Below are 72089 nucleotides of genomic sequence, written 5' to 3' on the forward strand. Positions count from 1 at the left end.
GTTAGTTCTACTTACTGTTACTACTTACTCTTACTGTACTAGGAGTCTAGGACACTCAGTCACTGTGTTCATAGGCTACTAGCTCCTGCGTGCGTGCACTCCCTGTCTGAGTGTACACACACTAAATTTACTTGTGATTACTACTGATTATTGTAACTGCTAGTTGTACTTCCTGACTGTTACTACTTACTTACTGTACTAGGGGACACTCACTCAGTCACCTCACCAACCAACCCACTCCATTAAAGTACCCCACTTTTCACCCGCCCTTTTAAAAAACTTTTGTCTATACGCCCAAAACATTGAAGATGTCTGGAAGTGGCAGCCAGCGCGGTTTGGGCAAGGGCAAGGGCAGCAAGGGAATCAGGAGGAGAGGGAGCAGCATTGTGGGAAGCCGCGGCCGCGGGCGCGCCACCATGCACAGTTCCGCAGCAGCAGCAGCAGCGTCAGTGGCTAACATTCCTCCCATAGCCACTGGCCGTGGACGCCTTGGGCGCCGCCCAGCAGGAGCATCTGCAACTCACGCTGCAGAGACACAGCAGCAGCAGCGTGTAGCACCTGCTCCCATTTTCCTCCAGCCGGGTCGGAAACGTCCCATTGAGGAAAAGGATGCAGACACTGTGGTGCAACTCATGACGGAGGATGAGCAGCCCGCCATCAGCTCTGCATCCGAGGCCTCCACCCTCACCACCACCACCACCACCCCTGTTCGCAGCAGCCGCCCAGCAGGGCCTGGGGAGGAGGCCAGTTCACCGTCAGTTGGCGACCTGTCATTCAGCAGTCTTTTGACCCCAGGCATCATGAGTCAATTGTCTGCTGTTGTTGGCGATTTTGAGGAGGAGATGCTGATGGGCACTTTGGGGGATGAGGGATTGGACAGCAAGACTGTGGCGACAGTCAAGCAGCCCATCCATGCATCAGGAGAGGAGTTTGGGGGGTCCTCATCCCAGCAGGACATGTTTCAGGAGGGGGAGGATGATGATGACCCGGTGACAGACAGAGACTGGGTGCCACCACCTCCAGGGGATGTCGTCCTCAGCAGCTCTGAGGAGGAGGAGGAGGATGCTCTTGTGGGCCTTGCAAGGAGGCGCATCATTGCAAGCATTGGCAGCAGCAGTAGGCAGGTCCCACAGCCTGCTGGTGTCTCAGGCTCAGCAGCAGCAGCAGCAGCATCTGCCAGTACCACCACCAGCCGCACCCAAGCCCCCCCCCCAACCACCACAGGGAGACAGGCAGCAGCGCTTCCATGCCGTAGGGGGATGTTTAAGTCACCAATCTGGCGATATTTCACCATGCCCACTGTGTACAGCAAGTACGCCACTTGCAACCACTGTCAGCGGAAGTTGAGCAGAGGTGCAGACCCCTTAAAGTTCTGCACCAGCTCGCTCATCAACCACCTTGCGGCTAAACATTTCCACCAGCATGAGGAGTTCCAGAGGCTGAAGGCATCTGGTGCTGGCAGTGGCACCATACCCATCACTGCACAGCCTTCAGCAGCAGCAGCAGCAGCAGCAACAGCAGCCACCCGCCCTCCTGCTCCTCCAGCAGCACCAGCAGGAGTGCGGAAACGCACTGCTCCTCCCCCCTCTGCAACTCCTGCCGCCGACACTGAGGCCTGTTCTGGCAGCCAGTCCTCAGTGGCCTCCTCTGCTGTGTCTGCTGATTCCCGTGTCAGCAAAAGGCCACGCCAGAGCCTTTTGAGCGAGTCCTTCCAGGGGGTGGTTAGGGCTCTGCCTCCCAGCAGCCGTCGCGTGCGGCAGCTGAACGGCTTGCTGGCACGGGCCATGTGCTCCCAACTCCTGCCGTACACGCTCGTGCAGGAGGGGAGCGACATTCGTGCGCTGCTTGCTTGCGCAGCCCCAGACTGGCAGCTCCCCAGCAGACACTTCTTTGCCCGCAAGGCCATTCCTGCACTGCACCGCTTTGTGATGGCCAATGTGGAGCGAGGGCTGGAGCACGCGGTTGGTGAAAGGGTCCACGTCACCATGGACTCCTGGAGCAGCCGCTTCGGGACAGGCCGCTACCTGTCCTTCACTGTCCACTGGGTCAGCTTGGTGGAAGGGGGTGAGGATGGGAGAGCAGCAGCGGGCACAGCAGCAGCAGCAACACAGTGGGTGGTGCCACCCCGCAGGGTCAGGGGAACTGCAGCAGGTTCCTCCGATCCTCTGCCATCCTCTGGCACACCTGGCCAAACCCCCCGCCTCAGCAGCAGCGTGAAGGCCCGCCACTGCCAAGCGCTGCTGCACTTGGTCAGCCTTGGGAAGACCAAGCTGACGGCAACCCATGTGTTGGCCAAACTCCAGGAGCAGGAGAGGATTTGGCTGACCCCCAGAGGCCTCAGAGTCGGAGAGGTGGTGGCCGACAATGGGGCCAATCTGGTTGCCGCAATAGACAGGGGAAACCTGACCCACATCCCCTGTCTTGCCCACGTGCTGAACCTGGTGGTGCAGAAGTTCCTGCGCACCTACCAGGGGATGGGCGAACTGCTGGAAACGGCAAGGAATGTTGTGCGTCACTTCCGGCGCTCGGCTGCAGCCTGTGCGAGCCTGGAAGACGTGCAAAAGGAGCTGGATCTGCCACGCCATCGGCTGATCCTTGACGTTCCGACTCGCTGGAACTCCACCCTGGCGATGTTGGAGCGTCTAGTTGAACAGAGGCGCGCTGTCAAACAGTACCTTGCCCTGGCCACTGTTTCCGCCGCTCAGAGAAGGGACAAGACCAGCAACATCCCGTCCATCGTCCCCGATGATGACTGGAGGCACATGCAGCAGGTGTGCTTTGTGCTGGCTCCCTTCCTGCAGGCCACAAACATGGTGAGCAGGGACCATGCTATGGTCTGCGAGTGGGTGCCCCTGGTTTCTCTGCTGAACAGGGCCCTCGATGCTTTGCTGGAACAGGGAGCGGCAGCCTTGGACCAGCAGGAGCGGCAACCAGCTGCGCAGTCCACCTCTGAGGGGGAGGAGGAGGAGGACTTGGTGGAGGTCCCTGACCTGGCTGCTGATGAGGGGGATCAGCACAGCGCAGCTGAGTTGGTGCGGGGGTGGAGAGAGGATGAGGCGGCAGAGGAGGAGGATGAGGACAGCACTGACGTCGATGTGCCAGCAGACGTGGCCCGCCTCTTCCCAATGGCAGCGCACATGCTGACGTGCCTGCGCAGGGACCCCAGGGTGATCCAGATGAAGCAGAGGGAGGACATCTGGATCAGCATGATGTTGGACCCACGCCTCAAGGGGAAGTTGAGCCAGTTCCTGCCGCCTGCAGGAGGAGACCCAGCGCAACAAATAAGGAGCTTGCAGCAGGCCCTTGTTGAGCGCTTGGAGGAAGCCTTCCCCCAGCCTTCCACCCCCACTGTCCAGCAGCCAGCACAGAGGCAGCAGCAGGTGCCTGCATCCAGCAGCAGCAAGCGCCCCACAGACCTGCTGTCTCTCAGCCACGAGCTCTACAGGACTGTAGAGGCTCCGGCAGCAGTGACTAGAGAGGAGATGCATGCAGCAGCATCCTCCTCCGGTCACAGCCAGCGCCTGACCCGCATGGTGGCTGACTACATGGGGTCGTACAGCGGGCTTGACAGCGATGCCCCTGTTGATCCCATGGAGTATTGGGTCAAGCGCATGGAGATCTGGAGCGAGCTGGCGCAGTACGCCCTGGAAGTGCTGTCCTGCCCCCCTTCCAGCGTGCTGTCCGAGCGCTGCTTCAGTGCAGCTGGTGGCGTGGTCACCGAGAAACGCTCACGTCTGTCTCACAAGTCTGTGGACAGACTGACGTTTCTCAAGATGAACCAGGCGTGGGTGGAAGGCGAGTTCCTGGCCCCTGTTGTCGGCGAGAGGGGGACATGAACTGGCTGCCGGAACCATCGTTAATGTGCCTTACCACCCTTTACCACCTCCTGGCTCCTGCTCACTAAGCCAGCCTGGTTCACTTTGACTATTACGTCGCCTGCAGCCACACATTTTACACCTACAGTGGGCTGCTGTGTACTGCCCTTCTGCTGTCTGTCTGTGTTTCCCACTGCCAGGGTACACAGAATTACCTTCTTCTGCTGCCACTCTGCCACCAGCTATTACGTCAAACAATAGCTATATTGGTTGTAAAACCAAAAACCAAAAAACCATAAAAAAAAAAAAAAAGGTTTAATTTTTCTGAGGTGCCCGGGTTGAAAACTGTGTTGTCCCAGTTGTGTATTGGACACAATGTGGGCTGCACGACCGCTGTCTGGGACCTCCTGTTGTGTTTATTTACAGCCCTGGTATCACCGCTAGGTACCAGGGCTATTATGTCACGCTGCCTACCTGCTGCCACACTCACACTGCTCCTCCATACCTCCTCCTGCTGCTGCTGCTGCTGCTGCTGTCTGTCTGTGTTTCCCACTGCCAGGGTACACAGATGATTTACCTTCTGCTGCCACTCTGCCACCAGCTATTACGTCAAACAATAGCTGCTCGCCTACTCCTCCATTCCTCCTCCTGCTGCTGCTGTCTGTCTGTGTTTCCCACTGCCAGGGTACACAGAATTACCTTCTTCTGCTGCCACTCTGCCACCAGCTATTACGTCAAACAATAGCTATATTGGTTGCAAAACCAAACAAACCATTAAAAAAAAAAAAAGGTTTAATTTTTCTGAGGTGCCCGGGTTGAAAACTGTGTTGTCCCAGTTGTGTATTGGACACAATGTGGGCTGCACGACCGCTGTCTGGGACCTCCTGTTGTGTTTATTTACAGCCCTGGTATCACCGCTAGGTACCAGGGCTATTATGTCACGGCGAGCTGCCTGCCTCATTGACTGCCTGCTGCCACACACTCATCCTCCTCCTCCTGCTGCTGAATTTACCTCCTGCTGTCTTTGTGTTTCCACTGCCAGGGAGCACATACAATGGCGCTTCCAACATGCGTGCGCCCACCAGCTATTTGTTACGCTCAAAAATAGCTGCATTTCTTTAAAAAAAAAAATTGAAAAGAGAAATACGTGAAGATGAAGAAGAAGATGAAGAAGAAGATGAAGAAGAAGATGAAGAAGAAGATGAAAAAGATGAAAAAGATGATGAAGAAGAAGATGAAGAAGAAGATGAAGAAGAAGATGAAGAAGAAGATGAAGAAGAAGATGAAGAAGAAGAAGAAGATGAAGAAGAAGAAGAAGATGAAGAAGAAGAAGATGAAGAAGAAGAAGATGAAGAAGAAGAAGAAGATGAAGAAGAAGAAGATGAAGAAGAAGAAGATGAAGAAGAAGAAGATGAAGAAGAAGAAGATGAAGAAGAAGAAGATGAAGAAGAAGAAGATGAAGAAGAAGAAGATGAAGAAGAAGAAGATGAAGAAGAAGAAGATGAAGAAGAAGAAGATGAAGAAGAAGAAGATGAAGAAGAAGAAGATGAAGAAGAAGAAGATGAAGAAGAAGAAGATGAAGAAGAAGAAGATGATGAAGAAGAAGATGATGAAGAAGAAGAAGATGATGAAGAAGAAGAAGAAGATGAAGAAGAAGAAGAAGATGAAGAAGAAGATGATGAAGAAGAAGAAGATGATGAAGAAGAAGATGATGAAGAAGAAGATGATGAAGAAGAAGATGATGAAGAAGAAGATGATGAAGAAGAAGATGAAGAAGAAGAAGATGAAGAAGAAGAAGATGAAGAAGAAGAAGAAGATGAAGATGAAGATGAAGAAGATGAAGATGAAGATGAAGAAGAAGAAGAAGAAGAAGAAGAAGAAGAAGAAGAAGAAGAAGAAGAAGAAGAAGAAGAAGAAGAAGAAGAAGAAGAAGAAGAAGAAGAAGAAGAAGAAGAAGAAGAAGAAGAAGAAGAAGAAGAAGAAGAAGAAGAAGAAGAAGAAGAAGAAGAAGAAGAAGAAGAAGAAGAAGAAGAAGAAGAAGAAGAAGAAGAAGAAGAAGAAGAAGAAGAAGAAGAAGAAGAAGAAGAAGAAGAAGAAGAAGAAGAAGAAGACAATATAGAAGAAGAAGAAGACAATATAGAAGAAGAAGAAGATGATATAGAAGAAGAAGATCTAGAAGAAGAAGAAGAAAGATAAAGAAGAAGAAGAACAAGTATATACAGTAACACTACTGAACAAAATTAAGGACACAACTTCTCTTTCCACATTTTTTTTTAAAGGAACATCCCCACATAATCACTTGCTGTTGTTACTTGGAAAAAAAGATGTTTCTTGCATCATTCACCCTCAAAACAAGTGTTGGAAGCTATTTAAGGCCAATTCGAATAGTCAGCTCGAATAGTGAGCTCGAATACCGACTCGAATAGTGAGCTCGAAGTCCGAGGTCGAATCGAATAGTAAAAATTATTCGACTCGAATATTCGACTGACCTCGAATAATTTACTATTCGAATTCGACCTAACTCGAATTTTGAAAAGGGGTATTTGAGCATCACTAATGTGCAATACCTGCAGGTCTTTCCTTTATGTGCGAGTGGTTCCTTTGACTCAGTACTCGCGATTCATGAAATCGGGTCTGAGCTGTGGGAGTGCAGACATGTCCTCAGCTGCCTCTCATTCCAGACAAATGGCTGACTGACTACCTGCAACCCCCAAGGAAAATAGGAGAGCAGGAAGGGAAATGAAACTAAGGCAGTACTTCAGTATTGAACACTTTATTTCACTTTAGGTACAGTACCAGATGCAAAAAACAAAAACAAAAAAACATCCAATTATTCAAAGTACATCCACCCAATGACAAAAAGTAAGCAAATTAGATCCACCAAAATTTAAGGCTAAAATAGAAGGCTTGTATTTTCTTTTTAAGGTGACAACGCCCGCTTGTTTTGGGTTAGATAACCCTTCTTCAGGCTTACAATATAGATCTGAATGACCGATAATAAATAGAAATTAGATAAGCTGGGTACATCTGGACAAAAATGAAGCCAGGGAGGACTGCATTTAAGTGGAAATGGCAACTGGGTCGGATAGAGCAATATAACCAAGCAGAGGCTTCTATGTCCTTCTCTAGACCACCCCAACTGCTTAGGACCCTCTAGAAGTTCTCAGCTGTGCTACTCTTCGTGTCCGAGCATGGCCGTACAGTACCCATGAGTAAATGGCCACCTCTGTGCAGTAGCACGGATTCACTGATGGACGAGCAGCTCCATTTTACTGTGCAGATGTGGCCATACTCATGCAAGCACATTGCAGCCACGTTTTTGCATAAAGAAGAGCGCGGCCACGATAACCTATCGGACAAGCTCTTTTCGGGTATGTTCTATGGGACTTCTCGGGGCAATGATGGGGGCCAGGGACATGTGGGAAGCAGGCATGGGCTTTCGAGTCCAGACGAACTCTAATTTGACTTCTATTGTCATTTGATGGATGTATTTATTACTATTGAAGACTTGTCAACTTTTTGCAATTTTGAATACAGACGGTTTACAGACGCCCGACTTACGAATGACCCGCCAATACGAACGGCCCGATCACGTCGCAATGATGTCATTTCTGTGGGGAAAGTTGAAGGAGCGGTTTCAAATGTTCCGACTTAAGAACAGATTCAAGTTAAGAACAAATCTACAGTCCCTATCTCGTTCTTTAACAGGGGACTACCTGTATAATAAAAGACTATTCTTGGCACCATGGGGGGGGGGGGGGGGGGGGTCAATGCACAACTGAGGGGTTTTACCCTTTCAGCATCCTAGCAATTTTCACCTTTCAGCTCTCCTTCCATTCATTTGCCAATAACTTTACCTCTACTTATCACAATGAAAGGTGTTAAATGTGCTTTTATCACTAATTAGGCTTTCTTTGGGTGGTACATTATGCCAAGAATTATTTTATTCTAAATGTTTTTTAATGGGAAAATAAGAAAAAAAATTGGAAAAAAATCTTTATTTTTCAGTTTTCGCGACCATTATAAGTTTTAAATAATGCATGCTACTGTAATTAAAATCCACGTAATTTATTTGCCCATTTGTACCGGTTATTACACCATTTAAATGATGTCCCTATCACAATGTCTGGCGCCAATATTTTATTAGGAAATAAAGATGCATTTTTTTCAGTTTTGCAGCCATCACTAATAAAAAGCCCATAATTTATAAAGTAACAGTATTATACCCTCTTGACATACATATTAAAAAAAAGTTCAGTCCCTAAGAAAACTATTTATGTATTTTTTATAACTGTAAATTTATTATTTTTTTTTTTTTAAATAAATAAACGCTGGTAACTATTGGGGAGTGTGGGAGGTAAGGGGTTAATTTAAAATGTAAAAACAGGTCTTTGCATTAAAAAAAAAAAATGCTTTTAGATGTAGTTTTAGTATTTTGCCACAAGATGGCCTCAGTCTTTTTTTTTTATATGCGTCCTGGAAGCGAAATATGTATGCTTACAGGAAGTGTACTGAGGAAGGCAAACTTTTATTTATTAGAATGATCGTGCAGCAGTGAGGGTCTTAGGATTTGAAACCCTCAGGGGGGTGTTAGGGTTAGACACCACCAGAAGAGTCTTAGGGTTAGGCACCAACAGGGGAAAGGGGGTTCTGTGTGAGAGTAGGGGGAGTTTACTTTATAAAATATCAGAAATGATTACAGATATTTTACTATATGAATTAAGTAGTACAATATTGGTAAATGAAATAATTTTTCACTTTTACTAGTGCCATATTTACTAAACATAAAAATACAGGCTAAGGGGGGGGGGGGGGAATGGTGGAGTATCAGTATTATATACTCGGGACGGTATACCCTGGCGCTCATTTCAATAAACATTAACTTCAATATAGTTTATATCTGGTGCCCTTTTTAACTGGAACCTTTTGTTACATGCACAACCTCCAACATCTGATACCTGCAGGTAAAACTACTCAGCATATTAGGGGTATTTTACAACTGAAACATAATTTTGTAAATGTTCTCCCCAATTGTCCAACAAATTTTGGTCTATCTGGCATTTTGCCACATTTCGAGGGGCACCTTTTACTGCAGAAATCTTTAGGCAGAGAGACGGCCCTGGTATACGTGGAGAGTTGAGAGAGGTTTACGTATTTGTATGTACAGCAGATGCAACAGTTACATACAGCATTCCCCTATATGTTGTTCAACAAATAATCCATGTTTGTTTCTCATTCAGGCATCTCACGCGTGGAAGTTGATGGATGAAGCAATTTGTATGTTAAAGAATATGTCAGCTCTAATGAGCCATGACACATCATTAACTTTCCCCCCTGCAGTAAACAATGGGACCTAAAGCAGGTCAGGCGCCACAGAAGCACTAAAAATTCTGGGAGAGTAGAGAGGATTAGCATTGAATCAACTATGGAGAATCTCTCCGTCATAGCCAGTCAGACGCAGTTGTGGCAATCCGTCCAAAATGATGGCAAAATTCACATTTGTGAACTGGTAAGAAGTAGTGATGAGCAGAAATGATGCCTATGCATAATTACGCATCATAATTGTAATGCGAAATTTCGTGGAAAGCATTATTTTGTATGCAATTTTAAAAGGGATTCTTAAAGGAAACATCCAAGTAAATAAAAAAAAAAATATATATATATCCACTTACCTGGGGCTTCCTCCAGCCCGTGGCAGCTGTCCTGTGCCCTCGCCGCAGCTCTGGAGGCTCCCGGTCTTCTCCGCTGCAGGACCGGACCTCGCCAGGTCGGGTTCTGGGTCAGCCTCTTCTGCGCTCCACCGCGCGGGTCACGTGATCCGGCCGACATCATCAGGACGGTACTGCACAGGTGCAGAACTACTGCTCCTGTGCAGTACAGTCCTGATAACGTCAGCCGCACTACGTGACCGGCGCCCGTGGAGCGCCGAAGACACCGATTAGGAACCCTACCTGGCGAGGTCGGGTTCTGCCAGCGGAGAAGACCGGGAGCCTCCAGAGCTGCGGAGAGGGCACAGGACGGCTGCCATGGGCTGGAGGAAGCCCCAGGTAAGTTTTTTATTTGCTTGGACACTCACTTTAAGCCTACAAATAAAATCAGTTTTACTCACCTGGGGCTTCTACCAGCCCCCTGCAGCTGTCAGTTGCCCTCGCAGTCACGATCGGATCGTCCTGTCCCCCGCTGCCAGCTACTCTCACTTTCCGCTGCCAGGCTTGCTGCGTAGGCCTGGCCACAAGTCTCCTTCTTTGCATTCCCATCCGCAATAGCGCCCTGCGCAGGACGCTATTGCGGATGGGAATGCGTAGAAGGCTTCGCATGGCCAGGCCTGTTGGCCGAAAGTGAAAGTCGCTAGCGGTGGGTGACAGGAGGATCCGATCGTGACTGCAAGGGCACCGGACAGCTGCAGGAAACTGGTAGAAGCCCAAGGTGAGTAAAATAATTTTTTTGTAGGTTTAAGGATCCCTTTAAGCGTTGGTAATTACACATGAAATAATTTACGCCTAATTTTGCACCGAGTGGCAGTGAATAGCAAAGCGCCCATACATGCTATTGCTACAAAAATTACTACATATTGTAACGATTGTGGAACTTTCTCCGTGAGCAGCGTATAACGCGTGCGCTGACACGGCGGAAATCCTCCACAAGCGTATAATTGCAGGCACCCAGCAAAAGGTGCTACGCACCCGTAGAGGGAAATTCCTGTCGGCAGATGGCGCTGAGGAGTGCAGAAGAACCAATCCTCTGTACCTCCACAAATGCCAGACAGGAATTGTACAAAGCGCAGAACGCAATCGCAAGAGAGGCGATTGCGAATGAGAATGAGCAAAGGGACAGATAGTATGTGTGTGCGCGCCAATCTAGTCGCCACCCCGCGACCGCGCACACACAACAGCAGATAGGAAACAGAAACGCAACCGCAAGAAAGGTGATTGCCAGAAGTGACACAAGGCAGATCAGAATGGAATACGAGGGTAGCAAAGGCACAGCAAATCATACAATGAGGAGATACGGAAAATAACAAACGCTAGCTAACCGCGAACACCGCACTCATTCGCAACAGTGCACGCGGTTATGCGCGGTCTCCACGTGATAAGCACAATAGAGACAAGCACGCCTAACTAACCATCGACAGACAAACATGAAACAGAAGACGCGAACGCTTGCTTAATGGTTACCTCACGGACGGCAAGCGGTCGTAGCAGACAAGACAGACACACGAAAACAGGGACAAGCGAGAGATAGGATCCACAGCACTAGCGAAAAGTGGCTAGCGCGATCCAGGAAGACAGAACAGAAGGATCCACAGCGCTAGCGCGAAGCGAGTGCGATCCAGGTACAGAGTAGCAGAACAGAAGGATCCACAGCGCTAGTGAAAAGTGGCTAGCGCGATCCCAGGAGACAGAACAGAAGGATCCACAGCGCTAGCGAAAAGTGGCTAGCGCGATCCCAGGAGACAGAACAGAAGAGATAGCTGGTGGCAACAGCTGCACCAGCTATACTCCAGGAACAGAGATCAGAACCATTTCCTGTCGACCACCGCTGGGACAGGACAATAGCAACAGAACAAACAAACAGATAAGCAATCCTAACTGCACTAAGGAAACCTGCCTAGTGCAGTTTTCCAGGAATTACTCTAAGCTGATCTTCAAACAAAGAACATGGCTGACACTCTCCAGAGTGTTTCACAGGAAGACTCCTTATTATCAGCCAAGCATTGTGGGAAAGACATAGTACTTATAGTACACGCCTCCAATGAATGTGGCCAGGCAATTTGCATGACAACGTATGCAAATTCCTCTGCAGCACAAGCTGCAAAACTGACAGAAGCTCTTCTTTCCAGAGTCCTGCAGCATGCAAACCCAAACAATGGTCAAAAAGCTGCCTGCCTGCACAGGCAGCCGAGCAGATCATCACACATATACAAAAAGAATATAAAGAGAATAGTGATCAAAAAAAACTTGTTTTTGAAATCGATTTTAAATATACAAAGAAAAATGGTTTTTAAACTGTTATTTTTCAGTTTAAAAAAACATTTTTCTGCGCATGTTTAAAATTGATTTTCTCAAAAACTACAAGATCTTGTTGAAAAATTATTTTTTGACTTGTACGCTCTATTCTTAACATATGTGGCAATAGCATGTACGGGGCCTTTGCTATTCACCGCTAAAGTTGTCGCGAAATTATGCGTAAACTCATGCATAATTACAAAATGATTATCCAAAATCAATTGAATTAATGTGTAATTACGTAGAAGTGTAATTGCGAAAATCAACACAAATTGCTTTTTTTTCCAGTTAATGTTTATGTTTGGCCAATTTCAGAATCAGAATCATCTTTATTATCGCCAAGCACACCGAGAGGTGTGCCCGGAATTGCTTGTGGTTCACATGGCAAGAGTAGATCAGGAAGATATAACAACACATGGCAAACATAGCAAAGGCAAGCAGGACATACATACATTTAGAGCATCTTAGTTTCAATTAGAGTCGCGGAGGGGGCAGTGATTGCTGCTGAGGGAGTCCATGTTTCAGTCAGAGTTTACAGCTGAGATGAAAGGATGCCTGGGGCTAGAGTGTCCCTGGAATGTAGGCTGGGGAAAGGGGGGGGGGGGGAGTTTTGAGTTCAGTGAGTTCAACCGGAGAACTGCTTGGGGGAAGAAGGTGTTCATGCGCCTAGTGGTCTTGGCGGGGATGGATCTGAGACGGCGTCCCAGTGGAAGGGTCTCAAAATATTGTCTGCCCAGGTGGGAGGGGTTAAGTAAGATCTTGGAGGCTCTTGTCTTCATTCTTATGGAGTAGAGGAGATCTAGCGAGGGCAGTTGGGCGCCTATGATCTTTTCTGCTGTTTTTATCACTCTGTGGAGTTTGTATTTGACTTTGGCGGTTGCTCCTGCGTACCAGATGATGATGGAGCAGCAGAGGATAGATTCAATGGTCGCGGAGTAAAATCTGGTGAGCAAATCCCGTGACATTCTGAATTTTTTCAATTGGCGTAGGAAGAAAAGCCGCTGCTGAGCTTTCTTCTGGGTTCTGGTGGTGTTCTTCCCCATTTGATCACCTTGATCAAATAGGACTGCCATCTATTACCCCAAAGTATTCAACACAACCATTTCTCAACGGTTTTTGTGCAGTTTATCGACTGTCTGACCAGACATGTTTGGAGGGGGGGGGGGGCAAAATGTGGCCTTTAAATCAACATTTACTCATTTTGATTTAGTTCAGCTATATCAAGCTACAGTCAGATGGGGCGTGGCATATCAGGCCAATATCAACTGGTGTTTGACTGCCTTTACTGGTCAAAAACTTAAAATGTTCTACTCTGATTAAAGATCACAAATGAATATATGAATAGGTCATTGATTGACTGATGGGTTCCTCCAGGTTAGGCAGAGTACACACCTGAAACAATCAGACACATTTTGTCACACTACAGGACCCCATTACGATCATCACTAGGACAGAAGCAGGCACAAAGAGGATCTGGGGTACAGAGGTGGTACAGAGAGACACAGGTGAGGCAGTGATGGCACAGAGGGATGCACTGAAGGCACAGGGGAACAGAGGCAACACAGATGGGGACATTGGAGTGGCAGGGGGACAATAAGACGGTACAGGGGACAGATATGGCATAGTGTTTAAAACTGAAAGTGAACCTGAGATCATGGTGGAAAATGTATACGTACTTGGGGTGTCCTCCAGCCTTCTTCAGGCCATTGGCTCTATCGCCCTCCTCCCGGCGTACAAGAGAAATCGCCGCTGGGAGACTTGGACGCAGGATACAGTCGATATACATCTAACCCTGCTCCTGTACAAGTCCCGGCGGCGTTAATTATTATTCCCCCTCCAGGTCCACATGGATAGTGGGAAATGATGCAATTCAGCTTCCAGCTATCACCGACGGCTGAATTACAGTGTTTAAAAATTAACTTCAGCTCAGTCTTTTGACGGCGCCGAAGTTACTCACTGTGTGCCGATATAGCTGTAATTCGTATTAAGGTCTATGGTGGCCCCAACTGCGCCCCAATCTCCGGTGCTCTAATCGATGTGCTCATCCTTCCGGTCCGCCTCAATCCTCCGCTAGCGAAGCACTACTTGTCAGATGTAGCGGCTTGTCCTGCCAGGACCAGAGGGGCTCGGGAGGATGAGGGAGCTAGGGACACCATCAGAAACTTTTGGTCCCCATACTGGGCAAATCTACTGCCCCCCTCTTCCCCCACATGGCCAATCCCAATCCTTGAAGGCCTGAGCACACTAATGTCCATGTGTGTGCTTCTCATGCACTCCCACGGCTGGGAGTGTTCTGCGTATGCTTAGTTCATTGACTAACTGCGCTTGTGCAGAATGCTCCTAGCTAGGAGAGCTAGATTGAGGAGGCGCGGGGCCCAGAACAGTGTATGCGCAGAGTCCCACAACCCAGCTGTATTGTGAATTCACAGGAGCACAACGGATTGGAACGGAAAGATGTGGAGGGAGCAGACGAAGCTGGGGGCTACAGGGTGCTGGAAGGAGCCCCAGGTAAGTAAGAGCCCCATATTCACTTGGGCCCCATACAGTAGTCCCCTTGTGATGCCCTAAAGGCGGCCCTGGAGGGAGCCAACAGCCTGAGGGGGGTTGTGTAACGATTGGTGTCAGCAAAACAGATTTTCTGATTATTGATGATCTGCAGTATCACCAATAATGGTAGTATAGCCAGACACAGGACAACCAATGTGAGATAGTGTTTGGTGCAACAGTAATGAGTAAGTGGAGATCTCCCGAGGAGCGGGTGACTCAGACAGTACTGCAGCCAATGATAACCTGAGGAGCAGGTGATTCAGACTATACTGCAGCCAGTGGACACCTGAGGAGCAGGGACCACTGACTGTGCTGCAAAGGCTGATCACCTGAGGAGCAGGTGATTAAGACTATACTGCAGCCAGTGGACACCTGAGGAGCAGGGACCACTGACTGTGCTGCAAAGGCTGATCACCTGAGGATCAGGCGATTAAGACTATACTGCAGCTAGTGGACACCTAAGGAGCAGGTGTTACAGACAGTGCTGCAGCTGAGCTTCACCTGAGGAGTAGGTGAAAGCTACTACAGATCCCTCACCAGTGGCTAGGCCCACTGGTGAGGACAGGAAGGTCAGACAAGCAGAGTAGGCAACGTACGGACAGATAAAGTACAAAGACAGAAGGCTGATTCGATGTCACGTACAAGCAGAGTCGGCAACAGGAATCAGATGGGCATAGGTACAGAGTCGACAAGCAGGAGAATAGTCAAAGGAAGCAGAAGGTCATAACAGATAATATAATGCAATTAGTACTTTAAGCTATCAACAGAATCTGGCTAAGTGTGGATCCCCAGCTCCAGCTGGTTCTAGCACACTTTGGGATCTGACTAGGGTCTGAGCGCTAACACGCAGCATTTGCAACAGCAGACACGGGGCAACTGACAGACTAGTACTATATATACAGAGATGCCCCGCAGCGCCACCCCCATCACTCAGCCAATCCAAAGTACCGTTGGAGTCAGCTGACTTGGCAGATCAGCTGACTCCCCTTCTATTCGCATAAAGGTCCTGTCGCCTGGCGTGCGCGCGCGTAGCCCTCAATCTATGTGCAATAGAAGGACCAGGCAGAGCAGCAGCATGTAACTGTGTGGCAGAGGCCGGCGGCTGATACGCGGAGATAGCCGCCATGCCGCCTGCCTCTGTGGCGGTATCTCCGCTATCCATTACAGGTTGGAGGAAGCCCCAGGTAGGATAATTTTTTTCTTCTTCTCAGGTTTCCTTTAAGAACGAATTCAGGTTAAGATTGAACCTACAGTCCCTATCTCATTTGTTAACTGGGGCTACCATTTGCCACACATTGACCTTCTTTAATAAATTACATTAAGTGCCAGTTTGTTACACGGCTCCTAATTCAGGCGTTTCAAATGCTTATTGCCAATTTGAACATGTTTTTGTTGTTTTTACACCTAACGATCATTATTGTGCGATTGTGATTCAGGCTGCAGTAATACACGGACATCACACAATTTCCATGCAGTCTTCCGCTGTAAGGAGCTTATTTCTCCACTTCATTATATTGCTTCTTACAACACACGGAAGGGATGGAGATTCGATAAGGATGGTTTTCTTCTTAGGAAAAATAAAGATACTATTTCTGAAGCAGCACAAAAACACTTTGAAGTGGTATCATACTCAAATTTCATCTATGGTCTAAAGCATTAAACACAGCATAAAACTAACAGCTAACCATCTATTTTTCAAGGTACTAAGAAGATTAAAACTCAAGCTTTTTACCTTATTTAGCCGGCAGCCACTAATTGATAAAGTTGTTTTTGCAGACCAGCGTTATCAGATTGCTGTGGAAGTGTAACCAACAAGGCAGAAGTAGCCTGTTGCATCCATGGGGGTGGGGGTGGGGCACAGAACTTTCTCTCCTTTATTTGCCCCTTAATTACTAGTCAATGTGAGAATTGTCCTGTAGCTAGCAATACCAATTAGCTTCAGTGAGGTGGAGATATGCAGTTAAATTGCACCAGTGAGTGAATAAAGCGAACATTTTTTTTTGAGTAAAGCTGCATTTTAAGAATTTGTCATACAATTAATATTTCCTGCACTGGATTTTCGATGTCTGCGGTGACCAAAACAGGGAGATATATATATATATAAAAATTTCATAATTTGATTTTGTCAAGAAATGAGAAATACAGTACAATCAAGACAGTATCAAACATGTACAGTATTTGCTAAGCATAGCAAAGAGTATACCATCTACAGTATATGTAGTCTCAAAGGGCATTCCTTCGTGTAATCATATAAGAACATCTTTGCACCCCAAATATGTACTATGACCAAATTATTATAATACTATATAAGCTTTATCAAAATATATGAACCTTAAAGCGGACCCAAACCAAACATTTTTTTAAATTAAAAATATTTAGTTGCACCACTCTGACACATACAAAGATAAATAAACACTCCTTCAAGCCTATGAGCATTTCAGTGCATGCTTTTCACCCTTCTCTTTTCATAGCTAGGGTTATACTGGGGGCAGCCATTAGCAATTCCTCCTTTGCCGGACACCAACTACTTCACCAGTTTGCCAGATTCTGTTCCGGCAATATGAAAGGAAGGGAGGGGTTCCTCCAATAAATGTGAAATATTTTATATTTGTCATCATGCAGTTGAAAAAAGGCTGCTATTTATTATTATAATTTAGAAAATAGATTTTATTTCTGAAATCTTGTATTTTTAGTTTGGGTCCACTTTAAGCAATAAGTGTAGATTTATCTTTACAAACTTTTGCAAAAACAAATTAACAAAAACAACCATTCCCGTGAATCGGTGTTTGTTGCACATTGCAAATAATTTCAAGGTAGCTGGTATATATTATATATAAGCTCTGTATATTCTACAGAAGACAGTGAAAAACTTGCACTCTACACACCAGTAATGGCCCTTTAAATGTTTTTTTGCACAAAAATGCACACTCGGTGCAGCTCCCAGGATACTGGGTGGTGCCAATAACTTACGAGACAAGAGGGGAGGGAGAGAGAAAGCTCCAATTGTGCATTACCATTTAAAAACGATAAGTCACTATAAAATCACACTTCCAATTAAACGTTATAGCATGCGCCTTCAGCAGCTGCCAACAGGTCTCCTCAAACTAACTCAACCTGGCCAGGGTTGGTAGTGTGATGGAACCCAAGGGGAGAGCGTCTCTCTAGCGGGGAGCGGTGCGCGGAATGCAGTCTGAAGTCACTACCGGTTTTGGCGTATAGCCACGCCTTCATCAGGTCACCAGGTCACTTATAGTCCTAGTCAAATGTCCAATTTAACACGATAATTCCTAACGCAACACAGTCCTTTTTCTTCCAAACAGGTCCACTTTCTGCACAGGCCTGGTCTCAGCAGTGTCACCGCCACCACACCCAATAGGATACGACTCGCCCTCTGTAGAGACCACCAATATGGTCTGTATGCGGCTTGGGGTTATTCCCTGGTCACCTCCGACCAACACGCTCAGACTGTGTGTCTTTACTTTGATTAAGACCTCCACTGTTTCCCTTGGCTTATTCCTCTTCTATATGCTTAGATGGATACCTCCAAAGAGAGGCTGGACATAGCGTAATACTGTATGTAAAATTTAATTGCTAAAAAGTATTGCACTTACACTTTGTTGACTTTAAAAACAACATGGTTAGATGGGCTCTTCCCCATTTGTGTTGGCCACCGGAGGGTTGTCTCACTGGTCTGCTTGAGGCTGGTCACGGCTGCCGCCCACTCCTCCTCTACGGACGCCAAGGTTCTCGCACTCCGCCCGGCGGTACTTGGAAGTGGCAGTGGAGTGCGAGAACCTTGGCATCCGTAGAGGAGGAGTGGGCGGCTGTGCGTGCGGCAGCCGTGAACAAAGTGTAAGTGCAATACTTTTTAGCAATAAAATTTGACACAGTATTACGCTATGTCCAGCCTCTCTTTGGAGGTATCAATCTAAGCATATAGAAGAGGAATAAGCCAAGGGAAACAGTGGAGGTCTTAATCAAAGTAAAGACACAGTCTGAGCGTGTTGGTCGGGGGTGACCAGGGAATAACCCCAAGCCGCATACAGACCATATTGGTGGTCTCTACAGAGGGTGAGTCGTATCCTATTGGGTGTGGTGGCAGTGACACTGCTGAGACCAGGCCTGTGCAGAAAGTGGACCTGTTTGGAAGAAAAAGGACTGTGTTGTGCTAGGAATTATCGTGTTAAATCTGTTGTGTTTTTGAAATAATACGGCACACTGCCTGATAACAGTTGGAAACTTGGTTTATGATAACAGAGTGTGCGGTGTTATCTACATTAACTAGTCTAATGTCCCACCATTGCTAAGTCCATGTAAATTTGGCTCCACTCGTGACCACACCCACATCTTGGTCCATGGCCACACCCATTTTTCAGCACAGCGCATGACTTGCCCCACCCCCTTGGAAAATTTTCTGTGGATGCCAATGACCATGGGTAGCACAGATTGCTATCCACAGTGTGCCAACAGGCATCCAGCCATCGTAGGGAATCCCATACAAGAAAAAATGTGAAGCTGTCTGAGCAGAGAAGCTTTAAATCTCCCTCGTGGCATGGACAAGCCTGACTCGTCCTTACCATTTTTAGAATTTTTAAGCAGGACGAGTCAGGCTCGTCCTTACCGCTAGAGAGGTTAAGTGAATGTTCCTTAACCCACCTGTGTTTATGTAAGCCTTCAATCCTGTTGGTCCCTGCTATAGCCGCTCGCAGTGCCTGCGATGATTTTGCACATCCCCGGCTGCCACAGTGTATGTCAGGAGATGTAGTCCATCAATGTATATACCTAACTATATCTCCTTGCCTGCACTGTGGTGGGCGGGGCCATGCAATATCACCATAGGCATTAGAATCTGCCTTGTGTGAAGTTAAGATATTTTCCTGTTTATTTTTGCTTTTAAAACCATTTTCCCTACCCTATCCATTAACTAACTCTCCTCAGTGTTCTCCCCAGAACTTTTTTCCAGCCGGGTGGCATGAAAAAGTAGCCGGGTGGGGCAATATGAGAGAATGCAGGGCCGGTGCTTCTGTGCGCAACTTTTCTAACAGCATAGAAGGAGGAGAGCTGATGACAGCCGGGAGTTCATCAAAACTAGCTGGGTGGAGCACCCGGCTAAAAGAGCCTGGGGAGAACACTGCTTCTTAACATCTAACCCTACTCATCTCCAAACCTCCTTGGCACCTAACCATAGTCCTCCATACCTAACCTTGGCCGCTCAACACCTAACCTTGGCCCTTTAATACCTATCCTACACCAACACCTTACTTTAGCCTTTTCCTCTCTCCCCTCCTCACTATTGTTATCAGCACTTCAATCGCCCTTTTTATCAGGGCTCCAGTAACAGTTATTTGCGTTGCAGCAAGGATAATTTTTGACAAAACGATACCTTTACTAAAAATGACACCTTGTGCTAAAATGACCTGCTTTGCAAATAGGGTGTATTCTGTAAACAAAAATGGAAGACATTAGAAGTCATGTGAAGACTCTCAGATGGACTTTGAAGCAAGGACAAGCTATGTCTGCTTTGCAAGGAAGGAAACATAAAACGGAGATTTTGCATTTTTCTTCCCTTCTCGCCAAGAAGCTTCTGTCTTATTTGTTTCAAAGCAAAAAGACGCGCGATATGGTCTGGGGAGCCGTGTTTCTATAGCGACTGCCTCATTTGCTAGATCTTTTCATAATTTAATGTCTTCGAGGACCAGATCCAGTATATCTGATGTACAGAGCGACACGCGGAAACAACAGGAGATTGGAGATTAAAAATATCTCTGACAATTGCTGTACAGGAGTGTCGGCCCTGCCTGCCGTTTTTGCCTGTTTTCTCGCCCTCGCTGGGAGGACAGATGGGTGAGGATAGCAGAGGGAATAAACATCCAGGCTTCTGCATAGTAAAATTCCGCTAGACAATGTTATAATGTGTGGAAGGGATTCCAGAACAACAGGGGGTAAACACTTGTTTTGGTGGGTTCCCTGCCTGGTTTAATACAGGAAATCCATGCCAGTGCACACATTTATTGATACACACAACAGCCAATTAGAATCTTTAACCTGTTTCTGAACCAGGATGGCAAGAATGCTATATGAAAGCTGATTGGTTCATATGTGAGGTCAAAAAAGGAAACCAGAGACGGCCATATGAAAAAGATTTTATACATACCTGGGGCTTCCTCCAGCCCCATTCCCTGGATCGCTTCCATACCGCCGTCCTCCACTACCGGCAGCTATGAGAACCGGGTACCGTCGCTGACGTCATCAGAGCCAGTCTACGCCGGAGAAGGGTGCCCTCTACGTATCTCTCCAGCAGCTGGTGGAGAGATACACAAACAGGGCACTTCTCTTACACTAGACTGGCTCCGACTGATGGAAGTGCGGGGACCCGGTTCTCGTAACTGCGGGCAGCGTAGGACGGAGGAGTGGGGGCGATCCAGGGAATGGGGCTGGAGGAATCCCCAGGTATGTATAAAATCTTTTTCATTTTCAGCTCTTGTTCACTTTAACCTCTTACCGACTGCTCCACGCCCATTGGTCTTCTATGCCCCAAGATGCGCACGCGCGCGATCTCCTGCTAGCCCCTAGCAGGAGATCGCGTGCGCATCTTCTGCTCGGGGGGCGAAGCTCCGCCCCGCCTTCAGTCTCCATGCGGGAACTACTTTGTACAGCGCTGCAATCTGCAGCAGCGCTGTACTGAGGACAGCCGTGTGACGCAGCTGTCCCCCTGGGGGACAAGAGAGCGATCGGCTCTCATAGGCAGAAGCCTATGACAGCTGATCGCGTGATTGGTCGGCAGGGGAGAAGGAGTAAGGGAGGGTAAAGTGACAGAAAAAAAAAAAAATAGTACAATTTATTTAAATATAAAAAAACAAATATTTATTTAAAACAAATAAACAATGTGGGGGCGATCAGACCCCACCAACAGAGAGCTCTGTTGGTGGGGGGGAAAAAGAGGGGGGAATCACTTGAGAGCTGAGTTGTGCGGTCCTGCAGCTTTGCCTTAAAGCTGCAGTGGCCCAATAAAGTAGAAATGGCCTGGTCACTAGGGGGGGAGGGGTTAACACTGCAGTCAAGTGGTTAAAGCATCCGGGTCAACCATACTATGTGAGGAAAAAAAACACATATATAAGTAGATAAATACTTGTTCTACTTACATAACAGATATATTGCACTGTCCATGTTTTGATTTCAGTGAAGTTTATATAGTAAATAAAGAAAATTCTGTTCCTGACATTTGCCATCTTGATTCCCTCTGGCTGAAGCCAATCCTGATGTCATTTCCTCCCTTAGGGCTTGTACACACTGTGAGCGTTTGCAAGTTTCTTTTAAGCGCTGGCACTTTCAGAAATCACCCTAAAAGCGCTTGTGCAATGATTCCCTATGAGAGAGTGTTCACATGTAAGCAGTTAGATTGCAATCTGCTTACAAAAGCGCTGCCTGTACCTTATTCAGGGTGATTTGGCTATAATGGAAGGTATAGGGAAATCGAAAAAGTGCTTTGTATAGCGATTTCCCAAGCGCTTCTATGAATAGCGCAGCACGGTGGCATAGTGGTTAGCGCTCTCGCCTTGCAGCCCTGGGGTCCTGGTTTGAATCCCAGCCAGGTCAACATCTGCAAGGAATTTGTATGTTCTCTCCGTGCCTACATGGGTTTCCTCCGGGCACTCTGGTTTCCTCACACACCCCAAAAACATACAGGTAAGTTAATTGGCTTCCCCCTTAAATTGGCCCTAGACTACGATACATGCACTTCACGATACATACATGCAGGGATAGATAAGTGACAAGACATTACATACTCTGCACAGCGCTGCGTAATAGGTCAGCGCTATATAAATCTATAAATTGTATTTGCTCATTTCCGGGTAAAGAGTTCCCTTCCTGACATCAGGGGGAAAAAATGCTCTGCAAAAGTGCTTAAAAAGTGTAGGGAAAAACGATAAAAAAATTGGCAATAAATTGCTCAGCGCTTGAAATAGCGCTGGCGATTTACAATGTGAACATAGCCCTACTTTTTTTTCTCTCCTAGAATCTGCACTGTCACAGCTGCTCACTTTCTTAACATGTGAGCACAGCAAGATCAGATTTCAGCAGCTTCACACTGAACTGCCCTCAGCCAATCAGTGAGGAGCAGGAATGTGGGAGGGGTGATGACAAGCTTCCTTCTCATTGGCAATGTACCAAATACAGGGAGCGCAGAATTATTAGGCAAATGAGTATTTTGACCACATCATCCTCTTTATGCATGTTGTCTTACTCCAAGCTGTATAGGCCCGAAAGCCTACTACCAATTAAGCATATTAGGTGATGTGCATCTCTGTAATGAGAAGAGGTGTGGTCTAATGACATCAACACCCTATGTCAGGTGTGCATAATTATTAAGCAACTTCCTTTCCTTTGGAAAAATGGGTCAAAAGAAGGACTTGACAGGCTCAGAAAAGTCAAAAATAGTGAGATATCTTGCAGAGGGATGCAGCACTCTTACAATTGCAAAGCTTCTGATGCGTGATCATTGAACAATCAAGCGTTTCATTCAAACTAGTCAACAGGGTCGCAAGAAGCATGTGGAAAAACAAAGGCGCAAAATAACTGCCCATGAACTGTGAAAAGTCAAGCGTGCAGCTGCCAAGATGCCACTTGCCACCAGTTTGGCCATATTTCAGAGCTGCAACATCACTGGAGTGTCCAAAAGCACAAGGTGTGCAATACTCAGAGACATGGCCAAGGTAAGAAAGCCTGAAAGACGACCACCACTGAACAAGACACACAAGCTGAAACGTCAAGACTGGGCCAAGAATTATCTCAAGACTGATTTTTCTAAGGTTTTATGGACTGATGAAATGAGAGTGAGTCTTGATGGGCCAGATGGATGGGCCTGTGGCTGGATTGGTAAAGGGCAGAGAGCTCCAGTCCGACTCAGACGTCAGCAAGGTGGAGGTGGAGTACTGGTTTGGGCTGGTATCATCAAAGATGAGCTTGTGGGGCCTTTTCGGGTTGAGGATGGAGTCAAGCTCAACTCCCAGTCCTACTGCCAGTTTCTGGAAGACACCTTCTTCAAGCAGTGGTACAGGAAGAAGTCTGCATCCTTCAAGAAAAACATGATTTTCATGCAGGACAATGCTCCATCACACACGTCCAAGTACTCCACAGCGTGGCTGGCAAGAAAGGGTATAAAAGAAGAAAAACTAATGACATGGCCTCCTTGTTCACCAGATCTGAACCCCATTGAGAACCTGTGGTCCATCATAAAATGTGACATTTACAAGGAGGGAAAACAGTGCACCTCTCTGAACAGTGTCTGGGAGGCTGTGGTTGCTGCTGCACGCAATGTTGATGGTGAACAGATCAAAACACTGACAGAATCCATGGATGGCAGGCTTTTGAGTGTCCTTGCAAAGAAAGGTGGCTATATTGGTCACTGATTTGTTTTTGTTTTGTTTTTGAATGTCAGAAATGTAGATTTGTGAATGTTGAGATGTTATATTGGTTTCACTGGTAAAAATAAATAATTGAAATAGGTATATATTTGTTTTTTGTTAAGTTGCCTAATAATTATGCACAGTAATAGTCCGCCTAAAATAGCTAAATCAAAAAACTACTTTTTAAAAATATTCAGCTTTGATATTAATGAGTTTTTTGGGTTCATTGAGAACATGGTTGTTGTTCAATAATAAAATTATTCCTCAAAAATACAACTTGCCTAATAATTCTGCACTCCCTGTAGAGCCAGGCTGATAGATAAGATTTCTTATAGAAAAAAAACTTGTCTTATTAGATTGGAGTGCTTGCAATGTAGGGTGAGTTTCCAGGCTGTATAATGAACACAGAGCAGTAGGTAAATGGAATTTGATTTTGTGGCTGATAATCTCTCAAAGAGAAACTGCGAGGAAAAAAAGGGCCGCTACGGGGCATTTACCTCGAGAGGGGGAAGCCTCTGGATCCTAATGAGGGTTCTGTCCTCCTGTATAGCCCCAAATCCAGTGCTGTCTCCCCCGAAAATCCACTGACAAGCTTGTCAGTGGATGTGCGCAGGTGCAGTAGCAACGGAAGCGTGCAGCGATATGTACACCTTTGGGATCCAGCGCAGGCACAGTACCATCTTCCCCCTCGAATCCACTTGATGGATTGACTCCAAGGTCTTGATGAGCTGATAAAAGTTTATTTCAGGCACAATATTCTAAGAAGCAGCTTCCTTACATTATGATGCAAAGTGATGATGATGATTTTTTAGTATTTATATAGCGCCGACATCTTCCGCAGAGCTGTACAGATTATATATAGGCTCCTCACTAACTGTCCCTCAGAGGAGCTCACAATCTAATCCCTACCATAGTCATATGTAATGTCTATGTATGTATCGCGTAATGTATGTATCGTAGTCTAGGGCCAATTTTGGGGGAAGCCAATTAACTCATCTGTATATTTTTTTGGGGGGTGGGGAGGAAACCGGAGTGCCCGGGGGAAACCCACACAGACATGGGGAGAACATAGAAACTCCATGCAGATGTTGACCTGGCTGGGAATCGAACCGGGGACCCAGCGCTGCAAGGCGACATCTCTAACTACTACGCCACCGAGCTGCCCACATAACTATCGCCGATACAAGGAAAACCTTTCAAGCTCATTGGAACCCATGTGGGTTATTCAGTGGACATTAGGAACAGGGCCATTGGAAAACATTGGTCCGTTGTATACAGTACATGGACGAAAACCAGTTTTTCATTTCAGGTGCAGCCTTGAGCGCTGTCATTTGTCTGTCTGCATGTACAGCAGCAGCTCACCCATTTCATGTGCCGCCCCCTCTATTATTTACAGCTCCCTTGGTCAGCAACTTCCTCCATCCATGTGCTGCTCCCCATGTGCAGCCTCCTTTACTTATGCACCAACCCTCCTTCCACATCCAGCCTCCCCTTGGGCACAATGGGCAGTAGCTCCTCTCTTCCATGAGATGACCTCTATTTGCAGCAGTCCCTTTTCTACGTCAAGCTTCACCTGTAGGAGAGACCTGCCGCCCCCTGCACGCCCCTCACCCAGTGACATATTCCCTGCTGGACGGGAAGTGCATCACTGGGATTCCAAGGGACCTGCATCATATTCCCATTGTTCCATGCATGTGCAACGCACCAACACGTTAAAATGTCTTTCATCACACATTGACTTACATTACGTCCGCTGCGACGGTAATGCGCTGTTGACTTTGTGGCAGCCTATTGGGCATTTCTTGCACAACGCATCGCCGTAAGTGCTAGGCTCCATTACTGTTGCCAGGGCTGGATTTACCATAAGGCACTGTAGGCTCATGCCTACAGGCGCCTAAAGATGGAAAAGCGGCTCACTCCCCTCCTTTAGTGCCTCCCTCCCTCCTTCCCTATGCAGAATCCCGAGCGGAGTGTAAATGTGAGGTTACCCACCTCTGCATTCCACTGACCAGATCTCCTTCAGTCTAGAGCACCTCTAGCTGTCTAATACTTGGGGGCACCTCTAGCTACTTAGCATTAGGTAGCCAGAAGTACCCTCAGTGTTAAGGGGCACCTGTAGCTACTTATGACCGGCAACGGAACTAAGAGAAGTGACAGCGGGGCCAGTCAGCATACTTGCAGTGTGGTTTGGCAGAGGTTTGTAGGTTCAGGTGAAGTCTAGGGTGCCAGGACATCTGTGCCTATAGGCTCCTGTGATGTAAATCTGGGCCTAACTGTTGCGCTACTCTGTGGTAAAAAACCCTGGGGTAACAACGCAGCTTTGCAAAGGGGCCTCACGCTGAAGCCGTCAACTCTGCAAAACACAACATTTGTGTCACCGGCCGCCAAAACTTTTGGCCATGACTTTACATCCCCGCATGTCACAAACTCTGCGCATGTAGTATTCCTCCTCACAGGGACGGAAGCCAAGACCCCAACGTTAATTACCAAGCCACAGTGCAGCCCGAGCAAAGCTGTAGAGTGTGTTCCTTTGAGCTCAGGAGGATCAGGGATAAGCAGACAGCAGTGACAGGCACATTCATGCCATAGGAAAATGCACTTATTACAGATGACATGCAAGCTGTTCTGTAACCCCACCGCTCACTCTGCAAGCAGCATCCCTCTTGCTGTGTCAGCATTGCGCATTTTATCTCTCTCTGCAGAAGTCAAAAGGGCTAATTATCTGAGAATGCGTCCGCTTGACTCGTGCCTGCGCCCGCACCGTCACCTTCCATCTGCGGATCTGCTCTGACCTCCACGCGGTGAAATCCCCGGCGAGCCGACAATGGAAGAACGAAGAGCAGATACCAACACAGAGGTCACAGCGCATTACGGCTATCCTCCTGCTTATGTCACACACAGATCGCTGCCTGGCCACCGAGAGCCTTATAGGATTAGCCACTGTACTAACTTTTTTTTTTATTTTATTTTTTATTTTACACATGCATTTATTAAAACATTATTTTGATAAAGTTTTGCTATGTTTGCAAAAAAAAAAAAAAACCTGCAACGGGCAGGTAGGGGTTTAGTGCTTTGCACCCACTAAGCCTTAAAGTGGACCTAAACTCAGAGTCCCGCAGGGCTGATCACAGCTGATGAGTGATGACAGGTATGTGGGAGTTGAAGTGACGGGCTAGTGAGCGTGGTGTGCATTAGTGGCGGCTACCGCGAGGCTTTACGATGTGCGGGGGGAGATGGGGGGACACTGGAACAACAGGCAGAATGTAGCATTCGGATCATAAGACGCACTCACTTTTTCTCCCCACTTTTAGTCAGAGAAAAAGTGAGTCTTATGGTCTGAAAAATACGCTAATTCTGACTCGGTTAAAATAATAGAAGTCTCAGAATTTCAGTCCTGTTTTGGGAGTGTTCCTAAAAGGAGTCATCAGGCAAAAAAAAAATGGAGCTTCACTTACCTGGGGCTTCTACCAGCCCCATGCAGCAATCCTATGCCCTCGTAGTCACTCACTGCTGCTCTGGTCTCCCTACGTCAGCTAGTTTAGTTTTTGCCGACCGCTGGTGCAGGAACATTAACACACAGAGATCGGCAAAAACTAAACTAGCTGACGGAGGGGGACCAGAGCAGCAGTAAGTGACTACGAGGGCACAGGATGGCTGCATGGGGCTGGTAGAAGCCCCAGGTAAGTGAAACTCTTTTTTTTGCCTGATGACTCCTTTAAGTCCTGCCTTGTATCTTGGAAAATTCTGGTTCTCTGTCCAGTGTGGCAGAGGTCCCAGAGTCCCCTTCCTGTCCAGCGAGTTCCTCAGTCTTGCCCAGTTCAGTGGGGTTGCTGCAATACTTGTTTGGCAGCTCTTTTGGAGCTCCAATACAGTGTAGTTGGCGATGAGTCTCCGTCCAGTTCAGAGGAAGTTGGAGACTATCTAGTTCAGTGCATACGTCAGAAGATTTGTCCTGTCCTGTTAATGCCCCTGAACATAACTGGTTAATAACCTTGGTGGAATCAGTGACACCTTAGTCTGATTCTGCATTCTTTAGTGAGAGTCCAGTAACTGTGAAGTCTAATCATGATGGTTTTCTGCCCTGTCCTGGTTTCGGTCTTATCGTGACTGACTTTGAGGTCTTCAGTTCCTTGACATGCCCAGAAGTTTCTCTTGTACCAGTGTGCCCAGATTTGCTCTGTGTGCCAGTATGTCCAAGTGTGTCTTGTGTGTCAGCATACTCCGATGCTTCCTTGGTGGTGACATGTTCTGATATTGCCAGTCTGCCTGCATGCCCAGAGATGGTTCTGGTCCCTGAAAGCCCTGATCTCATTGTTTGTCCTTGTAACCCTGACTCTGGAATTGCCCTAGGTTCCATTGGGGTTCTTGATAATTCTCCATAGGGGCCTAAAGGGCGTTCTAACCTCTTGGGATCTCTATGGAGCTTCAAAGTGGACTGAGAGATTTCTGAGGAAACTTGTCCTGGTGCCTTGGACTTGTTCGACAGTGGGCACCGTGTTGGAAAGGACAGTTCCGGTGGGCATTGCATTAAAAGGTTTGGCATTTTTGGACAGTCCCTGGAAGGTGGTGGGTATCGCATGGAGTGTTTTGGGGGGGCTTTTTTCTGAAAATAACAGTTCTGATGGGTATCACACTGGGGCTGGCAGTACTGATGGGCATGGTTCTCGAAATTCTGTTTCCGATTGGTTCGGTCTTGGTGTGACTGATTCTGGAATTTGGTCTTGTTGGGATGTCCCGACCTTTATGAGTTATCACTTTTTGTGATAAAGATGGCTCAGGATTGAATAATCACTATTCAGCTGTGTGGGAATTTGCATGCCTGCATCCATCGGCTGATGCCGACATAAAAGTCTGCCTCCCATTTCAGACCCAGCCCGACATAGCGTTCAGCTGTCTGAGTTGTCGTTGGGTCCACGATGTGAAAGTTATTGTAAAATTGTATAATGCCTTGCTCTGTATTTTCATGCCTGCTGGACGTTTGCTGACTTGCTGGGGTCAGTAAAGTCCTTCTGATCCTGATACCAACGTGGTGCTGGCAGAAACCAAGCTGACTGGTTCTATTCCTTCTTGCCTTGTTCTTGAGGATGTAACTAAAGCTGCGGTTGCCATTAGTTACGCTCCTACCTGTTAGTCTTGTCTATGTCAGTGTGAATGCTGCCATCGCTGATGCAGCGATTAGATTGGCAAAGCATTCCGTCTGTCTGTCTTGTCAATTGTTATTACTTGTGCTTTAGCTAGTTTCTTGATAAATATATATGCAGATTTGCGAATATATATTTATCCGTTAGTTGAGCCATTTGTTATTTTTCTGAATTAATGTGTATGACCTTAGCCTGTTACAGACTCCGCCTAGTCCACTGTACCACTGCCATCTGATCTATCGTGTATGGCCCAAGCCTGTTACAGACTACGTCTGTTGTGTATTGTATCAAAGCATCTAGCGTGATAGGCGGCCCAGAGCTGTAGTTGCTCTGGGCAATCTTGCTCCCTTGTCCATCTGTGTAGCCTCTTCCATTACCCAACTACATAGTCTGGAGCACACACGCTGACTCAGAAAGTATGCCTCCAAAGCATTACACATACACATACATATATAAACAAATAAACATACACACACACTAGTTTTATTTTGGGAGAGCCTGGGATTTATTTAGTCCCCCCTCAATTTATTCCTCTGTACTGTGAACAGTACACAGGGAGTAGTGTAGTTTTTTTACTTTCATGTTCTCAACGGCCATCAGCATCTCAATGATGCCAGTGATCGTTGATCACAGTGACTGATCAGTGAAAGGGAACATGCGTTCCCATTCACCGATCAGTCTACTAATAAGCGGCGACATGAACGCATGCGGGAGCTCGCACAGTAGCGATCACGACAAGATACATATATTTACACCCCTGGGTTTAAGTTGAAATCTCCTGGGGCGTAAGTAACTGTCGAAAATACATGAACTGGTTACAATTTTTTTTTTTTGCAACATCATAAAAACAAGTTGCAAATGTAACAGAAAAAAAAAAGGAAGGGGAGAAAAGCACATTGTATGGTTTATTTAGAGCACGCAGCGCTCAGCATCCTATGCATCGGGTCTTAATGTAGGAAACTATTAACCTTCACCTGGAGAGTCCGGCTTCCATCATTATCCCCCGAGAGGATTCATTAATGGTAACACAGCCCGCGCCTCTGTGTTTACTGTCCACGTCAATACTTCACATCTCCACAAAGCTGCTGCCGCCGCTCGCACGTTCAGGTCTGGGCTGAACATTAACTATCTGCGTACTGTACGCCAGACTGCCGCAGAGAACAAGAGTTTATCATGGGGTGAAGGAGAAAGGTGGAGAGTGAGCAAACTTACTTTATCCACAACTACATCTAGTTCATTAAAGGACAACTGAGGGACATGGAGGCTGCCATTATAGTTGCCTAGCGTCCTGTTGATCTATCATGCATCAGTAGAGTCTGAATCACTTACTTGAAAATATCGTACTGCACATGCGCATTAAGCTCCCGGAGACGCAAGCGATGGAAGCAAGTGTGCGGCTGCGCAGTTGCATTGGACTACTTAGACGAATAATTGGACCGTGACCGGCGGCGGGGAACGGAGGATCATAGATAGAGGATGGCGCGGGACAGAACAGCTGCAGGGGGCCAGTAGAATCCCCAGGTGTCAGTTAAAAAAAAAATAATCCACAGAACCCCTTTAACACCAATCCCACTGCATCATTTACCAATATGTATATGGCCTTCCCAAAAAGATGATACAAGGTAAGGATACCCCTCTCGACCTTTTGTATTGAGCCACTTACGATCTTGGTCAGATCATAAGGCATTCAGGGAACATTCCAAAAACATAACAACAAAAGTTGTTTAGGTGATACCGTCAATGACTAACTGCACAAGATTTGTTTGCAAGCTTTCCAAAAGTTAAAGTTTCTTCTTTAGGCATGATACAGAATTGGATCAGAACCTTACAAAAGTAATGTAACATACAGAAGCGGATATATGAATTTGAAGGGTTATTCAGCATCTGACACCGTTACAGAACCTTCCTCCTTTGAAATGTAAAGGATCCCATCTGTGCTTAGATCTATTCAGCATTTGACAATATTTAGACTTACACATTAACCATAATTTGCTATCTGCAGCAAACACTAAGGCTACTTTCCCACCAAGATGTTGGCCTCAATTCACTAAGATCATGCTGGAGATAATAAGGCAAGCGAAAAAAACTTACCTCCACACAGTGAGAGAGCAATCTTATCTCTTCATTCCATTACCTCCTCTGTAGTTAATTTACCCTCTCTAAAGTTAATTTACCTCCTCTGTAGTTATTTTCACACGCCTGTCTTTAACTCTGGAGTTATTTTAAGGATTGGAGAGTTAACTTAAAGACAGAAGAGTTAACTTTAGGCTTGCCTGAGGTAAAATGTTTGCTGAATACTACATGCCTTATCACCATGGTAACAACTCTAGAAGAGTTATTAAAGACAGGAGATAAGCTTAGTGAATTGAGGCCGTTGTGTTTTAGGGGACGTTATGGTTGCATAACGTGCCCCTAACGCAACGCATGGTGGTGGTGTTGAAGTTGGACCTCATATTGAGCTGCGTTATGCAGCTCTCAAAGCTGCCGCTACAGGTTAATGATAGGAAGTCCGGATCTTTTTAAGGAATCGGATCATTGAAAAAAATCTGGATCTTTGAACTGAATCATTTGAATCATTTTACTAGGTAAGCAGACTGGGGGTGAAATGACTAACAGGACACGACTTTCCCTGCACTGTACATTCTGTATGTTCTTGTTTCTTACTGACAGACATCCACTGTGAACCGAATCGTTCATTGTGGTGATCCGGATCTTTTTTGTGAGTCGAAGCATCCGGATCAAATGAACGATTCGTCACGATGAGTCACCACAGTGCATTGAATATTAATTAGCCATGTGGCTGGCCGCGGAGGAGTAGGGGAGACCTCCTCCTCAAACATTACTGAGCATGTGCAGTCTAACGTGGCTTAGCCGAGTATAACGTACAGCATGCAGGACTTTGTTTAAAACGTGCTGCGTTACTATGTGATGCAACGTGTGCACTGTGAAAAGCACATTGATTTTACAGTGCTGTGAGTTAGGCTGCGTTACTGGCTGCTGTAACGTGGGACTTTAACGTCCCACTGTGAAACCAGCCTAAAGGTGGCCCTGCAACTGTCGATTTTGTAGCCGATCGAACATCCATTTAAATTATCAAACCAGATGAAAATCGGTGCTTCAGCAAGCACGCCCCATCAACGGTTTGACCAATTTCGGCTTAAAATTGTTTTGATCGGGTGTCCTTGTTGTGGCACCAATTTTTATCAGGTTTGATAATGGAATTGGATGGTCGATCGGTCGCAAAAATCGACAGATTGTATAGATCGGTCATACTGGGAAATCCCAAGCCGGCGGTCGATCGGGTATGCGGCGGTAACAGCACATGATATTGCTACGATTGATGAATGCAACAGAACCCCTGGCTGCTGTCCTAATTTCCTCCCCAAACGCTAGATGTCCTCCCGGCAGTGGTGCTCGGATACCCCCAATCACGAATTCGAGTGATCACAAATTCCACTCCGCCCACTTACGAATTGACACGTGATCACGACAGAGTAGAAAGGGATATCCCACTCAAGTGCGGTTTTGAGTCGAATAACCACATGTAATCATGAGCCATATTTATGACTAAAAAAAACCGCTGTCTTTAGCGGTTAATAGCAAAGCTCCCTTACATGCTAGAAACACCAAGATTTTCAAATATGTTAAGAAGAACAGTGAGAACAAGAGGGAAAAAGACCTTGTAGTTTGAGAAAATCGATTTTAAAATTTCAAAAGGGAAAAAAAAAAAAAAAAAGTATACATTTAAAGTGAAATGAAACCCAGCATTTCTTTGCTCTAAAAGATTATTTACAGCATATTATGTACTACCACCATTTTTTTTTTACTAGAACAGCATTCAAAGGGTTAAACACAGGATTTACAAGCTCCCTGCCGGGAAAGCTGGACGCATCCAAACTGGAGATCATGTTATCTTGTGTTTACATTCCTCACTTGATACAATGAAATAAACATTTCTCTGACACTGCAGACTCTCCTGAACACAGTCAGACACTCAGAAAGCATTTCTGCTTACATTAAAAAAGATGAACAATCTATAAATAAGATGAACAATCTATAAATAAAATGCAAAGTCCGCTCTCACAGCAAAAAAAAAGTGTACTTTGGAAACTTGTAATTTCTAAATGAATAATAATACTTATGCACAAAAGCAAATATGATAACCATATGGCATATAAAAAGTAGGAAAACCTGTTTTTATTGATTATTATGTCAGGGATTTATATCATTAATTGTCATTTACCGCATTTAAATGTAAACTTTTTTCCTTTGAAACGTTATATTTTCTCAAAAACTATACTTTTTTTTTTTTAAAACTAACTAACTCGTAACTCTTGATCACAGGTCAGGTAACAAGTGCATCGTGATTGGCATTCGTGATCGAGAGCCAATCACTAATGCCCATTACGACCTCGTGACCACAAAAAAATGGCTCGTGATCACAAGCTTCTGTGATGAGCACCATTACCACCTGGTGCCAGTGCATGTAAATATTTTACCTGTCTGCTGCCCCCAAGTGCCCGCCATACTTGCGCATTTGCATCTTGACTTAATCTAGAGCGTGCCCTGAGCTGAAAACCACCCGGTCCAAACCTTCAGTGCGGATTATTCCCTTCCCCTCTGCAGAACAAGGCATGGTTTTTCTGCAGGATGTGGCTGGAAGGGATCTGTGATATTTATAGCATGGAACACCTTACCTCAATAATTCATCATATTAATCCAATACTCTATAAAGTTCCTGGCTACTCCACTTTCTGACAACCTCTGCCTGAACTCCCTCCAACCTTTCTTAGCTAGGGCTCTATTTTATGCCTGGAAAATACACTTTCATACTGTTGGCTGATAGAAATATAATTTACTGTTGTTCCTTGTTATATGGCTCCTTGTTTATCAAAGATTCCTTCTTTAAAGCCAATACAGATTTATACTTTGTTTGCCTGTAGGCCAAAATTCTTGTTGCCCTATTCCATGTGCAGCCCCCTCCTCCATGTGTAACATCCATGTAAAGCAGCCTCTGTCCTATTCCATGTGCAGCCCCCTCCTCCATGTGTAACATACATGTAAAGCAGCCTCTGTCCTATTCCATGTGCAGCCCCCTCCTGCATGTGTAACATCCATGTAAAGCAGCCCCTGTCCTATTCCATGTGCAGCCCCCTCCTCCATGTGTAACATCCATGTAAAGTAGCCTCTGTCCTATTCCATGTGCAGCCCCCTCCTCCATGTGTAACATACATGTAAAGCAGCCTCTGTCCTATTCCATGTGCAGCCCCCTCCTGCATTTGTAACATCCATGTAAAGCAGCCCCTGTCCTATTCCATGTGCAGCCCCCTCCTCCATGTGTAACATCCATGTAAAGTAGCCTCTGTCCTATTCCATGTGCAGCCCCCTCCTCCATGTGTAACATCCATGTAAAGCAGCCCCTGTCCTATTCCATGTGCAGCCCCCTCCTCCATGTGTAACATCCATGTAAAGTAGCCCCTGTCCTATTCCATGTGCAGCCCCCTCCTCCATGTGTAACATCCATGTAAAGCAGCCTCTGTCCTATTCCATGTGCACATCCTCCATGTGTAACATCCATGTAAAGCAGCCTCTGTCCTATTCCATGTGCAGCCCCCTCCTCCATGTGTAACATCCATGTAAAGTAGCCCCTGTCCTATTTCATGTGCAGCCCCCTCCTCCATGTGTACCATCCATAAACAGAACAGAAGCCCACTCCCCCCCCCCCCCTTTACATTCCATGTGCAGCCTCCTCTTCCACTTTTAACACACATGTACAGCAGCCAGTCCCCTATTCCACAATTAGCACCCATATATAGCAGCTTCCCTCACATTCCATGTGTAACATCCATGTACAGCAGCCGCTCTCCCATTTCATGTACAGCCCCTCTTCCGTGTGTATCATCCATGTTCAACAGCCCCCTCCTCCATGTGTAACAACCATGTACATCAGCAGCTCTTCCATTCCATGTGCATCCCCCTCTTCCATGTGTAACATCCATGTGCAGCCGCCTCCCATTCCATGTGCAGCCCTCTCTTCCATGTGTAACATCCATGTACAGCAGCCCCTTGTCAGTGCATGTGCAGCACCCTAATACATGTGTAACATCCATGTACAGCAGCCTCCTCCTCCTCACTCCATGTGTAGCCCCCTCTCTCATGTATAACATCCATGTACTGCAGCCTCCTTCTCCTCACTCCATGTGTAGCCCCCTCTCTCATGTGTAACATCCATGTACTACAGCCTCCTTCTCCTCACTCCATGTGCAGCCCCCTCTCTCATGTGTAACATCCATGTACTACAGCCTCCTTCTCCTCACTCCATGTGTAGCCCCCTCTCTCATGTGTAACATCCATGTACAGCAGCCTCCTTCTCCTCACTCCATGTGCAGCCCCCTCTCATGTGTAACATCCATGTACTGAAGCCTCCTTACCATTCTACATGCAGTTCATGTGCATGCAACCATGTGCAGCAACTGCCCATCCATTCCATGCGCAGCCCCTTCTTCCATGTGTAACATCCATTTACAGCAACCAGATGTACATGGACAAAAAAAACAGTTTTCATTTGTCTGCCTGCATGTACAGCAGCAGCTCACCCATTTCATGTGTGGCCCCTCTTTCATGTGTAACATCCATTTACAGCTCCCTTGGTCAGCAACTTCCTCCGTCCATGTGCTGCTCCCCATTTGCAGCCTCCTTTACTTCTGCACCAACCCCCCTTCCACATCCAGCCTCCCCTTGGGCACAATGGGCAGTAGCTCCTCTCTTTCATGAGATGACCTCTATTTGCAGCAGTCCCTTTTCTACGTCAAGCTTCACCTGTAGGAGACACCTGCCCAAGACCTGGGCCTATTTGGCCTTTGCAGAAATTCATCCTTTCAGTCTCGCGTTTATCCGACACACATTACGCGTTTTACACCACTTGAATTCTAAAGCTAGCCACACATCTAGCGATGATGGGCAGATTCAGCCAAGAGATAATCTCTCTTTGATCAAATCTGATTGAAGAGAGATCTGTCGGCTGCCCATACACTGCAGGCCAATGCCCGATCAATGTCATGCTGAAATTGATCAGGAATCGGTCTTGTGATGCCGCATCTGCCACCTTGCCGGTTTAACAATGCCCCCCTGTGCACAATACTTTACCTTTGCATATCCACCATTTCCTCTGGGCTTCATCCGCAATCTGCATACATACACCCCACGTAGTTGCCGGCGTATGACGACACACACATACCCACGTTACTCTGGCAACCACGTGGGGTGCGTGTATGTGGATTGCAGACGGAACCCGGAGCCAGCAGTGGACACAGACACATTATAGAGCACTGGGGGGTGGGCACAATGGACATCAGGGGAGACAGCGCTGGGGGTTTCGTCTTGTTCGTCCCGACATGGTTTGCTGTTACCGCCCCTGCACCCGATCAACCACGACAGCCCAACATCTTGTAGCATGTCTGATCGATGCATGTGACTAATATCGGCCTGAAATTGGTTGCATCGTCCATCGGACATGGTCTTGGCGGCACCAATTTTCATCCGATCGTCGATCGGCTGCCAAGTCGAAGGAAGTATGGCCACCTTAACTGTTAAAACCAAAGGTGTGGCAACAGCCATAGCAGCTGCTATGGGGCCCTGGAGCAGAGAGGGCCCAGGCGGTACTTGATATATTCACCAACTTCCTTGTCTTCCTCCACCGGATTATCTACAGTAAGTGCCCATGGACTATATGCAGTGTAGATTGCATGAGAATGTAAATTGCCCAATGAACTCATATCCATAGGGTAGAGACAGGTGGCATTTCTCAAGAAGGCCTACATCTTATGGCCCAAACCACTACTATTGGCCAGTGGTGCTCACCGCCAGGTCGTGATCACGCTTACGCGTGGATTCACGACCATTTTGACGCATTCCGCCTCGGACACGAAAATCCGTGAATAGATTTTCAACCACGAAAATCTACTTCGGCTTCGCGTGAATGCGGACAGAAATCCGCATTCACGCTCGTGAAACCCGGGGCTGAAGTCGTGGTTTGCGGAAATGCGTCAAACTATGCGGAAGTGACACATTGCAGGCCAATCAGAGTGCCCCAGCCAGGCCCTAGCAACCAATCACAGGAGGGGAGCTATGCCCTCCCCTCCTGAATATAAAGCGGCAGCCATGATGGAAAAGCTCTGTCCTTGTTAGACTGTGGTGCTGAGAGGATTATCTCCAGGCCATTGTTTGAGCAAGTGCATTTATTGTGTTAAAAACAAAGCGTTTTTTTTTGCTAACACTGCTCTTATACTGTACACAGTTAGCTAGTCAGTGAGTGATTGCTGTAGTTAGTTGTAGTCAGTGTAGTGTAGTGGGAGTGTGGGAGTCTAGTGATTATTTAACTGTGTGTAGTGCTGTGCAGGCAGGTTCAGTGCTGCAGTGTAGTGGGAGTGGGGATTATCTGTGTGTAGAGTGCAGGCAGGCAGGTTAGTGCAGCTGCAGTGTTCACTTGTATATTCCAGTGACAGTTATACACTTGTACTATTTGCAGGCAGCCAGTCACACCGCCGGCGCCGCCACTCTCTGCCAGCGCTGTTCATTCATTCTGTCAGTGACCTTGTGCCGTGCCCAGTGCCCACTGCTCGCTCGCTGGCATATGAGCATCTCATTGCACAGTGTGACATCCTTGTGTGCCCACTGCATCCTTCAGTGACCTAGTTGTATATCCAGTGCCCACTGCTGTGCCCACTGCATCCTTCAGTGACCTTGTACTGTGGCCACTGCATCCTTCAGTGACCTAGTTGTATATCCAGTGCCCACTGCTGTGCCCACTGCATCCTTCAGTGACCTTGTACTGTGCCCACTGCATCCTTCAGTGACCTAGTTGTATATCCAGTGCCCACTGCTGTGCCCACTGCATCCTTCAGTGACCTTGTACTGTGGCCACTGCATCCTTCAGTGACCTAGTTGTATATCCAGTGCCCACTGCTGTGCCCACTGCATCCTTCAGTGGACCTTGTACTGTGCCCACTGCATCCTTCAGTGACCTTGTACTGTGCCCACTGCATCCTTCAGTGACCTAGTTGTATATCCAGTGCCCACTGCTGTGCCCACTGCATCCTTCAGTGACCTTGTACTGTGGCCACTGCATCCTTCATTGACCTAGTTGTATATCCAGTGCCCACTGCTGTGCCCACTGCATCCTTCAGTGACCTTGTACTGTGGCCACTGCATCCTTCAGTGACCTTGTGCTGTGCCCACTGCATCCTTCAGTGACCTTGTACTGTGCCCACTGCATCCAGTGATTCATTACTAGCAACATGTCTGGCAGGGTTTCGCGGGGTGAGAGGAAAGGGAGTTCAATTGCCTCAGCCACTTCTGGGACTGCTCCACGTCCAGGGAGAGGACGCCCAGCTGTACGTGGTCGTGATGCAGCAGAAAAGGGGGCAGCAAAGCCTGGGCCGAGTCAGCGGACGCCATTGTCCAAATATTTTAAAGTTTCTGGTCCCCGTGTGGTGGTTGAGCAAATGGAACCTGACGTACTCATGGGACATCATGACTTCCTCCCAGACCTCTACTGTGAGCACCACTCCAAGCAGTAGCAGCAGCAGCCAACATCGCACGCTTGTTGTGACATCCACCCCAGCACCCACTGGTCAGCAGCCCTCCCAGGATGACAGCGTTCTGTCCCTCAGTCCGGCATCTGGGAACCTGCTGATGCAAGAAGCACAGGACTTACTGGGGACTGATGTGGCAGAGATTGAGATCGGGCCACAATCACAAGCGTTGTTGAGTTCTGGTGATGAAGAAGAGGGGTCTGTGTCTGGGGATGTAGGGACAGAAGAGGAGGCGGGGGAGTCAGAGGAAGAGCTGGATTATGATGATGCTGCTGATGATGACGTTGTGGACCCTAACTATGTGCAGCCTGCTGAGTCCGTGGAAGAATGGTCAGAGCAGGATGACGAGTCACCTCGGCCTAGGCAAGGATATCGCCATATGTCAGGCAGGGGCATCGGCAGCAGTGGGCGTGGAGGAAGTAGACAGGACACTGCTTCAGCCGGCACCACCACCATGCAACCCCCGGCAACTACTACCACACATTGCTGCGCTGCACCCTCTGCTAGTGGGGGCCGCAGTAAATTAAAGTCACCAGTGTGGGATTGCTTTGAGGAATGTACTGATGACAAAAGGTATGCGGTGTGCAGGTTATGCAGCAAAAGATTGAGCCGTGGGAAAAGTCTGAGCAAGATGGGTACCTCTTCCTTTCAGGGCCACCTGAGAAGCCGCCACTGCCGCGAGTATGCGGACTTTAAGAGGAAGCAGGCACTGCTGGCAGGGGTTCCTGAGAGCAGAAGGCCCACCAGCGCAGCAGCATCCTCCCTCCCTCAGGGTCGTGAATCCCCCACAGCAGCAGCAGTAGTAGCACGCAAGCGCTCTTCCACCTCGGCTGCTCAGGACACAGACATTGAGGCTGGCAGCCAGTGTTCGTCTCTCTCCTCTGTCTCCCCTGCATCCCAGCGTCGTCAGACCCTGCTGAGCGACACCTTTCAGGGTCTGACCAAGCCTCTGCCTCCAAGCCACAGGCGGATCCGCAAACTAAATGGCTTGCTGGCCCGGGCCATGGCATCACAGCTGCTTCCCTACTCCCTGGTGCAGGAGGGGAGCGCCATGCGGACGCTGCTCCAATTTGGCATCCGCGAGTGGCAAGTCCCCAGTCGCCACTATTTCAGCAGGAGCGCGATCCCAGCACTCCACAAGTTTGCGGTGGAAAACGTGGCCCGTTCCCTGGACTACTCTGTGGGCAAGCGGGTCCACGTGACCATGGACTCGTGGAGTAGCAGATTTGGGACAGGTCGCTACCTGTCCTTTACGGCCCACTGGGTGACACTGATGGAAGGGAGGGAGGACAAGAGCGCATCAGCCCAGCTAGTGGTGCCACCACGCGGGATCAGGGGGGATGCAGAAGGGTCCTGTCAAGACACTCCCTCAGCACCCGGAAAGCAAGCCCGCCTCGGCAGCAGCAGCGCCAAGCCTCGGCACTGCCAAGCCCTTTTAAAATTGGTGACCCTGGGGAAGGAGAGGCTTACGGCCACCAACGTCCTGGCCGCCCTCAGGAAGCAGGAGCGGAGGTGGCTGACCCCCAGAGGCCTGGAAGTGGGGTATGTGGCAGCCGATAACGGGGCCAACCTGGTGGCAGCAGTGCAGCAGGGAAACCTCCAGCACATCCCCTGCTTGGCCCACGTGCTCAATCTTGTGGTGCAGCGCTTCTTGCGCACCTACCAGGGGATGAGCGAGCTGCTGCAGGATGCCCGGGCGGTGGTACGCTTTTTCCGCCTGTCAGCCACTGCCTCTGCACTCTTGTCCACCTTACAGCAGCAGTATGGAAGGCCACAACACCGGCTGATCATCGACATGCCAGTTCGCTGGAATTCGACTCTGGCCATGTTGGAGCGGCTGTGTCAGCACAGGCTGGCTCTTAGGCCCTACATGCTAGACCCAAGTGTCCCCAGCAACCAGCAAGTCGCCATGATTACTGCCACTCAGTGGACACTGATGCAGCAAGTATGCCTGGTGCTGAGTCCCTTCCTGGAGGCAACCAAGATGGTCAGTGAGGAGCGGGCCTCTGTGTGCCAGTGGGTGCCCTTGGTTTGTCTACTGGAGCAGGCAATGGACAATTTAATTGAGCGTGGGGATGAAGCCCTGAGGCAGTTGGAAGAACAGGAGCAGATGGCAGCACAGTCCAGCTCAGAGGAGGGCTCACAGCAGGTAGTGGAAGAGTTGGAGGTCCCTAACCTGAATGAGGAGGAGGAGGAGGAGGAGGAGCAGAGTGCAGCAGGCATTGTACGTGGATGGCGGTTTGAGGAGGACAACGACATGGCACAGGAAGAGGACAGGCATGCGTTATGGGACAATGGCGAGGACGAGGAAGATCTTGCTGGCAGGGCCCACTTGTTTCCCATGGCTGTGCACATGTTGCGCTGCCTTCGCAGGGACCCCCGGGTGATCCAGATGCGTTCAAGGGAGGACATCTGGATTACCTTGATGCTTGATCCCCGTCTGAAGGGGAAGCTGGGAGACTTAATGACGCCATCCACCACCGAGCAACGCACAAGGGAGTTGAAGGAGGCCCTTGTGCGCAGACTACTGGAAGCATTCCCCCAGCCTTCCACCCCCACTGTAACTGCTCTGCCAAGCCAGCAAGAGGTGCCTGCCATTGCCACTAGCAGCATAACAACCACCACCAGCAGCAGCAGCAGCAGCAGCAACTGGCGCCCCGGAGACCTGAAGAGCCTAAGCAAGAGCCTGTATGCAGTGCAGCAGCCCAGAACAGAGGTGCCCGCCACAGCATCCACCACCAACCAGCACAAGCAACGACTGACCACCATGGTGTCTGACTATATGGGGTCATCCAGCGGGCTCAATGACACCGACAGCCCCATGGACCCCTTGGAGTACTGGGTCAAGAGACTGGACATCTGGAGCGAGCTTTCCCAGTACGCCCTGGAACTCCTATCCTGCCCTCCTTCCAGTGTCCTCTCAGAGAGATGCTTTAGTGCGGCCGGTGGCGTGGTCACAGAGAAGCGCTCTCGGCTCTCCCACGCCTCTGTGGACAAACTCACCTTCCTGAAAATCAACCAGGCTTGAGTGGAAGGTGAGTTCCTGGCCTCTATTGTCGGACACAGGGGGACATGAAGTCGCTGCTGCATGTGCTGTTAACTATGCCTGCCTTTATAAAGACATTTACTACCTGCCTAGTGCCTACCTTGGTTAATTTTTTGGTGTTATGGTACTACTACCAGTAAGTTGCCATGGTCCTCCTTCTGAGCTGCTGAACTGACCGCCCGCTTTGTCCTCCTGACTCAGTCGCTACTACACTCTGCGTTCACACTGCCGGGGTCGCCGGGTGCATTTAATTTTTTGGCCAGCACTATGACGCTGTGCTACTACTACTGTGCTGCTGCTGCTGAACTGACCGCCCGCTTTGTCCTCCTGACTCAGTCGCTACTACACTCTGCGTTCACACTGCCCGGGTCACCGGGTGCATTTAATTTTTTGGCCAGCACTATGACGCTGTGCTGCTACTACTACCACCAGTATGTTGCCGTGGTCCTTCTGTGCTGCTGAACTGACGGCCCGCATAGTCCTTCTCCTGACTCAGTCGCTACCACCACTGCACTCTGCGTTCACACTGCCCGTGTCCACTGACAACTCTGCTGCGATGTCATTGCTAATTGCTGCAAAAAAAAAAAAAAAAATTACAAAAACCTCTCTGGAGCCTTTTTGCCGTCAGCCACTCATCCTCCTCCAGCGGTACCTTCGCCGCCAAGTGCCATTGGAACTCGCCTTCACCTCTTTGACTGCTTAACGCGTATATCCCTTTTTGAAACCACTTATTACCAATTAATAGCCCCATTTAAAGTGTTGATTTCACTTTAAAATCCATTTTCTCTAGAAAAAATTTTTTGGGGGGAATTTTTTATGTTGAAGTTATGTTGCCCCTTATCACCTCGATAATCCATGCTATTTGGGGGACTGTAGCATGTATGGGGGCTTTGTTATTAACGTTAAAAGAAAATCCGCCTCCGGGCGTGAATCCGCGCGTGATTACGCCATTCACGGGAAAAAATCCGCGTGGTTGCGTGGACACGGACGAAAATCCGCATGCGGCGGGGCCGAATGCGGATTTTTTTTTGCAACCACGCGGATTTCCGAATTCGTGGATGAGGCACATCCGAGCATCCCTGCTATTGGCCACCTATGCGTGTATGTGTATGTGTATGTGTATGTGTATGTGTATGTGTATGTGTATGTGTATGTGTATGTGTGTGTGTATGTGTGTGTGTGTATGTGTGTGTATGTGTGTGTGTGTGTGTATGTGTATGTATGTGTGTATGTGTGTGTGTATGTATGTGTGTGTGTGTGTATGTGTGTGTGTGTGTGTATGTGTGTGTGTATGTGTATGTGTGTGTATGTGTGTATGTGTATGTGTGTGTATGTGTGTATGTGTATGTGTGTGTATGTGTGTATGTGTATGTGTGTGTATGTGTGTATGTGTGTATGTATGTGTCTGTGTGTATGTGTGTGTCTGTGTGTGTCTGTGTGTGTCTGTGTGTGTCTGTGTGTGTCTGTGTGTGTCTGTGTGTGTCTGTGTGTGTCTGTGTGTGTCTGTGTGTGTCTCTGTGTGTCTCTGTGTGTCTCTGTGTGTCTGTGTGTGTCTCTGTGTGTCTCTGTGTGTCTCTGTGTGTCTCTGTGTGTCTCTGTGTGTCTCTGTGTGTCTCTGTGTGTCTCTGTGTGTCTCTGTGTGTCTCTGTGTGTCTGTGTGTCTGTGTGTCTATAGAAGACTTTTGGCAACCCATGATGGGGTCTACCCAAGGGGTTCCTTTGGCTACCCTTACTGAAGGAAGGGCTACTTAATGCTGGGAGGCCCTCTAGTTACCTTAAATTGGTGTGTGGAGGGAAGGGGCACAAAGGAGCATTGTTATTTTTGGGAAGGGGGCCCCAACCAAAACTTTGCTATGTGGCCCTATGATTTCCAGCTACACCCCTGGTTAAAAAGTTAACATAAAAAGTTAGAAAAACCTAAGTTACGTGGATTGAGCCTACTGATTATTAGTTCATTCAATACAACACGAATTCCGAATCACAGATTGAGAACCGTGTTTATTATAGTAATAATGACGGTGGCAAGGTCTGTAGAATTTCCAATATGATAAAAATGAGAATTGCCAGCCTTACCGTATATCGGCTTTCAGCTTGGAACTTTATTCCTCGGTCTCTGGTAATTAATATCTGTCTCAATACATTCCGCTATCTTCCCCCAGACATAATAGCGCACCGCGGCTTGTTATATTGCACAATCAATGTGGCTTATTCATTCTTTTCAGGCTTCTTGGTTATCCGCGCAAGCTACACAATTCTAGTCATTACCCAACCAGTGACTTCGGTATAACCCTCCCCCCCCCCCCCCATCTCTTTTGTTCAGGTCTCCTAAGAGAACTTTAAGGATTCTGCAGAAAACTTGGTCTTCTCATTACAGTTTTCATTATAAAGATCCCTTCGTCCTGCTGAAGGGAGGAAGCCTCGGGCCCAATGAGACAAAATGATATGAAACTTGTGAATGCAGAACTCAGAGGGAGCATCTCAATAGAATTGTAAGGCCAAGGATGGCTGGTTTCTCGATAGTTGGAGAGTAACAATTGAATAGTAGAGAAATAAACAATTAGTGCAAACCTGTCCTTAACACAAAACCTACAGTGGCTGCTGTGCCGGACTTCGCATTAGGCACACGCCTAGAGGTGTCAGTATGCTGAGAGGTGTCAATCATAGGTTTGCAAAACTGCACTACCATAATAGAGCTGCGCTGATGTCACCACCCCTGGAGCATAGAGAGCTGGATGGTTGGGATCGATGGGAACTGCCTATCCAGCTCTCTATGCTGCAGAGCTATGGAGTCGGTACAAAAATCATCAGACTCAGACTCCTCAGTTTACGATTCCACCGACTCCAGGTACCCAAAATTTCTCCAAATCCACGATAGAGATGGCCTGAACCTCCGATTTTCGGTTCGCGAACTTCCGCGAACCGTAATAGACTTCGATGGGGAGGCAAACTTTGAAAACTAGAAAAAAATTATGCTGGCCACAAAAGTGATGGAAAAGAGGTTTCAAAGGGTCTAACACCTGGAGGGGGGGGGAAGGGCGGAGTGGGATACATGCCAAAAGTCCCGGCGAAAAAATCTGGATGTGACGCAAAGCAGTGTTTTAAGGGCAGAAATCACACTGAATGCTAAATTGCAGGCCTAACGTGCTTTAAAACATCTTGCATGTGTGTACATCAATCAGGGAGTGTAATTAGAGTACTGCTTCACACTGACACACCAAACTCACTGTGTTACGCACCACAAACAGCCGTTTGCGTAGTGACGGCCGTGCTGGACTGGTGCGCAGTGATGAAGTGGGTGTACTGAACACAACTGGTAGGTATATGCAGTGATGAGGTGGGTTCACTGAACACAACAGGTAGTTATATGCAGTGAGGAGGTGGGTTCACTGAACACAACAGGTAGGTATATGCAGTGAGGAGGTCTGTTCACCGAACGCAATAGGTAGTTATATGCAGTGAGGTGGGTTCACTGAACGCAACAGGTAGGTATATGCAGTGATGAGGTGGGTGCACTGAACACAACAGGTAGGTATATGCAGTACTGGGTATTACAATGTGCACCTGTCAAACACACAGGTAGTCACTGAATGTGATGGGCCTGGGTTGCAGTGGCACACACACAGTATGAATTAGCAAGGCTGTCTATGCAACACAAGTCAGTGGGACACACAGAAAAAAAAAAAAGATCACAAGAACAATATTAGCTCTCAAAAGAGCTGTTGTGGGGTGCTATTTTAGGAATAAGAATCAGCAAGGAGCAAACTAACAACCCTAGAAGAGCCTAACTAATCTTTCCCTATGAGAGAGTCTGATGCAACTGTCCCTTCTCTCACTATTGCAGGCACACGAGTGAGTGTAATGGCCGGCGGTGCCTGCCTTTTATAAAGGGGGGGAGGGGGGGTGGCTCCAGGAGAGAGTGAAGCCTGATTTGCTACAATGTGCCTGCTGACTGATGTAGAGGGTCAAAGTTGACCCTAATGGTGCACTATGGGGGCGAACCGAACGTCCGGAAAAGTTTGCCTTAGATGGCGAACACGAACCATCGGAAGTTTGCCGGGAACCGTTCAGGGCCAGCTCTACTCCTCGACTCCGACTTCACAGCCCAGCTGGTGGTCACCACTAGTGTTGGTGTGTGAATTTGGTACAGTGAATTCGGACACCTGAGTACTCCCAACCAGGGTTGGTTCAAGTAACAATGTTGCCTCTTGGCAAAATAAACCTTTGGGCCTCCCAACAAAAGCATTAGGAGCCCTCCATGCCAGCCAAATTTCCCCCTAGTGCCTGTGAGCCGGCCTCTTGCCCCCCCCTCCATCCCACCCCAACTTAACTGTGGTGCCCGGGCCCCTGCAATGTCTTTGACAGAGTGGTGTCTCACCTGTCCCAGCGGGTACGCTCCTCTGTCAGTTCGTGGCTTCGTGCTTCCCAGTCTTCATCCTCGCAGGGGTGGCCACTCCTCTGTGACCTGTTATTACAGACAGAGGAGCACATCTGCCGGGACAGGTGAGAGGCCACTCTGCCAAAGACATTGCAGGGGCCCCGGGTATCACAGTTAAGTTGGGGGTCCCCACAACCTCTGGAGCACTTGCCCCTTTGTCTCTATGGAAACACTGCCCCTGTCCCCAACTGCTACTCATCAGCACCTGAACAAGAGGACATAAAATGGGACTGAAGCCGCATGGTGATTGGCTGGCTGCACGGCACTTGCAAACAGTGAACAGAAAGTGAAGAGGGACCTTATCGCCGGCGGGAGAAGGTAATGTAAAACGCTCAACTGACACTCTGCGTTATGTACAGGACTGTGCCCCTAGCTCTCGGTCAACCCCCCTCCGACCATGATGGAGGTTGAGGGAGACCAGGCTGACAGATCTCTGCAAAAGGGCTCGGTCTGATGTAGTTATGCCCCTGGAGTACACCAAGGCAGTGGGCTTGGGCCACAGGTGCTATTGCTGTGTTGTCAACATTGATAGATATGCCAGACAGGGAGGTTGAATCACGCAGCAGAAAAGTAACAATTTGAGTTTTGTCCAGTTGAGCATATAGTTATCAATCAATAGCAATTCTCAATATCAACTTTAGCCATGTTGTCTTTGTACCATTTTCAACTAAATATAGGGTTTAAAGGATTTCCCAAAATTACGGCATTTTTATTTGCATTGGCCCCCCAATATACCTAGGGGGATCCAGCCCTGTACATACAGAGCGGCAAGGAAGAGTTATGCATTACAGGGGCAAACCAAGGATTTTCATGAGGGAGGGGGATTCCTGAAATGTCTCCCTCAGCAACGGACAATACTGTATAATAATATTGTAGGACATCATGCTGGGTACACATGATGCAATTTCCCATCCGACTGACAGGATCTGACAATTATTTCCTAAATGTCTAATCTGCTCCTGATCAACAACGGGATCGATCAGGAGTAGTTTGGATACAGATAATAATGAGGACAGCTGACATTGCTAATTATGAAGGGGAAAGTGAAGCATTCACTCAGCAGGACCACATGGCTGAGTTCATACCTGACTCTTAAGTTCCCTAGAGCTGCTCCATGCTATTTAGGGTGGCCATACATGGTAGAATTCTTTCATACAATCTTATCATTTCTACGTAGTATTAGGGTAAATTGAGTGAATATACTGAAAGGATACTTTAGACAGTTTCCTTATATTACATAGAAATGGTAAGATTGAATGAAGAAAAAAAGAAAAAAAAAAAAAAAAAAAAAAAAAATGGGCACCATTACACACCCTGCTGCTCCATGCTCCGCACACACCCTGCTGCTCCATGCTCCGCACACACCCTGCTGCTCCATGCTCCGCACACACCCTGCTGCTCCATGCTCCGCACACACCCTGCTGCTCCATGTTCTGCACACACGCTGCTGCTCCATGCTCTGTACACACGCTGCTGCTCCATGCTCCGCACACACCCTGCTGCTCCATGCTCCGTACACACCCTGCTGCTCCATGCTCCGCACACACCCTGCTGCTCCATGCTCCGTACACACCCTGCTGCTCCATGCTCCGCACACACGCTGCTGCTCCATGCTCCGTACACACACTGCTGCTCCATGCTCTGTACACACCCTGCTGCTCCATGCTCTGCACACACACTGCTGCTCCATGCTCTGCACACACACTGCTGCTCCATGCTCTGTACACACGCTGCTGCTCCATGCTCCGCACACACCCTGCTGCTCCATGCTCCGTACACACCCTGCTGCTCCATGCTCCGTACACACCCTGCTGCTCCATGCTCCGTACACACACTGCTGCTCCATGCTCTGCACACACACTGCTGCTCCATGCTCCGCACACACACTGCTGCTCCATGCTCCGCACACACCCTGCTGCTCCATGCTCCGCACACACGCTGCTGCTCCATGCTCCGCACACACGCTGCTGCTCCATGCTCCGCACACACGCTGCTGCTCCATGCTCCGCACACACGCTGCTGCTCCATCCAAAGTCAAATGTAGCAGGGAAGGAAAGGGGGCAGTGCTGTGAGCTGCAGGATGTCTGTAGATATTCTGGTGTCTCAACTTGTGCCTGTCCCCGGACACTGCACTGGCCCTGGTCTGAGGGGGGATTCTGGGAGGCTGTAATCTCCCCCTCGCTTGCCTTTGCATTACCTGCTCACAGAGAAGGATTAAGATGCAATGACACCCTAAGCAAGGTAGTACATTTTTGGTAAGCTGAAGTGGAGAGGGGTCAGAGCAGGTGGCTGGTGAGCCCCTTGACACCCACTAGACCCCAGGCACCTGCCTTGGTTGCCTGGTGGATGATCCTGCTCTGCCTGCTCTTCAGTTTGCAAGTGCCCTGCAGCCAGCCCATTACCATGCGGCTTCAGTTCTTTCAATCAGGAATCCCCCCCCCGGCTCAATTTTTTGATGGCGGGGGGGGGGGTCTATTGTTATGCCCCCACTTGTTACACGGTGCCCCCTTTATACTGTACTGGTGATTAATTAGCCATGCAGCACAATTCTTACTAGTGATGATCGTAATCTGCTAATTACGATTACATTAAATTTTGCGTAACTTTTCGCAATTACGACCATACGTAAAGATTTAAATTGATTTTGTGTAATCCATAATTTTTCATAGTTTTTGGCATAATTTCATGCCCAATTTGGTGATCAACAGCAAGGCCTCTATACAGACTGTCATCAAGGGGAAAATGGGTTTACAACTCAGAAAAATGACAGTTTGAAAATTTTTACTTTGCATTTTTAAAATCGATTTTCACAAAAATGACGGTCTTTTTGTAGAATCCCCTTTTTGGCTTGTTTCCACGATACGTAAGAAACGCAGCAATTTTGGCAAGGATAGCACCGCCGGGGGCTTTGCTATTAACTGCTTAAATCCGCACAAAATTATGTGAAAATGCCAAATTACAGTTGCTGACTACGTTTACATGCGAAATTAAGATTTTTCCTGAAATGTTGTATTACGATTTTACATGGTAATTGAGAATTACGATGAGAAATTAAGATTATGCAAAATGTATGCTCATCACAAATTTTTACTCAGATTTCAAAAGCCTAATCTTTCTAGAGACCAGGGCCCAGGTTTGAGACCATGGGTTACCCCCAGGACCAGTTCTAGACTTTGTGCCATCTGAGGAAAACTTGTGAAAAAAAATCACCGCGCGCCCCCCCCCCCCAGCCTTGGGTGGGGTGGCCACAGAGCTGGAGGGGGTAGCAGAGAGGAACGGAGCATTGGGCACAGCAGGGGGGGGGGGGGGCTGAGTCGACCCCCTCCCTCACCTGGGTCTCCCGATCTGTGCTCTCCCTCCAGCTTTTAAGTGCCACGTTCCAGTGTGCGTTCCACTGTCGTCACTTCCTGCAATGCCGTCCACTTACAATACAGTGGGCGGCATTGCAGGAAGTGACGAGGGTGGAACGCACACTGGAACATAAAAGAGGTGAGTCATCCCCGTCCGCTGCCTCTTATTAATACGCTGCTGCATTTTAAAAGCTAGAGGGGGAGCGCAGATCGGGGGACCCAGGCTAGGGAGGAGGGATGTCCAACCCACTCCACGCTGCTGTGCCCAATACCCCCTCTTCCTGCGCGCTACCCCCTCCAGCTTGGCGGCCCCCCACACCCACGGCCATGCGGGTGCCCCCCCCCCCCCCGGACTTGCCGCCTGAGGAAGGCGTTTCACCCCGCCCCATGGGCCCCGGTTACCCCTTTTGTAAGGTAAACTGGCAAGTCTCTAAAAGTACACTAGCTAGAACGCCAATACATAAGAGTCAGTTTGTCCCGCCAATTGACAGAAAGGTCAACAATCTTGACAGGAAACCTCCCGATTCCGGGCGCGGCATAAGATGTGCCTGAAAGAACACGCTGCTATCGAGTACAAGAGACCTTTTAACGCAAAACCGAGCCAGCATTAACTAAAGCAACCTAAATGAGCGGCTGATAGCGGCAATCAAGAGGTGGATTCAGAATAAAACCGTACTGTACCGTGCTTTGCCTCCGCACATGGAGAGGCCCGGCAGCCATTAGTGACACGATAAGGTGATACATGGCAATTCCCCTCCAGTAGAAGCCATTAGGGGCGGATGAGCAGTTCGGATAATGCTCCGGCCATCCAGTTGGATAATTGTTTGGATAATGAGTGCCATCTTGAAGCACTTTATTAGGCACGGAATAAGTGAAACGTCAGAATGAACTCCCCTTGAACGAAGGTTTCTCATGGCGATAATACCAGGGTGATGCGGAACAAATGATTTACCGCTTTTGGCAGATTATATATATTTAAAGAGTAGAATTTCTTAAGAAAGAAAAAATTAATAAAAGAAGCCTCCAGCCAGTGGTATAGCAATAGGGGATACAGAGGTGGCAACTGCACCACAGCCCGTGGACCAGAGGGGCCTTTATCCATCTTATTAGCTTTTCATTGGTGCTATGTTGGTAATGAACTCCTCTATATGTGCATTGCATAGTGGTAATCCTTAAAGGACAACTGAAGTAAGAAGAGCATGGAGGCTGCCATATTTATATCCTTTTAAAGAAAACCAGTTGCCTGGCAGCCCCGCTGCTCTATTTGGCTGCAGTAGTGCATGAATCACACCAGAAGCAAGCATGCAGCTAATCTTGTCAGATCTGACAATATCAGAAACACCTGATCTGCTGCATGCTTGTTCAGGGTCTATGGCTAAAAATTAAGGCTCATACACACGCCTGACTGCAGTCAACGACGGGTCCGTCGTCACCTCCCGCTGGGCGGGTTTTCAGCAGACAGTACAGCGTGTGTACAGTCTGTCGGTGGACTGATAAGGCTGTTTCTGAACGATCCGCCTTTAGTACGGCGTGTGTCCGAGCCTTTAGAGGCAGAGGATTAGTAGGATAGCCAGACAACTGGTATTGCTTACAAGAAAATATATATGGCAGCCTCCATATCCCTCTCACTTCAGATGTCCTTTAAAGGATATCACAGCCGAAAGCAATTAGAAAAACTGGGGGGAGAGCAGGCATGTATGGGAAGCTGTCCTCATGCCCCCAACTCCCCCGTTCTCCTCCGCCCCCTCTGTTACCTTAACACCCCCTTTGTTACCTTAACACCCCCCTGCAGCCTCTTCCAGGTGGAGAGTTGCACAGCAGACACTGCTGGCCCCGGCCATCCTAGATTGCGCTCCTGCAGGGGGGCCGTGGGTATGAGGACAGTTTCCCAGACATGCCTGCTCCCCCCGTTTTCCAATTGCTTTCGGCTCTGGTATCCTTTAACAAACTGTTTCCTTACTCTAATTACACCTCTCTGATATTGTCCACAGTAGGATTTGGGGTTCCATATCAATAATAGTGTTATGTAAAACTCACACTGGGGCCCCAAGCTCCTTAGTTACGCCACTGTCAGGGGCTTAACTATAGGGGAACAGCTCCTGTGACCGCAGGGGGGCCCAGAGCTGTAAGGGGACCCCAAGGCCGTGAGGGTCACGAGGGGTAGCTAAGGGAAGGGGTGTAAACAGTGCAGAGCCCACAATTTTGCTGAAAGGGGGGGGGGGGGGCGCATAATTTCTAGTTACAACCCTGCCCCAACCCAGTATAGGCAACCAGATGTGCCCCGTGTTAGGTAGCCCCTCCAACCAGTATTGGTGGGCTTAGATCATACTCAATTTTTTTTTTATATTTCAAGTATATACAGAAATCATGGCTTATAGAAGCTCACATTTCATTATTAAAGTTTTTAGGTGCTGCAGAACTGTGCACCGAAAATTCCAACTAGTCTAGATAAATGGTTTTAAAACAACATTATCTGTTGATTGTTGATCACGGCAGCCATTGCCCGAGTCATATCAGGGCATAATATTATCTGAATAAAACATTACCAAACTGCTAGTAAAGGCGTTATATTTAATTGTGCTTATTTTTTTTGTTTAAATAGGACAAACTGAACTTTTCTGCATCGCTCAGGATTGCAGCTGTAGTAAATCAAGCTGATAATGTATTTTCACATTAAGGAATCGTATTTCTCTACGCACAGCTGAATTCCTGCCGCGCAAATCACACACAGCTGCGTTCCCTAAATCCCTCCTCCGCAAACCTCTTACCAGTCTCTACAGGTATAAATGAAACAATGACAGGGCTTCTTTTTAACTAGGGGTTACTGGTAGTTACCATGTTTCCCCAAAAATAAGACACTGTCTTATATTAAATTTTCCCCCTTAAAGATGTGCTAGGGCTTGGTTTCAGGGAGGGCTCATAATTATGAGGGGTGACACTACTGTATGTGCTCCCTCTTGTAAAATGTGCCCCCCATGTAGTCAGATGTGCCACCCCCCTGTAGTCAGATGTGTCCCCCAGGTGTGCCCCCCCCCCCCCGGTAGTCAGATGTGTCCCCCGTGTAGTCCGCGGCAGCCCCCAGCATGTTCCATTCATCCCCGGTGGCACGCCAGGCTAGTATAGCCATTCCCTCCCTCTACAGAGTGGCGAGCGGAGCACAAAGTCCCCCATTTGCTCCCGCCCTCCCTATGCAGAGTGGCGAGCGGAGCGCAACCTATAATGCAAACAAGAAACTCACCGGGTTCCGAGGGGCCAGCGTTAACACCTCTCTTCAGCAGCGCGCGGCTTCCTCTCCTTGACAACGGCTCTTGTCATGTGATGCACGCACGTCCCGGCACGTCACATGATGCGCCTGGATGTGCGTGCATCACATGACAAGAGCCGCCGTTGTCAAGGAGAGGAAGCCGCGCGCTGCTGAAGAGAGGTGTTAACGCTGGCCCCTCGGAACCGGGTGAGTTTCTTGTTTGCATTATAGGTTGCACTCCGCTTGCCATTCTGAATAGGGAGGGCAGGAGCAAATGGGGCACTTTGGGCGGCCAACTAGGCCTTATATTCCGGGGATGGCTTATATTTCAAGCTTGTTTGAAATATAAGCTAGGTCTTATTTTTGGAGGAGGTACTATTTTCGGAGAAAGACGGTAACGCACCTGTGAAAGCATCTCATTGACCACCCCTACCAGTCAGGGCTGGTGCACACCTAGAGCACTTCTGAGCGCTTTTTAAACACTTGAGGACCATAGGTTTACATCCCCCTAGTGACCAGGCTATTTTTTTCTTTTTTTTTTTTTTTTTTTTTTTACTATTTAGGCCACTGCAGCTTTAAGGCCTCGCTGCAGGGCCGTACAACTCCACACACAAGTGATCCCCCCTCTTCTCTGCCCACCAACAGAGATTTATCTGCCTACCAACAGATATTTCTGTTGGTGGGCTGCCTGCGATCGCTCCTGCAGTGTTTATTTTTTTAAATATTTATTAGTATTTTTTCTAAAGAAATGTACCCCTTTTTTAAAATTACTTTTGTACTAGTCCCTCCCTCCACCAGCCAATCCCAGCGATCGGCTCTCATAGACATGAGCCTATGAGAGCCGATCGCTCTCTTGCCTCCTAGGGGGGCAGCGTGTCACATGGCTGTCCTCAGTACAGCACTGCCGTAGATCACAGTGCTGTACATTGTAAATAGACAGCAGTTTCGCCGTCTAACAATCTCCTAGCAGTGATCGCCGCTGGGAGACTGATGTCGGAGCGGAGCTCTGTCATTGAAGCGGAAACGTGCGCACATCGGCATGCGCGATCTCTGGCAAAACACTCACCCAGGACCGCCCAACGCTGATTGGGGTCAAGTCCTGGGGGAGTGTTTTGCCAGAGATCGCACACGCCGATGTGCGCACGTTTCCGCTTCAATGACAGAGCTCCGCCCGACATCAGTCTCCCAGCGGCTATATGCGGTCGTTGGAAGGTTAAAATGCCAACGCTTTCAAAAGTGTTTGGCTAATGTTTGTCTATGGGATGGATCACACCAGAGCGATGCGATTTTTCCCAAAACGTAAACGCGGGTCCAATGTTAAGTATAGGGAAGTGGAACATCGCTCTGAGGGCCCATTCACACTAGGGCGATTAACGGGCGATACTGGCTAATTGCCAAAAGCGTTAGTGCTTTTTAAAGTGCTTGTACTATTCTAACCTAGCCGCGATTGGCTCCAATCATCGGCATTTTGCGATTAGAGCCAATCACAAAATGCGTTACCTGCAGCATTTTTGCTGCGATTCTGGAGCGATCGCGGTACAGTGCTTAGTAAAGCGCCGATCGCAATCACTCTGAACTGCGGAAGTGTACAGTGATCTTACTGGAAGTGGATACAGAAGCTGCTTTATCTGATCGATCAATTTGCAAGTTGCATAAATGCTCAGAATACATAGAAACTGAAGAGCTGATCCTAATATCGTCAGTCCTTGGTATAGTGGTGCATAATAGGAACCGTAATAGCATGTAGTAGAATGCAGAAACTTATTCAGGGTACCCACTTATACATATCCTGGTTTTAGTATTAGAAACATTTCCCATAGCTATATACAAACTTGAAATAGTAAACTTTAAAATTTGGGTATAGTATTCAACCTCTCCAGGTCCTGGCCAATCTCTATCATAAGTCTATCGGAGCAACGTCTGGTATAGTAGTAAACCTGGATATAATAAAACTGAGGTTATACTAAACAGTGGGCTGTGCATGCGTCATAGGTCAGGGGGCGGAGCATGTGTCATAGGTCAGTGGGCGGTGCATGCACCATACGTCAGTGTGATACCCATGGTCACGCTGCTCTCTTCAGGCTGGTTGTGAGTGAGCTGATAACATTTGTAAGACAAGAATGGCCCCAGCGCTGGATATACAGTACTGTACAAATAAGCAGCCTGGGGAAAATGAGGAATAATGTGAACATAAACAAAAGAGGATGCAGCGTTACCACTTTCACTTTGCAAACCGATAAAAGTTGTCACAGTCCTCCTATGCTATGGGATTGTACGAACTCCCAGGTATCTCTTCCTTTGTAAAGGTGGACTACAAACGATAGAATAAAATGATCCGATTTAACAGCAATTCGATAAAAACTAAAATCAGATTTTCCGAAAAATCGATTTTTTTTTTTTTTTTAAATTTAAAGGAGTACTATCGATTGAAACGACTTTTTTTTTTTAATACTGTATATTAGTGTACACATTACCACTAGTGCTAGGGGCACTTTATTTATTCACCCAGGTCTCTCTCTTGCTATCCCTGCTTACAAATTCATTTCTCACACAGCTCATAGTAGTTTGGGTCACCCTGAGCTGCTTGGTTACTCTGTCACACAGCTCACAAATATATTTCACTGTGTCACTCACAGCATGCAGCAGACATGAGGAGAAATAGGCTGATCTGAGGTGGTAACAGGTAACTAAATGAGCTGGAATATTGCTGGAATATAACTAGCTATAAACAATAGTCTGTGTTTACACTCAGTCTGGCTGCCTGCTTGTGGTGATTCACTCCAGGCTGCATCCACTTTACAAGCTGCTGAGAGGGGCAGACCACTGTTTACAATTAGCATTATTAGTATCTTTATCAGTCAAGAGAAGCAAAGATAATAAACACACATTGCTAGAATCTTTAACCCCTTACCACCATATCAATAAGATTCTTTCAGCAAGGTGATAATTAAACTATAAACTGAGGAGTTGATAGCAACTCCCCTGTGCAGACATGGGCTTAGCCCTCTGGGAGCCCTCAGCATATAGATACATTTGTATCAAACACTGACGGCCAAAACTGACGGAGGATTTTACAGCTGAGAGGAACAGCTGTGTGAGGAATCAAATTGCTCCTAGTACTTGTCCTAATGTGTGCTACAACATACAGCATTTAAAAATAAATGCATACATCGATAGTATTCCTTTAACCCAAAAATCCGGATTTCCCGCTTTTATTCAATAAAAGTCTGTCGGAATTGCTGGATTTTTCTGATTAATTTTTATGAAAATTGAATGGCGTGTGGTAGTCAATTTCTGTAGGGTGCATACACATGCAATTTTGATTGGTCAATCACTGACCAATTTTACTACCTTTTTCTACCATGTAGCATGAGGGTTAACAGATTTGTAATACTATGAACAGAATGTATAAGTAAGCTCTTATACAACATGAAAATGGTAAAATTGGCAAATCATTGGCCAATAAAAATTGGATGTGTGTATGTGCCCTTATATATACTTCCAAGCAATTTTCTCAGTTATCTTTTTTTCATAATTGTGATAAAATTAACCACACGTGTGGTACATTGGTAAGATTTTTTAAATGTTACAATCAGAGAAATTGAGTGTAAGCTCGCTCCCCCTTTTGTGTCTTGGTAACCATTATACATTTTATTCATCATGTTACTTTTATCACTGTCATTACCAATTCTATAATTTGTATTTTGTATCATTCTTTGTATTTTGTCACTAGTTATGTATCTTGTATATTGGTGTACACCATTGTCTGTATTATTATGTACCCCATGTTTGTTTCTTACTTTGTACAGCGCCACAGAATATTTTGGCACTTTATAAATCAATAATAATAATAATAATAATAATTCTTGAATTGGAAAGGCATTTTAAAAATTGTATGATGTGTGGCCACCTTTAGCGATATCGCTCCTGGTAGCGTTTGGAGTGCAGTATAGGCTACTTTCACTTGTAATACAGATTAGAGTGGGCCATCTCGCTGCAAAAGGGTAATGGAGAGAGGCGAGGCCAAGTCCCGTCCGCAGAGGTATTGGAGCCACTCGCATTTCAGATGTTTATTATGATTAGCTGCATTTTCAAGAGAGACTTCATGATTGGCTCAAGTGTGAGCAGAAAGTTGTGCAGGACACCTGCAGCAAGTCCCGCCCGCGGAGGTATCGGAGCCACTCACAGGAAGAGAGTGGCTGCCTCTATTCAGTGATGGCTGCAACTTTTTAAGGAGCCCTGTACCAGCAATTTGTTCAGACTGGCTATGCAGCCCTGAAATATACTTAACCACTTAACGACCGGGCTGTTTTATGCTGATCTGTGCTGCGTGGACTCTCCAGCCCACAGCACAGATCAGCAGGCACGCAGGGCGATCAGACTCCCCCCCCCCCCCCTTTTTTTCCCCACTAGGGGGATGGCCTGCTGGGGGAGTCTGATCGCCGCCGGTCTGTGTGGCCGAGCGGGGAGGGGAGGGGGGGGGGGGTTAGGGGGCACAGGATGGTGATCCGTCCTGCACCGCCTCTGATAGGCTTCAGCCTATCAGATGCCGGCGATCCCTGGCCAGTCAGAGGCCGGGGATCGCCGATCTCCTTTACGGCGCCGTATTATGTAAACAGTGGGGATTTCTTCCCCGCGTGTTTACATTTAGCCTGCGAGCCGCATCGGAAGCTCACAGGCTGTTCACGGAGCCCCCCGCCGTGAACCGACATGGAACGCTCATGGAAACCCACAAACGACCAGCCGCCGCCTATCGCCGTTGGCTGGTCGTTAAGTGGTTAACCTTGTAGACCAGTGTGGAAAGTGCTTGTACTGTACTGCCAATGGAAGAACAGAGTTAGGGCTTGTTTCCACTTAGCGCACTTCTGTCCACTTTTTATCAGCACATCAAATTTTACAGATTGATGATACATGTTGCTGAAAAGCAGACAGAACGCACAGATGGAAACAAGGCCTATGTCTTTTGCAGCAGATAATGTACCAGGGCATGCAGACAATTTCTGATATAGTAAACCACTTTTCCTGATCCCTTGGAGACACAGTTTACTATTACAAGATATTGATACTGTATATTGGCTTTAGAACTCTCGGTAAAGATAATTTGACAGATCAATCCCCTGCCAATATTAAAGATGTCACTCGCCACCTATGATAAATTTCAGAAAGGCCTGGAACCCACTAGAGCACTTTGAGCATTAAGTGAGTGCTTTAAAAATCACTAATCAGCTGTTTCCCTAAACCAGGGGTGCCCACACTTTTTCGGCTCGCGAGCTACTTTATTTGCCGAGGCCAGGAGATCTACCAACGTCCCAAATGCTAAGCACCCCCCCCCCCCCGACGTAGGTTAGCCAGGTGTATGTGCCTGCAGCATAGGTTACGTGCCCTCAGTGTAGGTTAGCCAGGCTGCCGCATATGGGCCCCCAGTGTAGGTTAGCCAGGCATATGGGCCCCCAGTGTAGGTTAGCCAGGCATATGGGCCCCCAGTGTAGGTTAGCCAGGCATATGGGCCCCTTAGCCAGGCATAGGGGCCCCCAGTGTAGGTTAGCCAGGCATAGGGGCCCCCAGTGTAGGTTAGCCAGGCATAGGGGCCCCCAGTGTAGGTTAGCCAGGCATAGGGGCCCCCAGTGTAGGTTAGCCAGGCATAGGGGCCCCCAGTGTAGGTTAGCCAGGCATAGGGGCCCCCAGTGTAGGTTAGCCAGGCAAAGGGGCCCCCAGTGTAGGTTAGCCAGGCATAGGGGCCCCCAGTGTAGGTTAGCCAGGCATAGGGGCCCCCAGTGTAGGTTAGCCAGGTATAGGAGCCCCCAGTGTAAGTTAGCCTGACATATGGGCCCCCAGTGTAGGTTAGCCTGGCATATGGGCCCCCAGTGTAGGTTAGCCAGGTATAGGGGCCCCCAGTGTAGGTTAGCCAGGAATAGGGGCCCCCAGTGTAGCTTAGCCAGGTATATGTACCTGCAGCGTAGGTTAGCCAGGGTCCTCTGGACTCCTGGAACCTCCGGCAGGCAGGCCGCTGGCCAATAAGAATGTCGGGGAGAAGACGGCAAGACGCGGCGAGGAGAGAGGTGGCGCAGCCGCTACGTCATGGCTGGGGGCGGCGCCGGGCATGTTACAAGCACGCACGTTGCAGGCTGCCCGGCGCCGCCTCCCAGCCTCCCTCTCTGCTCGCCGCGTCTTCCCCCCTGCATTCTTATTGGCCGGCAGCTAAACATGCTGCTGGCCGCAAAATTTAATGAGACGCGGCCAAGAGGCCGCGATCTACCGAGAAGGCGGTCGCGATCTACCGTTAGATCGCGATCGACCTATTGGGCAGCCCTGCCCTAAACGCTTTGCCAATGTAAATAGATGTAACAAATTCCACAGTAGCGACAGCGATTAGCAAAATCGCAGTCGCTGGACATGCAGCATTTTGGGAGCATTTGCGCTTCAATGTAAAGTATTGAAGCACTGGCAAATTCACTACACATAGCGATTTGTGTGTGATTTTAAATTACTGCAAAAAAAAAATAAAAAAATTTTAAAGGACCAATCAGAATTAAAAACACTAATTGCAAATCGCTATCACAATCGCTGACAAAAAAAATTACACTTTTTAAAATGGCTCCTAAAATCGCCGGAAAACACTCATGAAATTGCTTACAAAATGCTACTTAAAAAGGAAACTGTAAATTCGGGCGCCTGAGGCAAGTGGACAAAAAGGGCGCAGCCATTCACTCCCATAATAAATATCGTTTAAAGGGCGTCCAACGGGAAAAAAGGGCCCGGAGACTTCTACTGTTTTACAACTGCTTCTTACGATTACACATTATTTAATGATTTATAACATTTTTAAACGAAAAACAGTACAATCTTTTTTAAAACATTATTTTTAAACGAAAAACAGCACAATATTTTTTTCAAAAGTTATTAATGCTTATCACAGGGGGGGTCTTAGGGTTAGGCACCACCTGGGGGGTCTTAGGGTTAGGCACCACCTGGGGGGGGGGGGGGGTCTTAGGGTTAGGGGTAGGTACAGGGAGGGTTCTGTATGAGAGTAGGGTTAGGTATAGCTTTAGTAAAATTCTTATTAATCTTTTATAAAACGTTATTATACATTTCAGTTTTTAAACAGGGAAGATTAACGTTTTTACAATTGCCGATTTCATACATATTATTTAATGATTTATAACTTTATAAAACATGATTTTTAAACGAAATATAGCACAATTTTTTTAAACGTTATTCATGCTTATCGTTTAAAACCCGGCGCCCTTTTTTCCCCAACGCCCTTTTTTAACGTACGCACTAAAAAATGCTAGCGATTGCACTAGCGGGTTTGCGATTTGTAGTGGGTTTCAGGCCAAAGTAAGGGCCCTGACACATCAAATAGCGTTTTGCGGGTCGTTTTCATTTTTTAAAAATGCCTCCATTGATTTATATTAAAATTGCGGCAATTTCAAAGGGTAAACACTGCTTAAATAATTTATACTGTAAATACTGTACACAAAAAATAAGCAATTTTATTAATTGTGTCATTTTCAATATTTCCCAATTTTGGAGGTATGGTACTGTCTTACTACCTCTATGTTGTTATAATTTAAGTATTATATGTAGGCCTCAGTTGCCTGAACTGAGGTTAGGTAAAAGGCTTGGTTTGCAGGGTCTACCTTTAAGCAGAGTTTCTAGCAGAAAAGATGATGCAGTCAGTTACCAGGGACATGTTCTTTGTGGAAGGCCACAGGTCTAAGCTGCCCCGACCGTTAGACGACAGACAGGTAAACAAAGCCGATATTTACAAAACATTGCATTCTTTGTAACTAGGGTATAAAGCAATAAATATTAATTAATAAGGTGGGTCACATGCCCATACCCACTAATGGTAGGCTTGGGGGTAGAGCTCAGATGATGTCACATTTAACTCTTTCCTGGTCGGTATTAAAACAGCCGTCGGCCTACGGAGAGTCACTCTTTGCTTCCTGTGATGGCTGGCTTCAACTCTTTTACCTTTATTTATGTCTTGCCATCTTATCCAACTGTATGCTGTATATACGTAGTTTAGATGTAACTTAGTATAGATAGACAGAAGACCAATACTGGTTATCCTTCACCAGGAAGGTGGCCAAGAGCTGTAACGCAAAGGCTGGTTTCACAGTGGGACGTTACAGGCGCACGGTAGAGCAGCCTGTAACGCAGCCCACCGCACAGCAATGAAAAATCAATGGGCTGTTCACAGTGCCCACGTTGCGTTACTCAGTAACGCTGCGCCATATGACAACGTACTGCATGCAATACTTTACACGCGGCAGAGCCGTGTTAGACTGCTTGCACATGCTCAGTAAAGTTGGGGAGGAGCGGAGAGCGGCCGGGCACATGGCTAATTAATATTCACTGCACTCAGTGACGTGCAGTGTTTACTTCCTGGAGCTGCCGCTCTGTGCGACGATTGGCCGGACGGGACCACGTGATGCCGCATGCGTCCAAGAGTGCGCAACACGGCATCACGGACGCCAGAGTGAGCTGCACAACGCGGCTCACTCTGACGTCCACATCTGAGAGCACCAGGCGTTGCGTTAGGGGCACGTTATGCGACCTTAACGTCCCCTAAAACGCAACGTCCTGGTGTATAACCAGCCAAAGGACTTACTACAGAGCAATCTGCTTTGCTAAGATGTAACGAAATGTACTGTCTTATCTATTGACTGAATAAACTGCTAAACTTTGAGGACGCCTAAGAAGTTCTATCTCCTATGCTGTTGCTGTGATGACAGTCGTGTTTGCAGCTCTTATTAATAAGTTGCTGGTGCCGGAAAAAAGGTGTAGTGTTGTTGCCAGTAGCAAGCAACGTATAGTTTCTTACATATGTAATATGTGGTGACACCTAAAAGTATCCATTCAAAGACTATACAGGCTTCTTTTACACTGTAAACTGCAGCTCCAATTTTACTGGATGCTAGCAACACAAGAAGAAAAAACGCAGCATGCAGGACTTTTTTTAATTGCATCAAAAATAAGAATCACATGTAGTGTAAAGGAGCCCATACGCAGCTTACTCCTCCACTATATAGATTTGGTAAGATTGTACAGACAAGAATAAGATTGTACCATTAGTGGTCAACTGGTCTGAAAGTCAGCATTTCTACTTTGCTGTAGCAGATTCCTTACAGCTTGAAAGCTACTATCCCAGAAAAAAATTGTAGCAGAACATCACTGAAATGGTAAAACCAAGCACTGTGTCCTGCTATTCAGCTTCAAATCCACATCCAGACTGGAGATAAGGCCTTGTTCACATCATACTGTGCGCATTTGGAAGTGCGTATGACGTATCTCACGCAAGAACGGCAGAAGGGCATAGACAGCCCTTCACATCAAAGGAGTTCGATGCGCTTGCCTACTGCTGCATCAATTCTGCCCACAATGTATTTTATGGCGACACCGTTATCACAGCACTTTGTTGATGGCCAGGGCTGAAAAAAACTTGCAAACACAGAGCTGAGATTTTTGCAAAGGTTTGAACCAGGGTTTCCCTTTAAATACAAATGTCAAGAACTGTACATTTAGTCTTGAACTGCACAAGGTCACTGCTGGAAGGGGTTCCAAAATAAACAGCAGCGAACCATGTAGAGCGGACACATGATGTACACTTTAAAAAGAACCTGAAGAGAGACAGATATGGTGGCAGGGGTGTAGCTAGAAATGACTGGGCCCCATAGCAAAAAAATAAAAAATTATGCGCCCCCCCCCCACCCCCACGACCTTCCAACCCCATGGACCTCGGACCTCCCACCCAAACATTTTGTGGAGAAATCTGATTTCCACACAAAATGCAACCAGATTGTTGGCAGATTTCCCCACAAAATGCAACCAGATTGTCGGCAGATTTCCCTACAATATGCAACCAGATTGTCGGCAGATTTCCCTACAATATGCAACCAGATTGTCGGCAGATTTCCACACAATATGCAACCACATTGTTGGCAGATTTCCCCAAAAATTGCAACCAGATTGTGGGCAGATTTCCCAATGAAATTCAACCAGATTGTCGGCAGATTTCCCCACAAAATGCAACCAGATTGTTGGCAGATTTCCTCAAAAATTGCAACCAAATTGTGGGCAGATTTCCCAATAAAATGCAACCAGATTTGCGGCAGATTTCCCCACAAAATGCAACCAGATTGGCGGCAGATTTCCCCACAAATTGCAATCAGATTGTCACTAGATTTCCCCACAAAATGCAGTATATGTAGCCAGGTCTATAGTGGGCTAACATTAGCCATTTGCGGTGCAGGCACTGCACTGGGTAGGCAGTTAGGTAGCCGGATGGGAATTTAGGTAGCCGGGTGGGCAGTTAGGTAGCCGGGTGGGAGGGTGGGAAGATAGGTAGCCGGGTAGGCAGTTAGGTAGCCGGGTGGGAAGTTAGGTAGACGGGTAGTTTAGTAGGGTAGGGGCCCAACTCCTATCCTCCCTGCCTCACTTCGGCGGCCCCCCTCCTATTATGAGCGGCGCGGGAGAGTGACATATACAGCAGGCTCCGGCGGGGTAATCAGAGACTCTACTGTATGCTGCTCGCACTGCTTCCTGGTTTATTGCGAGCAGAATACAGAGGATACACCGTAGCATGCTGGACCTCCCGCCGGAGCCTGCTGTATATGCCGCTCATAATAGGAGGGGGGGGGGGGGGGGGGGGCGGGCCGGCGCCCCGGCATTATTATAATTAAAATAAAGCTCTCAGCTGAGGGCGGCGAGCCCCCTGTGATGTAGGGCTGCTGCAGGCCCTATAGCAACGCTATGGTTGCTATAGCGATTGCTACGCCGCTGTATGGAGGCTGCCATATTTATTTCATTTTATACAATACCAGTTGCCTGGCTGTCCTGCTGATCCTTTTCCTCTAATACTTTTAGCCACAGCCCCTGAACAAGCAAGCAGATCAGATTTGTCTGACTGAAGTGTGACTGGATTAGCTGCATGCTGGTTTCAGGTGTGTGATTAAGACACTACTGCAGCCAAACAGACCAGCAGGATGCCAGGCAACTGGTTTTGTTTAATAGGAAATAAATATGGCAGCCTCCATACCATACTTCTCTCATTCCAGCATCCCTACAAGCAGTTAGTTAATGGGGCACTACAGTGAAAAACTGTAACATTTAAAATATATGCAAACATATACAAATAAAAAGTACATTTTCTCCAGAGTAAAATGAGCCATAAATTACTTTTCTCCTATGTTGCTGTCACTTACAGCAGGTAGTAGAAATCTGACAGAAAAAGTGACAGGTTTTGGACTAGTCCATCTCTTTATAGGGGATTCTCAGGGATATATTTATTTTCAAAAGCACTTAGTGAATGGTAGTTGCTCTGTCCAACTGCCAAAATACTGTGTAGGGAGCAGGGAGGCTGACCAGCATCATTGTATGAATCCTTTTCAGGGAATATCTTTATAAATAATAAAAGCCTTGCTGAGAATCCCTTATGAAGAGATGGACTAGTCCAAAACCTGTCACTTCTGTCAGATTTCTACTGCCTACTGTAAGTGACATTATAGGAGAAAAGTAATTTATGGCTCATTTTACTCTGGAAAAAAAAAATGTACTTATTTGTATATGTTTGCACATATTTTAAATTTTACAGTTTTTCGCTGTAGTGCCCCTTTACGATTGTATCATTTTCAAATTTCTGGTGTGATACAAACACATTTGACAACAGTTAAATCAAAGCTGGGAAAAAAATAAAAAACCAAGAGCTGCATCTCTTGCCTTTTGATTGGCCCATTGTCACTGCCATGTCTGGTCAAACTGACATTTTGCAAATATTGGTTCTCCATTACTCATCACAATTGAAAAACCATTGAACTAAATAAGCAGCCATGTAACAGGAGACATCAGACCTAGAAGACTGCAATAAACACAGGTGCTGACTGCACTGCAATCTGATCATCGGTGCAAAAAAGCAAGCTCAACACAGTCAAAGGGACACTGTAGTGAGAAGAAAATGGAGGCTGCCATAGTTATTTCCTTTTAAACAATACCAGTTGTCCGGCAGCCCTGCTGATCTGTTTGGCTGCAGTAGTGTCTGAATTACACCAGAAACAAGCACGCAGCTTATCTTGTCAGATCTGACAATAATGTCAGAAACGCCTGATCTGCTGCATGCTTGTTCAGGATCCATGGCTAAATGTATTAGAGGCAGAGGGTCAGCAGGATAGCCTGGCAACTGGTATTACTTAAAGGAAATAAATATGGCAGCTTCCATACCGCTCTTACTTCAGGTGTCCTTTAAGGCTAGGGACACACTAGAAATCGCAGAGGTGTTGCTAGGACCCGAAGAGGTCCGGGGCACTTTTGGGCACTGCAGCCAAAAAATGGGCGTGGTCATACACCAGAATGTGGGTGTGGTCATGGCTGGAAACAAATTTACAAAAAAAATTATGATATTATGATTTGTATGTGTAGTACAGCTAAGAAATAAAACATTAAAGAGAACTCGAGGTGGGATTTAATTATGTTACTGGGGCACAGAGGCTGGTTGTGCACACTAAGACCAGCCTCCGTTGCCCCATGGTGTGCCTCCATGTCCCCCCTGCGCGCGCTATACCCCCCGCAGTGCTGGCGACACTCAGCGCGTCGCCAGCACAATGTTTACCTAAGCGCTGTCTGTCAGCGCCGCTCCCCCGCATCGGCGCTACCCGCCCGTGTCCCTTCCCTCCCGCTGATAGGAGGGAAGTGACGCGGGCGGGTAGCGCCGATGCGGAGGAGGCGGGGGAGCGGCGCTGACAGACAGCGCATAGGTAAACATTGTGCTGGAGACGCGCTTTGTGTCGCCAGCACTGCGGTGGGTATAGCGGCACGCAGGGGGGACATGGAGGCACACCATGGGGCAACGGAGGCTGGTCTTAGTGTGCACAACCAGCCTCTGTGCCCCAGTAACATAATTAAATCTCACCTCGGGTTCTCTTTAAGATCAGATACATCAGTCTAATTGTTTCCAGTACAGGAAGAGTTAAGAAACTCCAGTTGTTATCTCTATACAAAAAAGCCATTAATCTCTAAGACTTTCAAGGTCGTGGAGAGGGCTGTTTTCTGACTTTTATTATCTCAACTGTTCCTTAACTATTTACTTTTTCTCTGCCAGAGGAGAGGTCATTAGTTCACAGACTGCTCTGAAAGAATCATTTTGAATGCTGTTGTGTAATCTGCACATATTAGAGAATGATGCAATGTTAGAACAAACACTATATACCTGAAAATAAAAGTATGAGAATATTTTCTTTGCTGCTAATCTTCTAGTAATTATTCATAGTACACAACCAATTCATTATATCATATATTTTTCGCTTCAGTGTCTCTTTAACAGTGATCCAAGTAGGCCTGCCCAGTGAAATTTTGGATAAAGCCACCTCTCCATTAATAAAAAAAAAAGAAAAAAAAAAAAAAGTAGCATATCTCATAAATAAGACAAGAGACAAGACAAATAACATTTATATTGCGATTTTCTCCAGGCGGACTCAAAGCGCCAGAGCTGCAGCCACTAGGACGTGCTCTAAATAGGCAGTGTCACTCAAACACTAGGCAGAGTTATTTGGCTTCTGTGCTGGCCGGTCTGGCTTTCTTTTGAGCGGGCTGGCCTGCTGCCAGGGTATCTGGCAGTTCCCCCATAGTATTCCCTGACATTTTAGTGGACCCCCTCCCATGCAGGCCTCTAGTGTGTCCCAGGTCTAACAACCAACCACAAAGCAATACTGTAATAATAACATAGTGATAGCAACAAGCTTCACTTCCTTACTTTTGCTGCTCAGACTTGCAGAGAAGCACTCCATGCTGCTCAGAACAGGGCTGGTGAGGTCTTGGGTCATGTGCTTGCCAGCTATCCTATCAAAATCCAGCCAGACAATGAATTTTGCTGCTTTCCCAAACAATGCACACCTGTGCAGCTTCTGAATGCTAGCCACACCTTCTGGGTAGGAACACTACAGTGCTCTGCAAACTTGGCACTCCAGCTGTTAAGGAACTACAAGTCCCACAATGCATTGCAGGAGTCTTACAGCCACAGTCAAGATTCATAAAGGCAAATGCATTGTGGGACTTGTAGTTCCTTAACAGCTGGAGAGCTAAGTTTGCAGATCAGTGCACTAGGCAGAATCGCATATGCATTTTCCATTATGTGCTATGGAAAATGCATATGCGATTCTGCCTAGTGTGTTCCTACCCTCTAAGTAATGCCTACTGACAAACCACACCCACCAGGTATTATCTGCCTGCTGTCTGCACTCACACCTGTCTATAGGCCACACCCACAAGAACAAACTCTTTTCCTTTAGTGCAAATTCGCAGAGGTTCCATGCAATGAAATCAATAGCCTGCCATCTGATTTTCATGCATGGAAAAACAGGGACATTTTTGGGTGCTGAAGGGGTCCTAGGCAGCGGCAGATACATACCTTCCTTGCGTTCCAGCGCGGATGTTTCTCCCTCTAGTGCAGGGTTGCTCGTAAATTATGCCAGTGCAAATCTACGCGTCGTAGTCCGCAACTACGCATCGTAGTTCATAGACGGAGTTTAAAAACTTGGCGTACGTATTCCCACGTAGTCGTAGTCCCGCTATGCGAAGCTTTGCCCGCTACGCATAGTTGACGTATGTATTGCGAAGTCAACTATGCGTGCGGTAACTGCGACTATACTGATCATTGTGCATGCGCAGAAATATTATTGCCCTTCTATACGTATACAGTTCCGCATTGGAAGGTGGAATGTACGCATATATTAGTTCACCCATGCGCATAGTAAGCGGATTATTGCGGAAAATTTTCCGCATGAGGGCATAAGCGTCAACTACGCTTCGCACTACGCAAAGCTTCCGTATTTTAACGTGTAGTCTACGAAATGCAAAAGTAGCGAAGTTTATGATTTCGTAGCCGTAGTTTGCGAAGCGTAATTGCGGAAAACTACGCGTAGTTCCAGCGTAGCGAAGTTGGCTGACTACGACCATCCCTACTCTAGTGTCTGACGCGACTTCCTGTTTATACAGGAAGTCGTGTCAGAAGCTAGAGAGAGGAACATCCGTGGAACGCAAGGAAGGTATGTATCTGTCGCTGCCCGCCGCCTGCATACGCACTATCCAATACTGGAAAGGAGCGCAGAGGGGAGAGCCCAAGGTGAGGGAGGGGGGGATCCGTCCCCCCTCCCCACCGACGTGCTACCAAGCTCTCCCCTCATGCTGCGACCCCCTCCAGCCCCTCAAAACGGCCCTGAGCGAGCCCGGGGGGAGGGGGGCCACTCAGATTTTCTGCAGGGGGGCTCGGTGATTCCTAGTTATGCCCCTGCCCCGTACGGAACACAGAAACATTTATATCGCACTTTTCTCCTGGCGGACTCAAAGTGCCAGAGCTGCAGCCACTAGGGCACGCTCTATACAGGCTATCGTCACCAACACTGCTATATTTGTTAAGGGATATGGTGGGAACAAGTAAAAAAAAAAGACCTTGTAGTTTTTGAGAAAATCCATTTTGAGGGCTCAGACACACTATTTACCACGACTTTAATGTAGGTCAATGGGAGGGTTTTTTTTAAGAGCTCTCAGAAAGCGCTGATGGGTGATGGCTAAAAAGAAAAAGCACTTGTGTGTCTGAGCCCTAAAAATGCTAAGGAAAAAAGGTTTTTAAACTCAGGAAAATAACAGTTTACATTGATTATCTGAAAAACTACAAGGTATTTTTTTTATCTTTTTACCACTATTCCCCTTAGGGCTCTTTCACACCAGAGCCTTTTCCCTGTGTTTCAACGCAAAGTTAATACTTTGTGTTAACTAAGGTAAAATGAAAGTCCATAGACTTTCATTTTACCTTTCACGCCCGACGCTGCGTTTCGGTGCGTTGCGGTTCAACGCACCCAGGTACATTGAACCGTTTTCCCGTCGAGTTAATTAATAGCTACCGTCGCTGATTGCGTCGCACCGCCGACACCCAGCAGGCCATCAACGCGTGCAGGAGAGCGGCGCCTGCACGCGTTGGCTAATGTGAAAGAGCCCTGAAAGGGAACCTTAACTGAGAGGGATATGGATGTTTCCTTTAAGGCTGCTTTCACAGTGGGACGTTACAGGCGCACGTTTGACGCAGGCCCCAACTCTCAGTAATGAAAAATCAATGGGCTGTTCACAGTGCCCACGTTGCGTTACAGTGTAACGCTGCACGTTCAATGAACGTGCAGCATGCTGTGCGTTATACACGGTTTTAGCCGCGTTAGACTGTTTGCACATGCTCAGTAATGTTGGAGGAGGAGGGGAGAGTCCGCTATTGTGCCTAGCCACATGGCTAATTATTATTCACTGCACTGTGTGACCGCACGTGTTTACTTCCTGGAGCGGCCACTTTGTGCGACGATTGGCTGGTAGGACCACGTGATGCGTAGTGTTTCGATCACGTGGTCTTCACAGTGTTTTGACGCATGCGCCGTTTTCATTCTACCAGTATCGAATGAAAATGGCGCACCAAGAGACGCATAACGCGTCTCTATGTCGCGTTCAACTTTAGCACCACCATGCTTTGCGTTAGGGGCACGTTATGCGACCTTAACGTCCCCTAAACCGCAACGTCTTGGTGTGAAAGAGCCCTTAAACATTACCAGTTGCTTGGCAGTCCTGCTGATCTCTTTGCTGCAGTAGTATCTGGCTCTCACACCTGAAACAAGCATGCAGCTAATCCAGTCTGACTTCAGTCAGAGCACCTGATCTGCATGCTTGTTCAGGGGCTGTGGCTAAAAGTATTAGAGACACAGGATCAGCAGGAGAGTCAGGCAACTGGTATTATTTTAAAAGGAAACATCCATATCCTTCTCAGTTTAGGTTCCCTTTCTTAGGGCTGGTGCACACCAAAACCCGCTAGCAGATCCGCAAAACGCTAGCAGATTTTTAAACGCTTTTTTTTATTTTTATGAGGCGTTTTGCTAGCGTTTTGCGGATTGCTGCTGCGGTTTTCAGTATAGTAGATTTCATATATTGTTACAGTAAAGCTGTTACTGAACAGCTTCTGTAACAAAAACGCCTGCAAAACCGCTCTGAAGTGCCGTTTTTCAGAGCGGTTTGCGTTTTTCCTATACTTAACATTGAGGCAGAAACGCATCCGCAATCCAAAAAATGCCTCACCCAGGCATTTTTCGTTTCTGCAAAACGCCTGCCGCTCTGGTGTGCACCACCCCATTGAGATACATTGACCAAGCAGATCCGCAGCCGCAAGCGGATCTGAAAACGCCCAAAAAGCCGCTCGGTGTGCACCAGCCCTATAAGGACATCCGTGAGAACAAACTGATGAGAAAAACAATTGTATCCATCCTACTTCTCCTAAAAACGACTTTCTTAGATATCCCACAATTTTATTTTATATTTAACCATTTAAGCCTTTTGGACATAGCTGCTACTTCCCAAAAATGGGCGTGGCTATCCCGCATAAGTGGGCGTTGCCATGACATGTGGGTGGAGCTGGAGGAGCGGATTGGGAGGGGCTGTTTGCGGGGAAAATGGATGTGGGGGTGATTGAGGCACGCGCAGCGCGCCGCGCCGAAAGATAGATTTGACCATGACATTGTATGGGCGGAGCTTAACCATAGCACAGCAAATATAGCCAACTATGACCATTTAATAATAAATGCAGCAACAGTTACCCCAGACACCAGAAAATAAAAACGCAATTTGTGCAACATTTCAGCAGAAAACAAACGCAATTTGTGCAACATTTCAACAGAAAACAAACAGAATTTGGGCCACATTTCAGCAGAAATGAAACGCAATTTGGGCCACATTTCAGCAGAAATGAAACGCAATTTGGGCCACATTTCAGCAGAAATCAAACGCAATTTGGGCACATTTTCAGCAGAAATCAAACACAATTATGGCACATTTTCAGCAGAAATCAAACGCAATTAGGGCCACATTTTAGCAGAAATCAAATGCAATTTGGGCACATTTTCAGCAGAAATCAAACGCAATTAGGGCACATTTTCAGCAGAAATCAAACGCAATTTGGGCACATTTTCAGCAGAAATCAAACGCAATTAGGGCCACATTTTCAGCAGATATCAAACGCAATTAGGGCACATTTTTAGCAGAAATCAAACACAATTAGGGAACAGTTCAGCAGAAATCAAACACAATTAGGGCACAGTTTAGCACAAATCAAACACAATTAGGGCACAGTTCAGCAGAAATCAAACACAATTAGGGCACAGTTCAGCAGAAATCAAACACAATTAGGGCACAGTTCAGCAGAAATCAAACACAATTAGGGCACAGTTCAGCAGAAATCAAACACAATTAGGGCACATTCCAGCAGAAATCAAACACTATTAGGGCACAGTTCAGCAGAAATCAAACACTATTAGGGCACAGTTCAGGAAATCAAACACTATTAGGGCACAGTTCAGCAGAAATCAAACACTATTAGGGCATATTTTCAGCAGAAATCAAACGCAATTAGGGCCACATTTTAGCAGAAATCAAACGCAATTTGGGCACATTTTCAGCAGAAATCAAACGCAATTAGGGCACATTTTCAGCAGAAATCAAACGCAATTTGGGCACATTTTCAGCAGAAATCAAACGCAATTAGGGCCACATTTCAGCAGGAATCAAACACTATTAGGGCACAGTTCAGCAGAAATCAAACACTATTAGGGCACAGTTCAGCAGAAATCAAACGCAATTAGGGCACATTTTCAGAGCTGCAAAAAGAAAAGAATGTACTCACCTGGCACTGGCAGAAGTCTTCTCTCCCCGTCTCCTCTCCTCTCCTGGCCGGCTCCTCAGGCGCGCAGTTCCCACGGAGCTCCCTCCCTCCTCCAATCTCCCGCGCTGATTGAATCAGGGCTACGGGAAGATGGCCACCCGAAGCCCTGTACTGGAGGCATAGTCTCCAGAGCAGGGCTTCGGCGGCGGCCATCTTCCCGTAGCCCTGCCCTACTCTGCTCTGCCAGCCCCGCGGGTCTGCGGGAAAACAGTGACGTTACGCCAATGTCACTGAGCCGCCGAGGCCCCTACGATCTTGAGGCCCCAAGCGACCGATTGGTTCGCTTTATGCCTCGCGGCGCCCCTGCACTCTGCAAGCCCTCATAAATCACAGCCACGCTGCTGACAAATAGCTTGTCAAAGCTGGCTGTGTTTATCTCTATAGTGTCAGTCTGCTGCTCTCCCCGCCTCCTGCAGAACTCCAGTCCCCGCCTGCATCCCTCCCTGCTGATTGGAGGGAAGGGACGGGGGCAGGGACCGGACCTCTGCAGGAGGCGGTGGAGCAGCTGAGACTGACACTACAGATGTAAACCCAGCCGCACAGCAGGGCTGTGATTTATGAGGGATTGCAGAGTGCAGGGGACCTTAGTGGGGTTTGGGATAGCAACAGAGGCTGGCCTGTATAGGCAGATCCAGCCTCTGTATGCAGATAACATTTTTTAAACACACCTCTGGCTCTCTTTAAATGAACGCACTTTTGAAACATTTGGCCGCAGCGAGACAGCCAGAACATACAATAATCTTTACTGGAATCATTTCATTTCTAA

Source organism: Hyperolius riggenbachi, chromosome 11 (genome assembly GCF_040937935.1).
Source record: "Hyperolius riggenbachi isolate aHypRig1 chromosome 11, aHypRig1.pri, whole genome shotgun sequence".
Classification (NCBI taxonomy): Eukaryota; Metazoa; Chordata; class Amphibia; order Anura; family Hyperoliidae; genus Hyperolius; species Hyperolius riggenbachi.